This window comes from Simochromis diagramma, unplaced genomic scaffold (assembly GCF_900408965.1).
Source record: "Simochromis diagramma unplaced genomic scaffold, fSimDia1.1 OVJJ01000402.1, whole genome shotgun sequence".
Taxonomy (NCBI): Eukaryota; Metazoa; Chordata; class Actinopteri; order Cichliformes; family Cichlidae; genus Simochromis; species Simochromis diagramma.
The window spans coordinates 5,878,187-5,938,754 of record NW_024386972.1 but is presented as its reverse complement, the minus strand read 5'-3'; the positions used below and the strand labels follow the sequence as shown (position 1 = coordinate 5,938,754).

The window sequence follows — 60,568 nt, the reverse complement described above, 5'->3', positions numbered from 1 at the left end:
AAGGGGAAGCACGCTGAAGTGTCTTTGCCCATTTGCTCTGTGAGTGTGAACGTGGGAAATAGCAGCAGTGAGCTATTATCCACACCTGGACTTTCCTTTCTATTGCAAGACAAAGCGTGAAAAATGTGAAAGCCTCCAGGCAGATGTTTGCATCATTGTAGCTCTGTAGCACCGCTGTAGATTAGATGCAAATTAATAATTTAAAGTTGCTAGAGAACAAAGAAGCCATTAATAGAGCTATTATAATAGAGAAGCATGGCACTTAAAGAATCCTAAACAGAAATGTGTAACGAATGCCAGTTCTAGATATAGCCATGGGTGACAGCTCATCTAAACCTATTCTAACCCCCCAACGTAACGTTTGACTGGGTGGAAAGTCTAAGTCTATGGAATCCAGCTATACTAATCGTCAACAACAGGTGTGTTCGGAGAACCGGAATAGCGAGCTCAAAGTTGGCGCGATGATTTGATCTTGGATGTGTCATTTGATCTTGGCTGTAGTAAGCGAGGTACGAAGAACGGACCCCAGAACAGAGTTTGAATGAAAGCAACAGAATTCTAAAACAAACAATAGAATTTGAAGAAAAAGAGTAGAATTAGAATGAAAACAACGGCATTTGAATGAAAACAACAGAATCTCAATGAAATGAACGGAATTAGAATGAAATGAATAGAATTTGAATGAAAATAACGAAATTGGAATGAACAGACCAGAATTTGAATCAAAACAATGGAATTAGAATGAAAAGAACAGAATTTGAATGAAAACAGAATTTGAATGAAAACAACAGAATTTGAGAACAAACAATGAAATTTGAAAGAAAACAATGGAAATAGAATGAAAACAACATAATTTGATCAAAAACCAAAGAATTTGTATGAAAACAACAGAATTTGAATGAAAACAACAGAATTAGAATGAAAACAACGGATTTTGAATGAAAACAACGGAATTTGAATGAAAACAACAGAATTAGAATGTACAGAACAGAGTTTGAATGAAAGCAACAGAATTCTAAAACAAACAATAGAATTTGAATAAAAAGAGAAGAATTAGAATGAAAACAACAGCATTTGAATGAAAAAAACGGAATTTCAATGAAATGAACGGAATTAGAATGAAATGAATAGAATTTGAATGAAAACAGAATTTGAATGAAAACAACAGAATTTGATCAAAAACAACGGAATTTGAATGAAAACAATGGAATTTGAACGAAAACAACAGAATTTGAATGAAAACAATGGAAGTTTAAAACAAACAACAGAATTAGAATGAAAAACACAGAATTAAAATGAAAATGATGGAATTTGAATGAAAACAACAGAATTTGAGAAAAAAACAATGAAATTTGAACGAAAACAATGGAATTGGAATGAAAACAACAGAATTTGATCAAAAACCAAAGAATTTGTATGAAAACAACAGAATTTGAACGAAAACAACGGAATTAGAATGAAAACACTGGAATTTGAAAATAAACAATGGAATTTGAATGAAAACAACGGAATTAGAATGTACAGAACAGAGTTTGAATGAAAGCAACAGAATTCTAAAACAAACAATAGAATTTGAATAAAAAGAGAAGAATTAGAATGAAAACAACAGAATTTGGATGAACAGAACAGAATTTGATCAAAAACCAAAGAATTTGAACGAAAACAATGGAATTAGAATAAAAACAATGGAATTTGAAAACAAACAACGGAATTTGAATGAAAACAATGGAATTAGAATGTATAGAACAGAATTTGAATGAAAGCAACAGAATTCTAAAACAAACAATAGAATTTGAATAAAAACAATGGAAGTTTAAAACAAACAACAGAATTAGAATGAAAAACACAGAATTAAAATGAAAATGACGAAATTTGAATGAAAACAACAGAATTTGAGAACAAACAAAGGAATTTGAATTAAAACAATGGAATTTGAATGAAAACAACAGAATTTGAATTAAAAGAACAGAATGTGATCAAAACCCAAAGAATTTGCATGAAAACAACGGAATTTGATCAAAAACCAAAGAATTTGCATGAAAACAACAGAATTTGAACAAAAACAACAGAATTAGATTTAACACAATGGAATTTGAAAACAAACAATGGAATTTGAATGAAAAGCGTAGAATTAGAATGAAAACAAAAGCATCTGAATGAAAACAACGGAATTTGAATGAAAAGAACGGAATTAGAATGAAATGAATAGAATTTGAATGACAACAACGGAATTAGAATGAACAGAACAGAATTTGAATGAAAACAACGGAATTAGAATGAACAGAACAGAATTTGAATCGAAACAATGGAATTTAAAAACAAACAACAGAATTAGAATGAAAACAAAGGAATTTGAATGAAAACAACAGAATTAGAATGTACAGAACAGAGTTTGAATGAAAACAACAGAATTCTAAAACAAACAATAGAATTTGAATAAAAAGAGTAGAATTAGAATGAAAACAAAAGCATTTGAATGAAAACAACGGAATTTCACTAAAAAGAATGGAATTAGAATGAAATGAATAGAATTTGAATGAAACAACGGAATTACAATGAACAGAACAAAATTTAAATCAAAACAATGAAATTTGAATGAAAACAACAGAATTTGAATGAAAACAATGGAAATTTAACACTAGGTTTACTAACCTGCGCTGCTTGACTACAACACAGTGCTGTGCATAAAAGCAGACTGACCCAGACAGGAGAATCATTTCTTATTCGCATTTCTGAGAACGCACATCAGGATGGCCTCCGTATCACTGCCACGCAGGAAGAACCTCTCCGCGCAACAGGCTTTGGCCTTGCTTCAGGAAATGGATGAAGCAGATTCTGATGGAGGAGAGGTTTGTTAGAGTCTGCTAAGGTTTGTCACTGCCATAGTAGATATGATATTTATATAAACCCATTTAGAGTGAGATTCATGTAAATTTACCATTCTCTATTTGTTTATCTTCTGACAGCGTAAGATTACAAGTGTGCTCCAAAGCTTCCTTTGCCTGTTAGATGTGGGAATGCTGCAGACCATCAGAGAGTGCACGGTACATCAAGCCCGCAGAACAGAGCCGGACTGGAATTTGTCAGTTCATGAACTGATGGCATTCATTTCAATCCTGTTTGTAAGAGCAATCATGTGTCCTGTTGGTGCTGGTCAGAAGGATTTCTGGTGCCAGTAATCAAAGAGACAATGCCCCGAGATAGATTCATTTCAATTATGCAACACCTTCGATTTGATGACAGGGACACACGGGCAGAACGGGTGAAAACAGACAAATTTGCGGCGATCTCCGACATCTGGACAAGCTTCAACGAGAACTGTGCTAAGAGTTTCACTCCAGGAGAACACATGACCATAGATGAACAGCTGTTCCCTACCAAGGTTCGTTGTCCATTCACACAGTATATTGCAACCAAGCCAGACAAATTTGGGATCAAGTTCTGGATGGCCATGGAGTTGGACACCAAATATGTCTGCAGTGCATCTCCTTACTTGGGAAAGGACCCCAGTCTTCAGAGGGGAGAGAGGCTGGCAGAGAACGTGGTCATGAAACTGATGGAGCCCTTTTTGGATGATGGGAGAAACATCACAACGGACAATTTCTTTACTTCACTGTTACTGTCGCACAGACTGCTGCAGCGCAAAACAACGTTACTGGGCACGGTGAATAAAGTCCGGCGTGAACTTCCTCAACTTGCAAAAGATACTGCAAAGCGAGAGGTATTCTCCACTTAAGTGCTTAGAAGTGGCGGTGTCTCCTTGACAATTTATGCACCTAAAAAAAACAAGACTGTGTGTGTTCTAAGTTCCATGCACCAAGACGTGATGATTGGTGACGGCAGAAAGAGGAAACCCAACACGATAACAGACTATAACCACATGAAGGTATGTGAATGTGTGTACAATTTTACACCAGTGCTACAATGTTTTCTGATGTGTGCTATACAGGCCTATAGAAAAAAATATATACTCATGACTCTCTCTCTCTGCTTTTACAGTGTGGTGTAGACGTGTTGGACCAAATGGCATAAGAGCAGCAACACGCAGGTGGCCAGTAGCGGTTTTCTACAATATGCTGGACCTGGCGGCGGTGAATGCCTACATTTTGTACAAGGCATGTACAGGGTGGACAGGCAAAAGAAGAATGTTTCTGAGTCTTCAAGCTCAGCAACTTCATTGCCGATTCATGCAGCACAAGGAAATATTAGCACAAAGGCAGGCTGCTGAAGCTGCTGCAGCTGCTGTGCCAGGGACTGTAAAGACAACGCAGTGCCAGGTGCAAGAGAGCTGCAACAGGAATCGCAGCAGGTTTACCTGTGCAACATGTCAGAAATTCACCTGTGCCAAATGCAGGGATGATGGACACTGGGTCTGCAAACGCTGTAAAGTTTGAAACACTTTGAAATAAAACAGACTTGTGTACCCATATATTGTGAATGTGTGTCTTTTGTATGTAGGTTGTAACACAGAGGTTTGGCCTGGAAACATAAATATGGACACGTGTATTCAAAAATACTGGTGTGTGGACACACACACACACACACACACACACACACACACACACATATATATATATATATATATATATATATATATATACGGTGAAGCTAGGCGAGTGGCTCCAGCAGATCCCGGGAATAACATCAGAGATCTCTGTCCAGAAGAGCGCAGTCCTGGGAACAGCTAAGATACTGCGCAGGACCCTCAAGCTCCCAGGCCTCTGGTAGAGGACCCGAGCTTGAAGGATAAACCGCCCGCAGGGGCATGCTGGGTGTTTTTTTTTTTATATTTTTATATATATATATAGATGTGTGTGTGTGTGTGTATAACTAGACTTTATGCATATTATGTAAGGTGTGGCTATATAAATATATGTACAACTCTGTGTATATGTGTTTATGGACAGGCATGCAATGTAGTGACAAGGATTGACAAGAACTAACATGGTGCAGTGTACGCTGCAGGTAAGGAAAGAAAGTAGCCTTGCAGGGAAGGAAAGACCTGAATCTCTCATGGTTGGGGGTTGGGGGAGGGTGTCTTTGCACAACAAAAGCAGGAGAACAATAGAGCTGAAGACCTGTGAAAATCTCAGCGGGGTGCCAAGAGGTGTTAGGGTCGGGGGGAATTTACGCAAATTTGCGCAGGCTAGTAAATCTAGTAGTAGGGACTTGCACCAGGGAAAAAAAGGCTCAGTAATTCTAGTGTTAAATATCTTGTACTTTGTTTAGAGATTTTTGTTGACATCCTGAATTTCTGTGTAGCTTTGGTTGAACTGTTGTGGCAGCTTTTCTGCTGATTAGATGATGCCCTCGCTTTTTCTGTCTCACTTTCATTTGTTTGAGTTAACATGTAATGATGTAATGGTCACTGGGTCTGCAAAATTTTCCCTCAATTACATAATTTCTGACTAGCTAAAGGTCACTGAAAGAGTGCCTACTGCTGCTGCTCTGTGCATCTATTAACTTTTCAGTTAGATAAGTGTTATGATGTTGAATTGTTCTTAATAATATTCTTGTATAGTATTATGGTAGGACATCAATCGAGCAACCTGTAGGTTACTTAGACAGCTGCTCTAACCTAAACTGCCCACCTAATTATTAAACTGCACACCCACATACCCACACCCACACATGATCTAGATCTGACCCTGTGCATAATGGTAAAGATGGCGACTGTCCTACCCCTGTCCTCAAACAGCCAATCAGAAGCCAAAGTGGGAAACATATGAGCCATACTTTTTGTTACACTGATGCACATACACAGTAAAAGGTCATAGCAATTTGACTTGTGGATGGTTGACATATATAATAATGAAGTCAACTGTATTTTGTTTATTTCACGTAATGTATCCATGCCTTGAATTAGCACGGCATTTGTTTTGTGTGAGGCTCGAGGGACACTTATCATTGCTGGTGCTCATTACAGTGTAATGTATATGTAGTGTAATTCTTGCATGTGTACCAGGATATTAAAGTTTCTTAAATTTCATTTGTTGGCAGAGTTAGCGTTGATAAATGCAAAGAGATTTTATGTCCTCGTGACCAATGATATTAAACTAAATAATATTTGGATAGGGGCTTTTTAAATAACTGACATGTGAGGCTTTATTTTTTCTATCAGGATTTTGCTCTATAAAAGGTAAATTAACTGGTAGTTATATAGCACTTTTCTACTCAAGTATTCAAAGCATTTTAAACCACATGTCTTGTTTCCAACATTCACACTTAGAAGAATGCACACACCCAGAGAGATTTTCTAAATATCAGTCATTTTAGATCTCTCGTTTCAAATGACACCAAGCTCAGGTGTGACCTTAGACTTGGGCACTTTCAACACACCTGACTGCAGTTTTGTGTCGGTTGCTGTCTTCTGAGTTTGTAAACAAGTGCCGACGTCTCAGAGCTGTAATTTCTTTCCTCTTGAATCGAGAAAAGAAATTATTTCCCATGGAATCAATTTAGCAGGTCCAACAGGGAACAGGGAGGAAGGGTTCTCTTCCATAGCCCTCCAAATATCAAGCACTGGGTTTGAACAACATGTCAAGAAGCAGCCAGAATTTGGCTCGGTTATGTTTGACAGAAGTGGCTCGTTGTCCTCTGTGGTTCTCCCTCCTCAGCACTGCAATAAACATTTTTCATTTCTCCATCTGGAGGCTCCTCTGTTGGACAGAAACAGATGCGAGCATCTAGTAATCAAACTGTCAGGCCAGTGTTGCACAAAAGCACCATCGTACAATATGTTGAACTAAATGGCCCACATGATCATTGGTCATCCTATCGGGTCTCTTGTCACACACTATAAACAAGAGATCTTTAGGACCTTATACACATACTCCTCTGCACTTTTCATTGCTTCTGTTCTATCTTAATACACTGGCAGTTTGTGTATCTCTATTTATCATGTATTCCCCTCTAATCTATAGCTGTTTAAATTTTCAATGCATCTCAATCCTTTTACAGCAAATCTTTATTTTACTTTAACCAGTGTTTAACTGCCCCTTAGAGACAACAAAGACTCAGTTTGGAGGAAGTATCCTTGCCGTTTTTCAAGGAGATAGATCTTTAATGCTTTTCCTTTTATCCATCTGACGTCTGTATACTAACAGACTTCAGACTTACTGTGCACCATCAAAATGAGGACCCAAACCTGGTGTCAGCAGGTGAGGCAGACAAAGGGAACTTTAATGGCACTTAAAACAAAGTGGGAGCAAAAAATGGTTCAGAAAATTGGCAAAAAACCCAACTGAAGACTAACTACAGTTTATCCAACAAAAAGATGAAACACAGAAAAGGGACTTTACTAAAGGAAGTAAAAACAAAGTCAAAAGGAGGTATGGATGGAGATGTGAATAGCAGCTGGTGAACAGACAGACTGTCAAAGCAAGCAGGACTATAAATATGGTCTAAGAACAAATAGGACACAGATAAAAACTAATTAGAGTGTAGCAACCAATTATAAAAAGCAGGAAGGAAACAAAGACGGGAAATAAACCCATCAGAGACCACATATATTCTATGGTGTGTATAGTCCAATTGTTGCTGTGAATTGTATAAATAAAGCTGATTGGCAGTTATTAGCTAACAAGTCTTGCCACACTGAAGTCATCTTGATGAAGCCTCTGGGCAGTTATTTTGAAGCTGCTGTCTCCAGAACCATAATTGTAAGCTACAGCTACAAAACTGAAGGACAAGTCTGATAAAGAAATGGTTTTTGGTGATTTTTCCCCAGAATAAGGTTTAAAAAGCCCTTTTTCCCCCAGCACTTAAAATTCTTCCTTTTAAGATGTACCATTAAGAGAGGACTCAAAAGCAGCATGCAGAGGAAGGCTAAAGTGATAACAAAGAAATAAACTTTCTATAGCTTCAGCAGAAAACGAATACAGTAAGAATAAAATGCAAAATTAAGTAAAAAGCAGTTTTGTCCAGCTCAAAACGAACTATAGACTAAAATCTTTTTTTAACCTTCAGATCTGTAAAGGGTCATGCTAGATTTGACTATTGTAATGCACTGTATACTGTTGTTAGTCAATCGTCTCTTCCTCGTATACAATTAGTTGAAAATGCTGCTGACAAATTATTATAAATATAGCTTTAGGAAAACTGCTGATCTCTGGAACTGTGGTTGGGAAATAGTTTGCTGTTGTTTTATTTTATGTAAATATTGAGAATGTGTGTAGCATCAATCTCTAGTAAATGTAAACTCCAGATGTGACGAGGAAGAGCTGACTTTAAATGACGCAATCATTGGGGAACAATTTGTGATTGTGAATGAGAGCTCTTTACCGGTTTCACACTACGGATAATCCTCCATCATAAAGCATCATACGGCCGAAATTGACTTACTTTTTAATTCAGAATGACCCAGAATGAGTGAGTGACCCCATAAACTCACCAGAAAAGTGTTCAAGAAATTCAAGAGAGGTGTTTTACGCATGGACTGTAGACATGCGACCACTGTGCATGTGATGCTAACTTGTCTGCCATTTTGAAAATGCAACAATCATGGTGATTGTTGCAAGTGGGGTAAAGCGAATAAGATCCCAGTAACACAGGCATAGAAACCGGTCTGCGACCATCTGGCAACCACCAGTCATCATGAAGGAACAAATGAGTACTCTATGACTGATTGCAAGTGGAGATTTATGGCAGTCGCTGGGAAAATGATTGCTAAAGTCACAGTTGTACAAGCTTGCAAACCAGACCGTAAGCCCCTGGCAGCCACCTGGCTCTAGGAAAAATGTGTATTCACTGGTTGGCAAAACCTCCTTGGTCGCTAGCATGTTATTGAAGTTGTAGTTTGAATGAAAGAGGCAGATTGTCTACAAACACTGTCTAGTTCCTCTCAGAGCTGCAGTGAAAAATGTGACACAAACACATGGAGACCGCTTCGTTTGTTAAAAGTTGCGCCCTTTGAAATATTTAGAATTTTCAAAAGGCATTGAATTTACTTTGAAGGCAATCTTTCTCCATTTATGTTATACTCTTCCAATCTGTACTACTGCTCAGCTAGTAGTTAACTAGCATTTGCTGGCAACCAAACTTGGAGGTATTTTGGTGAAGATCTTTTTTGTGTCCAATTTCATCCTGCAAGAACCAACCTCCACAAACTGCCGCCAACCACTTGGGGAACACATAAGGAACCAGCCTTAAGTGGGATTAGAATAACTTTGGTGATTAGAATATTCTTTCTCGTGCTTACGACATAAAGGTATTTTTTTATCTTTAACTATTTTTAATCATTTTTCATACAAGAAAGAGAAAGTGAACCTTGAACCAGGGTAATAAACACCCTTTTTGACTTACTATGAAATGAAATAAGGTGTCAGTGGTGTGTGACATTTTTAAATACGATGAAGGAATACAAGACAGTCATAAGGCGTTTCATAGAGCTACGTGCACGGGTGAGTGATCGGGTGATACTCACACCGAAGCACTGTAGTCAGCTTTATTTATAACATACCAAGAGACAGTTGCACAGCATTTCCTGTTTATCAAGCTTGATTATCAGCATGAGTATATGTGTGTGTGTGTGTGTCCTATATCTTGGAACGAACAGCTGCATGTTTGTTCATTGCTACAAGCTCATTTTTATCCATCTATTTTCCGCCGCTTATCCAGGTTTGGTTGTGGGGGCACCAGTTAATCTAGTTGTTCCCAAGCTAGGCAAGAGACATCATCTCTCCAGTGAGTCCTGGGTCTTCCCTGGGGCTTCCCCCTGAAGGACATCCTTAAACAACTTATCTAGCAGATGTCCAAGAGGAATCCAAATCAGATGCTCAAACCACTTCAACTGACTCACTATGATCTGGAGGAGCAGTGGCTCTGCTCCAAGTCCCTCTTGAATGACCAAGCTCCTCCCCCTATTTCTAATGGACAGCCCAGCCACCTTTCAAAAGAAATTAATTTATACTTGTATCTGTGACCCCATTCTTTCAGTCACTACCTAGAGCTTGTGATTATAGGTGAGGGTAGGAACATAGCTCAGCCATTGAATTGATAGCTTTGTATTTACGCTCAGCTCTCTCTTTACCACAGCAAATCAGTAAAGCGTCACTCCTGATGTTGCACCAATCCATTTGTCAATCTGATGCTCCATTCTCTCCTCACTCATGAACAAGACCACAAGATATTTAAACTCATTCACTTGGTGTAGTAACTCGTCCCAGACTCAGAGTGGACATTTCAGCCTTTTCCACACGAGAGCCTTGGTCAAGGTGAAAGTGCAGATTCTCATTGCTTGAGCCACTCCTGTGCAAGCTGGAAGCTACCACCTGATCAAGGTCGAGCTAAGGATGAACCTCTTTGCCACTGAGCACTTTTTTTAACTAATCAGTCATGCCCCATGTCCTTAGACTCTGCTTCCATTACAGAATGGATGACAGTGGAACTAAGGAGATCCTGGAAGTGTTACTTCCACTGCCTGACTATATCCTCAGTTGAGGGCAGCAGAATCCCACTACCACTGTATAGAGTATGAGTAGAGTGTCACTTCACCCTCTTGATTTTTCTAATGTTTTATGAGAATCTTTTTGAGGCTAGCCAAAAGTCTTATTCCATGGTCTCACCAAACTCCTCCCACACCTGTGTTTTTGCATCAGCCACTGCCAGACTCGCGCTCCACTGGGAGCACCTGTCAGCAGCCATTGGAGTCTCACAGGCTAACCAACCCCAACAAGTGTCATTCTTTACCTCCAGTGTTCACTATCTGGTTCTAAGATTACCGCCACAAAAGGCACCACCAACCTTGAAGCCACAACTCTTGCAGCCATCTCAGCAATGGAGGTGTGGAACATGGCACACTCAGACTCAGTGTCCCCAGTCTCCATGGGGGTATCTGCCAGATGTTCCCAGTGCACCATCACTATATGTGTGGGTACGCCAATGCTGTCCAGCAAATTGCTTTGATTTAGCATCACTCTTTGTCTTGCCCCCCACTCAGGACCAGTTTGCCTTGAAAGACCCTATAAAGGCCAAATAACAGCAGAGCTCCTTGGATTACTGGAATCCACAAACCCCTCTATCGCGATAAGGTTGTAATTCATCGAGGGAGCTTATGTTTATACTTTAGCTTGTTGTTGCACTAGCAGTTAAATTATTTGTGTTTGCTTATTTGCAATGTACTGAGTTAGGTTTACTTTCACTGGATGCTGCCTGATAGGATTTTTTGGTTGTCAAAACTGATATATTGTTTATTTACATGTAAAACAACAAGCAAATATGTAATATATGCAATATCCTGGATACAATGGGTTGCCTGATCTAAAACCAGGTCATTTTAATGTAACCTAATTATTTTTGCATGTGAGGAGCCTAATGGATGACGTGGAGACAGAATAACCTGTATAACCTGAGCAGGACTGAGCAAGAGAGGGAGGAAGGGCAAGGATCATGCCACACAGAGCGGTACTGTTTAGGCCTGTGTATTAAATGTGTTATTTGTATAATGCTACTGTTGTGTGAGTCCAGACCCACATTCTGATCCTCTTAATATCAGCCAGTACTCTGAATCATGGGACCAATGATTCTGTGGGTGTTACAGCAGCCAGAGGGCCTCAAATACACTCTCATAAATACACACGGTACACATAAAATCAAAATAAACAGCAAGTATGCAGGAAGGATGAGTTTATTTGTTAGAAAGTTCAGTGCAAAGTCTAGAACACAGAAGTAAAATGTTTAAACATCTTGAAACCCTAAACTTGTATGTTGTATGAATGTGTGTGGACACTTGGTTGCAAAGAAAAATACAGAAATGTATAAAGCATGATGCCCTCAAGCCACAGAGGTCCGACCCGAGAGAGGTGGTAGATACTCTTCACATACAAGATTGTGGTATAACAGAGGGGAGTTAACGTAAGTAGGGTTAAGACAGTTAAAGGGGCACTTATGGTGTATTATAGAGCATTAAAGGGCTTTAGTAAGTATTTTCAACATGTTATTGTTGAGAAGTAAAGACCGCAGCAAAGACAGTTATATAAATGTTAAAATGGGTTACAGGGGCAGGATTTAGTCTGCCTTAATGTGCTAAAAAAAAAAATTAAAAACAAGTCCAAAGGCAAAAAGGGCAGTTGAGGTAAAGAGAACAAAGGGAGGAAGGATTTCACATGAAGAATCTCTTGACAAATTCGAAGAAACACTCGAGAGTTTCTACGAATTTGTCAACATTTTTCTTTTGCTGTATCAATGAGTGCCTCTTCCCTTTCCCTGTCCTGAGACTGTTTTCCCCTAAATGTCATCTTGGATCAGCAGAGATGCAATGAATGCTTTATTGTTCACCCTGGAGCTGGTGCAGACGAGACCAAACATGCTCCTGCATGGTAAATGTATCTGTCTTTACCGCTGTAGTATCACTGCTAACCAACATTACCTTCCCAGGAGTCATAAGACAGACAAATCAGTGCACCCCTGACCTTTCTCAGAGCTTCATCTGTCTTCCCATTAGTACCACAACTGTTACATTTTGTTGTTGAGCAATCTAAATTTTGGCTTCCAGATTTATCAGCTATTATGAATATCTAAAAAGTGATCTTACAGATACGTTGGTTTACACAGTTTTTGTTCACTCTGTCCAGTGTGATAGCGCTCTGCCTTCACTGAGCCTGATCTATGCTTCCCCCTGTTTGTTCTTAAATGCTGTCTTGCAGGTTCCTGATACGAAGAGTTAATTAGTGCAGCTAGTAATACTTCACAACACATGCTGAACATTCAAACACTCATTTAGCACACTGCAACCCCAATAAACACACTGCATGAAGTCATTGTGGCTTCTGCTTTTTTGCTGTTTTGGGTAATAAATTGGTAAATTTTGGTGATAGCTACATCTTTCCTACTATTTGTCATGACTCATAAGGCAGACACTGACACCACCAACAAACGGAAGACAAACCAAACACTGCAACAGTGGGAGAACACCAGATATCATAAAAACAGTTAGCATCACTTGTTGATTTCTAGATGCCGCATTTTAAAGCCTCAAAAGTGGCATTTGTCCACCACCATGTTGGTTCATACTGTGCATCTGAGGTGTGACTAGCATTACTGACCATGGTGGGAGTTGCACCAATCAGACATGGCTGGAGTCATCCCCACTCCATCATCAAAGCTTTCTTTCTTAATCTGGTAAAGGCTTTATTAAAGCCTTTTTCATACTCTAATTCCTCTGCATGACACGTGTTAGTAATAAGAAACGTATTTGTTAAGGTGATAAATTACAAAGCGCCTGTTTACTTGCAGAGTGAATATTCATCTTTGGTCACAATTAATAATTTAATAGATGCCACAAACAGGCAATGAGAGAAGCATGTGGGAAAGAATGCTGTTTGACATGGAAGGACAGAGGTTGCTTTCACTTTGTTTTTAACTTCTTTTGATCTACTACTAGATGTCACTGGACAAGCACTGCTTGCTTTGCATGCCAAGTCAATAAATACCACTGGCTAAACTATATGGGTGCAGTGCACACACCAAAAATCACATATTGTCTCTATAATGTATAATAATTCCAGTAAAATGATCCCAAAAGCACAAGTAACTGCAGCTGAGTGGCACAGTTCATTGACTTGAATTAGCAGAAGCCAATAGTAGACAGCTAGGTGTTGCCACAGTGGCAGCCATGCACATGGCCACAATCCAAAGCTTAACAGTTACACTCAGGGAGAAACTATTTACAGAGATCAAGACTGGTTTAAATGGTAGTTGGGCATTTTAATGTTATACTTTGTGTGAATGCACATACTTTTAGAGCTACCCTCAAATGGCCAACTGCAGCTTTTGGGGTTTCCGCACTGGCTTTATCTTTCAGCTCAAGACTTGAACAACAACTCTTTTAGTGACATTAGTAAAATAAAATAAAAAAATATAGCTTTATAGCAAAATAAAGCTAAAAGGCTTCAATGAAGAGACTTTGAAGCAACTGCAGAGCAAGCCTCCAATCGCTTTCTTTATAAAATTGCAATTTACAAATATTTCTTGAAACAATGATCTGTAAGTCATAGCTAAGTAGGCTAATGACAGCAATACACCTCCTTAGTTCACCATTTCCCAAGTGCACAGGAATGTGCTTACAGGAAACCAACCAGCCAGTAAATCCAAACAGTTCCAAGTGTGATTCACAGTAGGATTGGACACAAAAATGAGAAGATTAAGAGGCAGTCCCAAAATCTCTCTAAGTCATCATATTTCTTTAATACTTCATTTTTGTGTGTTTTTTTAACTTCACTTCCTTTACAAGTACAACATTAGAATGAAAATCTAACAAGATCAACTCAAATACATTTTTCTTTTCCTCATCGATTAATGTATCCCTTCATTCTTTAGTGTTTGCAATTGGGTCATTCACAATGAATCATTTCTCAGCAACGCAATAAATACAGATTTTTACTTAATGTTACCTAAATGCATGTATTTTGCGAGCTGTAGCTAGCCAACATAAAACTTGGTTCTCCCCAACATGAAAAGCAATAAATGACCATTCAACGCCATATGTGGAGGAGGCAGCTAACAATCTAGTGAATAATTCTTCTTTTTGTTTTTTCTTACTTTAACTCTTACCAGTAGGAACGACATATAATAATTCCAACCCAGGAGGGAGTAGGAAGAGAAGCTGTGCAAACAGGCAAATCTGGAGAAACACTACTCCACTCATTCCTCGAAGTTAAATAAACAAACAAAAACTAAAGCCCGCTTGTGTTCCTGTACATATGCAGACCCACTGACACACTCCGAGGCAATCCCGGGAAGGGATTGGGCGAGACACACGCACAGATAGAGAGAGAGCAGGTCTTTCCCACCCTATCAACAGCTGCTGTACTAACAGCACATTTCTGTTAGAGTGGGATATGAAAGCAGGGTAGGAATAATGACTGGCCACTTAGACTCTTAGACCACCTCATATATAGAATCAGCAGTTGACAATTCCACTTTATCACACACACACATCTTTAATTTTTCCATTAACCACCTTGGATCTTTAATGGATTCTAAGCTCCTAATTGGACCGGTGTTCCCGACACCGGACCCGACTTCCCGTACACCCTGGAATATCACCTCCATCAGCCCTCGCCGGCCCATGGAGCTTTCATCGATGGCTACAACTGTAAGTATCGCGCTACAACTCTTGATTTCTCCTTTCTTGTTTAAATGACTATCCCTCGACTGTACTGGAGAGCCCCTGCGCGTTGCATCGATGCGTAAAGGAGGCGAAAATGTGAACCAATCCACCCAAATGGGGAAAAAACGGGCAAAGGAACTCGCTATTTTTTTCATTCAGAAAACGTGAGATGTTTGAGAGTGAGAGTGCGCGAGGTGTCACCTCTCTGTGAATGAATGAATCGCGGCATCCTCCCCATGCATGCGTATCTGCGCTCTGTTCATTCAGCGCGGGACCTGAATGAAAGCAGGAGCGCAGCGCAAATCCCGTCATCACCGGTGGTTCTCTGGCTTGCTCCGCTGAGGCTGTAAAGAGATGCTGTGGGTGTAGTTATGTTTAACTTCTGTGGTGAGAGCGCGAATCAATTTTAACCTGCTCCTCGTGTAGTTTTCTTATAATAGTCCTCATATGCCAGTTTGCAGGGACATCATCCACTTAATAACTAATAACAGTTCTTTAATATTTCAGGTGACTTAACGTAACTTTACTGTTTTTTGTTTTTTTTTGTAAATTCTGTCCGCACAGAGGCACATGGAAACAAACCAATAAGTGATTTTAATTGTTTTCTTGTAATTGCTTTAGAAATTTGTTTTAAAGTCGTCCACACCTCGCTGTCATCCTCTGTTACCTTATTTACAGTTATTTTCAAGCTGGAAAGTATTACCCAGCCTCAAGTATATATCAGATTCTATTTCTCTTTGTCTCCCTCTTTGATTCAGAGTAGGATTAGTTTACCCACCGCATCCAAGAAATCCCTTTAAACAGATCTGTAGCATCGTGATCGTCTAGACGATCTGTGTGTACTGAATATAGAACACAAGATACTGTTTAACTTTGCCCCACATGAGCCCATTTTGACCTTGACTAAGAATGATTTATAAAAGGAGATTTAAAGATGTACTGAGAAACACATGGGTGAAGTGATACACTGGATGTAGTTCAACAAGTGGGAATGGTATAGTTTGGATTCTGAATTTGAAGCTCAGACTTGCAGGCTTTAACCACTGTATTTATGTGGTCTGGTGTTCATGGGAGTGCTGGGAAAAGCTGATAACAGAGCCGTGCCTAGGGGTAGCTTCTGGAGAAACAGATGGGATCTTCTGCTCCGGATAAAAATGTGGTTTTCATTTTGATCTTCCTCTCTAGGATTCTCTTTTCTTCTTTCCACTGTTTGTGGCATTTTGTTAATTATCTATCTAATCCGCAATCTCTACAAGGACATAAGCCAGTTTAAAATGTCCATGCGTGTTAGTGCGCATGGATGCACATACATTTGAGCACAGCTCGTGTGAGTGCTGATATGATACGTGCATGTGGCTTTGTGTCTTAAAAAGGAGACTATGATAGAGCATGAGTGAGTGGGTGGCCTTTTGTAATCATGTTTTGATACCTGGTAAACACAAGAGTTTGCCTCTGAAGACGCAGACAACCTTTTCTCTGCCAACATACTGATAGGCTGATTAACAACTTGCTCTTGAGGTGTGGCAGATTCAGTGAGCAGATAATCAGCTGAGCAGTTACTGCAGCATTTATCAATCCCGTTAAGCCTCAGAACAACTGAAGGAAAAAAGGCTGTTACCACTTAAAAGAGATAGAATAGGCTGCTGGATTGCAGTTACTGATTATTTGTTTATGTTTGCATTCAGTAGATATGGGAGTAACAGGACATGATTAAAGTTAAGTCAACTAAGCCCTAGAATAAATCCAGAATATGAGGTTTTAATTGTGCAAATATACAACCTTAACATATTTTTTAAAAACTGTATGGACGTTCCTTGCAGCAGCCTGTTGGTCAGTTGTGAATGTCCAACACACATCAGTGCAGTAACATCAACACAAAACAAAATCCAATAACTAATTTTCTTAGATGATCTTTTATTAATTCCTGACAACCAGATTTCACCCAGATATTTTACTCACAGAAAAAATCTTTTAAGGGATTATGCCAATATTGTTTTTCTGAACTGCTAAACAAAAGCATCAAAGGCGCTTGATTAAAGATGAACTTATAGTATAGAACTGACTATAAGATCCTCTTTAAATATAAGAGATGGTTCCTATTTCCTAATATGTGCAGAAGTCTATAGCTCACTGATATCTGAGTGGCTACAGAATTGTTTTTAATAAAAACATAGAATCTCCTGCAGTTATGTTTATCATATATGGCTGCATCAGAGGGATGTTGATTTAATGATTTTTGCACATAGATTCATCAGTGCCTGTGCATGTGTGTGGGGAAGATACTGAGCTTGAAAACTCTTTATGTTTACAGAAATTTAAGAGGGACCTACAGTGCTTTTTCTTATTTTTGTCAGTACAGACTGTTACAACTTCACATTTTCAAATTAAACAAATCTTCAAAATTGAGGTTAGCATTTGTAAGTAATCGGTGTGAGCCAAAAGCTCATGCTTCAGAGCTCAGTTTTTTCTACTCTTCACTCATTGTCAAAGAGAGGGGATATCCCTAATATGGTCATCTGGAGCACACAGCTCTGTCTGTGAGCACAGCAGCCCCACCCACCTGCTGTTCAAACATTTTGTTTGTATGGAGCGCCCAATCAGAATAAAACAAATACTGATATAAATATGAGCATCTATGTTCTTCTTATTTTTATTATTATTAAAAACAAAAGAAATGACTTAATTTCATTCAGATTCAACTCCTATAATTTTTCTTCTTCGTGTTCCTCTTCTTCGATGTCTCTCACAATCTCATATATCCCTTATCTTAATTTTATGCTTCACTTCATTTATTTTTCTTTGCCTGTCTTATCTCACTGTTCATTAAACAGTCACTAGACCACTACATTTGTATTAGCTGTTTTTCAGCGATGAGGAAAAACTCAGTGATGCTGGTGCGCCTGGCTTTAGTATGCGTTCACAGACATATTAACTATCAAGAGTATAAAGATAACATTTTAGTCTGTAAGTCTCATAGGAAAATGCATAGAGGACGAGGAGCCTTCCGTGCTATGCAGCTCGCTGTTTCCTTCCTTCCTCCTCGTCATGTGATCGGCATTAATCTGGTCCTAAGCTGCTCAAACTGGGAGAATGGTGACATCAGAGGACATCAGAGGGAAAGAAAGGAGTGATTGAGAGATTTGTAGGAAAAGTCAGGAAGGTGAGAAATTATGCAAATTGGGAATCATCAGTGGCCATGGAGGAGAAGCAGATCCAGCAGAGAAAAACTGAACTGTGTTATCCAACGCATCCCTCATGACAGCATCATGCATGCATGCAAACTTCATTTTCCACCACATTTTCACTCATTAGCCTCCATAACTGTGCCTCAATTTTCTCACTCTACTGTTCCTCCATTTAAAAACAAGAGCTTGTGACTCTGCAAAAAACCAAACAAAAAACAGCTGAAACAGATGTCAAATAAGCAGAAAAAAACAGATGCACACTTAAATGTGGCATCCAGGATTAATGAAAAAGATATGCGTGTTCCAGTTGACCGGTAGGGCAGCTGAGGAAGATTTAGTTCAGCAGAGCTAGTTCTGTGGACCGTGTGCATGTGTGTGTGGGTGGGTGTGCATCTGTCTAAAAGAAACACAGGGAGAGTCAAAAGGGAAGTGTTCATGCAGGCGGGTGTGTAAGGATTTCTGATATGAATTCTGAAGTGGAGCTGTGTGCTCTCAGGTGAAACAGCATCTCAGAAAAAATAAGGTGCTGTCAAATGAAAACCTTTCATTAACACGGAACTTCTTCTTCTGAGGTAAAAAAAAAAACCAACAACAAAAACCCCCCAAAACCCAACCTTGGTTTATTTCAGTTCATTTAAAATGGCAAGTGGTTGAATATAACTAAGTGCATCTTTTAGGGATAAATTTGTGGCACTTTCTTTAAATTGATTCTTTGTATTTGACTTTAAACCTTAGGACTCAATGTAATGTATTTTAATATTGATAAAAGGGCTTCTTGTACAAAACTGCACAAATTCTGCAGCCCTGCTGAATGTTAGCAACTGTAACAAGATTGCATCTCGTTAAAAGTGCATCCAGTTTTGAAGATGCACTGACAAATTTTCCTGCTAATAAGTGCAAATGCAATGTTATCAGTTAAGGTACATAGTACTGACCAAATCATAGCCAACCGTGGTATGAACTGAATCATGGATTTGACCAAAACTCCATAATTCTGCATGCAGAGCACTGTGCAAAAGTCTTTAGTCTCTTTCATTTCTTTATATTTAGCTTCCAAAGAGCCCAAATTTTGGGTCATTTTATTTTTAAAGTGGTCTTGAGAAATAGTGTCAAGGCTTTCTGATGCTACGCTAAAGTTTTTCTTTAGACACTGGCTGCTTTTCCACCCATTTTTAGTCTAGTCCACGTAGCTGACCATTTTCAGAGGAATACATTTTATTTTTTTAAAGTCATTTAGCACTGACCTATGGATTATTTAAGAAAGAAAGAAAGGCACTTAACTCACGCTTTACACACACACACACACACACACACACACACACACACACACACACACACACACACACACACACACACACACACACACACACACACACACTATCAGGTTGAATCTGTCATAAATAGCAAAGATATAGTAATTTGTGTCATGGCCTGTGATTCAGCCATTTTAGGTTCTTAGTTTCAGTTCTTGATTATATTAAAGTTCAATAAGGAGCGATCAATAGAAGAAACTGAACATGATTTATTGATATACAGAATTCAATTAAGGTATTTGTTGATTAAACTCTGATGGCCCATCATAGCAAAACAGAATCCCAACAGTCATATCAATTAGGGCAGGACCCCCCGTGTCAAGTTTACCTTTGTGTCCAAGTTTCTTGATTTAATTGTTGTTACTCACTTCCTGTTTCACTTTGCTGTCTAGTTTTCTTGTGTATTGTATTCAGTCTCACATCTTCCCCTGAGACTGTGCTGATTGTGTGCCCCTGTGTCTTCCCCTCAGCTGTGGTTCATTCCCTTGATTGGCTCTTTGTGTGTGACTATAAATAGATAATAAACAACTACATCATCCTTTAGTCCTTTATTTAGTCCTTTGTTAAGTCATCTGTTTAGTCTCCCAGTATGCTACTTTGGGTCACTTTTCTTGCTGGATTTATAGGAGTTTATGTGTTTATGGACTTCATTATTGAACTTTTATCCACCAATGAAGGTGTGCTTTTTGTTTATTCCACCTGTCTCCTATGTCTGCATTTGGTTCCTTAACCTGCAAACGGTAACAGTTCAACGGGCATAAAATTGTATTTTTGCACAAGAAAAGTAATTCCCTTTTGGTGCATATGTCAGCACGGTGTGCAGTGTGTCCTTTAAAGAATGAAGGCAGCTAGAGAAGTGGAGTACAAAAGAACAAGAAGAAGAAGAAAAAACTATCTACAGCAGGTGAACAGCATCTAAAAGTCACGTTCTTACGAAATAGGAAAAACATCTAGCAAGGACTTAACAGCGGATATCTGGCCCCTCAGCTGATCCATCTACTGTTCACTGAAGCCTCACCAGAAATGGTTTCAGTAAAAGGGACACTGTCAAGCAGTCCGTCTTTAAAAGAGATAAAGGGAGAAAAGATGGAGATATGCCAAACTACATAAGAACTGGACTGAAAAATAGTGGCAACACTGACTTTTTATCAATAAAAATCAACAATTTGAACAGATGTTTAGTCCAAATTGTTGCCAATATGTACACTGAGTGTCTGCAGCCATATGTAAAACACGCTGGAAGCTCTGTCATGGTGTGTGGCTGCATTTCAATCAGTGGTGTTGGGGATCTTTGTCAAAATCTATGTAATTGTGAACAAAAAAAGGGTACAGCAACATTTTGATCAACCATGCAATACGATTTGGAAAGAAGTGTTATGGCTTCATTTTTTTAACATGACAATGACTTTCTACCAATGCAGTAAAAGTATACCTGGATAAAGAAAAAGAAACACACATACACACACACAATAGAACACTATCAGTCAAGCGTGGCCACCTCAGAGCCCGGACCTAAACATTTTTGAAGCATTGTGGGATCGTCTTGACAGAGAATGGAACAAAAGGCAGCCAACATCCAAAGAAGAGCTTTGTCCTTCAAGTAACCTTGGCAACTGTTCGTGAAGACTTCTTAAAGAAATGAAAAGAAAACTTTAAAGATTTCAGCCTGTGTTTAAAAATGTAGGTGGTCGTACCAAAAATGTATTTCGCACATTTTGTGCCCATTTCCCCCTTTCTAGCAATATTTTTTTTTTAAATGAGGGGTGGCTCAAGACCTACTGTATACATAGTTGTCTATATTAATTACAGCTGAATAACAGCTTAAGCCCATTTTTTACATGAGTATTTGTTTTGTTTTCCTTTCCACTGCAAGCTTCTGTTCCTCTCCATTTAAGATTTAATGAGATTTAAATCATCCCAATTACTACAATAATTATTATTTTCCTTTTCTTTTTCAGTTTTTCTTTAGATTTTGAATTCTTCACTGTCCTTTCATGAATTAAAAGCAATTGCTTCCTGTTGTCCTGTTGCAGGGTTCCATGGTCAGAGACTACCCATTTCCAACCGTAGATGTTCCAGACCACGCTCACTACACTATTGGTGTTGTCATCCTTGCTGTAGGCATCACAGGCTTGCTGGGAAACTTCCTGGTCATATATGCTTTTTGCAGGTATTTCTTTTCTGCTTATGTGACTGATTTAAATGAATGTCCCACAGTTACTTTTGCGTAGCTCTCTGATAATAGAATATGTTGTGACTTATTTATTCCCAGTTCATTAAGCATGACAGTTTTATGTTTGTATGCAGGAGCCGAAGCCTGAGGACACCATCCAACATTTTCATTATTAATCTGGCAGTCACAGACTTCCTCATGTGTCTCACGCAGACGCCCATCTTCTTCATCAACAGCATGCACAAACACTGGATCTTTGGGAAGAAAGGTGCAACACTGTGCACATACAAAGCTTAACATTTTTAACTCAATTACGTAACATGTTGCACTTACAGACTTTACAGACTCTAAACAGTCTTTTATATGTGCAGGCACGCACACTTTGAATTCCACCTGTAACCTTAACCTTTTCATTGTGACATACAGTTCAGTGAATGTTCTCACACAGATACACACACAGAAACACAGCGGTCACCCCGTATGATCGCTTTTCTGTCACAGTTTAAGATAAAAAACACTGTGCAGTAGGGTTACTCATAATCAGATGTGCAGGATGATAGCGTGTTTTACATGAATGCATTCGGAGGGAGGTATCATTCATTAGCAGATGTCGTATTGAGAGGTTTTTAAAGAGGCAACACACTCCACTGATCAAACACTGGTAGTCGAGGCGCCTTCAGGAGGTGTCCTGACCTTGATGAAGACAGCCAATGGCTGTCAGAGCTGGAGCTCAAGTCTCAGCGGTGGTTACTGCAGGGGGGCGTTTGCTTCCTTTTTTTTAAATTCTAGCCATGGCCATCCTCCTACCCAGTTATCCTTTGTAAAAGACAGAACAAGATTCAGATTATGAAGTGAAAAAATAAAGCAAGTAAACAGAGTCTTGCAATTTATGTGTGTTTTTTTTAAGGTGCAGTAAGTCATTTTTTAAGGTAATTTCACGTGAATAGAATATCCATGTGAAATTAAACCTAATGTGTTCTAAAATAAAATAAAATGAATCCATTAAAAATACATATGAGTGAGCACCTGTTTGTTGAAGCCAAATCGTTGCCCCATCATCTTAAATATAGTGAGGTGGACATTTTTTGGTAATAATGTTTTATGTATGTGGCTAGAGAATCGACCACATACATTGAACACTTAATACGTTTATTTTATTTTAAAGATTACAGATAGCTCTGTTAAACTGCATATGAGTTTTTGACATTTTTACATGTATAGTTTCATCATCGCTTTCTCATCACGGTTATTTCCTCCTCCACCATTGCACTCTCTTCTTCCTCATCCTCTTTCTCGTCATCTTAAGCCTCATCTCTTGAATTTAAATCAGGGTTCTAAGACATGACAATGTGCATGAACATGCTTATTTGTTCTCAATATTTTTGCAATTACGTATTGTCAGCAGAATGCTAACAACAAGCCAGCTAAACAACAACAGCTGGTTATAAGCTAAAGAAAATATAAAAGCTAATGTTAGGCTTGAGTGTCCTAAAGATTACATTTTCCATCTGATAAACACATAAATAATTTTATTACATTCTCACATCATTGAGAGTTTATTTGCTGCAAGCCAGAGTCCATCAATGTTAGATCCACTTCAAAGAAAGCTGGCTAACAGTGTCAAATATACTCAACAACTCATCTCAGGATTGGTGTCACTGGTCAGAAGTGAGCTTCACTGATACATCAGCTCATATCAGATTGCTTTCAAAAGGTTTTATAGTCTCCTCTGAAGTAAATATACCGGAACACATATTGATAGCTGAAGTAAACAGTGGCCCAAAAACCTACACTCACTGCAGATGAACAATGGTAGAGGTGTTTGTCCCACAGCAGACACAGTAGCTAAGATTATGCATTTGACCTGGGAGAGGTAAGAAAGCTGTTTTTATTTTGGGGTACAATCTGTAATGTACTGACATCTAGTGGCAAGATGTTACACACTGTACCTTTAAACAAAATCTCAATACATTAATTAATAATGGGATTTTTCTGTGCCTTAGGGCAGATGCATGACAGATGTAATTGGGAGAGGTTAAATTAATACATGGAGTACATTTATTAATAGCGTTAGGGTTAGCCCGAATTGTAATCTGTTGTTTGCAAGCTGCATGTGGCTCTTTAGCTGTTAAAGAGCCATGGGTTGCCAACCTCTGCTCTAGGGATTCTGTGAGTGGCAGATTTAGGAGGTAAAGGTGGATGATCTGTCAGTCTATTCCAGGGACATTGATTTTCCCCAAAGAATAAACTTTAGTGACCATCTGGTTTCTTCAGTTCAGGCAACAATTATATACAATGAAATGATGTCATCTATTAATTCATTTTCTTAACCGCTTCTCAGGGTAGCAATGTGGTACCCTGCCCATCCTGGGCTGAGAGGCAGGGTACTCCCTCGACAGCTCACTAGTCTATCACTAAGATAGATCTAAGATAGAGAGACAGACACTGAGTAACCAATGTGCCTAACAAGCAGGAGGAACCCACACAGGCCCATGGATAATGTGACCCCAGCCAGCTGCTGGATTTAAATCCAGGACCTGCTTGCTGTGAGGCAAACACTGCCCCACTGATGAAATGATGTCACATAGATTTGACTTGATTTACTAGAAGACCACAGCAGGTTGAAGTTACCCATATTATTCCAGTATGTTTATATTTGACACACATTCATTGCCAAGCTTTCAAATGCAACATTCAAAATGTTAGAAACAATAGCACATTTAATTTCTTGCACATGATAACATGCTGAGTGTTTGCCACTAAGCAAACCACAAGTCTTCAACGTTGTTTGGACAGATGATACCAAAGTAATGATGTTTGGTCATAACAGTTAACAGTCAGCACCAGTAACCAGACTGAAGTGTTGTGGCAGAACCTTAAGAGAGCAGTGAATAGACAAATGCAAACCCCATGAAAACAAACAGGCTAAAATTCCTTACCAGCGATGTGAGAGATTAATAAAGTTATACAGAAAACAATCACTTCAAGTTATTGCTGTTAAAGGTGTTTCAGCTAATTCATGGGGTGTTCTTGGTTTTTCACAAGATTGTAGGAGACCACCTACTTGTGTCAGTCAATAGATCGATAACATTCAAACTGGGTGGTATTTTTAACACATTTACCCACAAGTGTGGGTGTAGAGTCGCTATAGTTTAGGGCTATGTAGCTATCACCTGAAGTTTAAAACTGCTTCACAAAGACTGATCCTATACAGCTATCAAGGCTTTTCAGTTTCTTGTTATCGATTTAATAGCTTTTACTGGTGTTTGTGACATGTTTTTATACATGAATGAATGAATGAATCCAGGGGCTTAAATATGAGAAATATGAAAAATGTGACTGATGGTATATTTTGATTTGAGTATCCTGTGATATAAATAAGCTGCTAGGGGAAAAAAATCAAATGAAAACAAGAAGAGCAAATGAAGTGAAACTCAAAGCAAGCAGGTTTTACATTTGATGGACTGTTGGCTGGTTGTTAGAGTGAATTGTTGTCTGTCTCTCTGTGTGGAAACCTTATGATTGACTGATGGGTGTTCCTTGGCTATCGCCCAGTATCAGCAGGGATTGGCTACTGCACACCTGCAACATTATTTGGTGAAGCGACAAAGAAAATGGATAAAGATAAAGTGTCACAAGATGCCATAATTAAATGAGCTCCAGCCAAATTCCAAACACTGCAAAACATTTTAGATATCATAGATTATTCAGCATTTAAAATTGTTGAATGTATTTATTTGTCCACCTTGGTTCTAATGAATCTGATGCTTTCACATGCCATACTTTTTCTTCTTCTGGATATTCACTGGACGTTGTAGTTTAACTTATCTACCATATGCAAATGACAATTTTTATTATTTTGTTTTTAGATTTAAATGTCTGTTTTTATTGCATATTTTCACATTTTGCATAAAAACAATCTCATAAATTTTTTCCCCTCTTATAAAGCATTTGGACTTCACTATGCTCTCAGCATTGTTGTTACAGCAAATGCCTCAAGACTTAAAAATATTGTTCTTCTTCAGAAAACATCTGCTGTTTATTGTGAACCAGTCTGGAATTTATTAGCTTCAGTAACTTTGGCTTTTGAACACACGCACACACACAGATGTGTTGATGTACACTATATTAAACTGCCTTAATCGCCTGCATTTGTTTGAGTTTCATCACAAAGCTAACACAGAGTTTGTCATATGCTTGGACTTGATGTTGTGATTTTATGACGTGTGACAGGTCAATGGTAATTACAAAACTACAGCCTGCAGGAAAAACAGCTGATGAAATGATGAGTGAATGCTTGTCGTTTGTCATGCGTGTCATCTGCATGAATATATTTCCACAAGTGTATCTATTAGATTTCCTCATGGATACAATAAGTGTAAATATGCCAACAATGTGTCTCTCTAAAAAAAGGCAGCATGTTAAAATATTCTGACACATTTTTCATTATATAAACATTAGGTTTCACACTCCCTGCTTTCTATTTCCCTCACATTTTCTCTCATTTCTAATTCGCCACATACACTTGTCTGCAAATGATGTTAACTGTAATCGCTAACCTAGAGCTCTTTTCCAGCATTTCATATCTCATTTATCTCATTATACTTCGAAATGTAGCATGAAATTAAGTGCCAATCAGATTATTTAAATAAACTGTTTTGGGTCTTTTTTTACCGTGATAATTGAAAAAAAAAGGATCGAAAAACTATGAATTTCATGCTAACGCTGCATGTGACAACAAACTGTACATAATAGATGGAAATAGCCATCATGATGTCAACCACCTGTTTGTGAGGTTCCCTTACTACCTACTGCTGCTTGTGTTGGTATCCACTTGTTAGTCATAGCGACCCTTAAGACATTCCTTATCTTTCACCTGCTCCATCGCCAATCAATCACCTGCCTCCATCTCACCCTATTCCTTCATACGCTATTCCTTCACAACATCCAAAAACCTTCCCTGTGCTCTTCCTTTTTTCCTCCAGCCTGCCTTCAAACACGCTATCTCCTCTTTCTCTTTACTCAGCAGTATCCTAGTTACAACAAGCACCTTGCCGGTCAACAGCACTCGTGTCTGTCATTGCTAACACAACAATGCCTGCATGATAATGGCTATTTTTGATTTGGCAATTATTTTATACCAAATGTTCTTCCTGATGCAACTCTCTCCATTTATTCTGCCTCGAGACCGTCACGAGGAGTACATCTGTTTGCAGTCCTCATGGCTAGGTTGTGATGTGGAAGTTCTTCCTTCCCACTGTTGCAAAGTTCTTCTTCATAGGGTTCACTATAGGGCCTATATAAGATAAAGCACTGTAAAGGAACTTTTGTTGCAAATTGGTGCTATACATTTATAAAAAGGGAACTGAACACTTTGCATGTTATGAAGCTGCAGAGCTTTTAGCTCTTTTCCTACTTGTACCATGCTTTTTGGATTATTAATAGCTGGAAATTTCAACAGGGAGCAAGCCTCACGTGGTAATTGAAGAATGCAGTTTTTGTCACTTGACTCTAAGAAATTCTTACAGTCCAATTGTATAGACTATGAAGCATAGATCTCAAATGGTCAACCAGCAAAAAAGTTCCCCTTAGGAATAGAAAGCTAAACCTAACTAAACATTGCAGTTAGAGAGTTAACCACTTTGTCTGCTATCACTGTAGTTTTTACTACAATTATTTGTGATCATACAATCAGATGTGGTCAGTATTAACATGAGCACATGTTGACATTTCCTACCCAGGTTGTGAGCTGTACGCCTTCTGTGGAGCTCTCTTCGGTATCTGCAGTATGATTACACTGATGGTGATTGCAGTGGACCGGTACGTGGTGATCACCAGGCCTCTGGCTTCCCTCGGGGTGATGTCTCGTAAGAAAGCATTCACCACTGTGGCTGTTGCCTGGCTCTATTCAGTGGGCTGGAGTCTGCCGCCCTTCTTTGGCTGGAGTGAGTACAATTTTATTCAGTGACCTGGATGTTTAATAATGATTATTAGTGTGATATAGCGATGTAGTTTTTGAATCTCTGTCTAGCTACTTATTTCCAACTGATCTAACTAATGGCAGCATTTGTATTTCCTGATGAAAAGTGTGGCATTATTTCAAAGAGATCTTGGTTTGCCTTTTCAGCATGGAAAAAAATGAACATTTCACGTGAATCATTAAAACACTTGATGGATATGATAGTGGAACAGTTTTACTGAGGCTCTGCAGCCTCACACGTTTTATGGTACCACATTTGCATCTGTTTGTGAAGGTACTAGCATTTGCAGAGTACATACAAAGGGGGATGCTACCAATGCAAATATGCTTGTGTGCAGTCCTCCAAGGACCTGACACCTTAACATTGATTAAGCTATGCAAAGGTTAAACGCTGACTGGTTGAAAAGTGGACCATAACAAGAAAAAGGAGCGACAGCGGAGTTCAATACAAACAAGAGAAGAATGGGGAAAACAATTTAAGACAAAAAGTTCAACATGAGAGGCACAGATGGTGGACACTTTCCACTGTTTTTAGCTGTTTCACTATTTTTAGCTCTTTGCATGTAACTTCTCTGGCTAGGCCCAACAACATCCCAAGCAGAAGTATGGTTGCTTGTGACATTGCCACCTGGTGAGAGTAAACAGCTACAACATGTAGACAATGGTCTGCAAAGCTGTGCGTACCACCGTTGATCTGATATCCTCATTTTGGTGTTGTTCCCAGATCATCATACTAAATGTGTGTCACAGGATCAACATTGCAAAGTGACGCAATCAGAATGTTTGACGTCATACTTTTCGACTTTGGGGAAAAACCGGCGTAAACCAAAAAACTGTACCTAAGCTGCGTGAAACCGCCTCTGTCCTTTAATAAACCTTTAATAAACAGTAAGCAGAATTGATATTGTCCTGCAACATTGGAATTTCATAAATCAACGAAATGGCTGGCGCGCAAAAGAAATAGACGTCACAACAATGTGATTGGTCACTTGCAATGTTGAACCTGGAACAACATTTTCATGATGGTCTGGGAACAACACCAACACGAGGATAATCAGATCAATCCGCGTACCACCACAGAGCTGTGTTTGAGGCCCACTCGCTCTCATAATTAGCTTTGGGCTTTTCTGTACTGTGTTTATTAGGGGAGGGTTTTTCTGTCCACATCTTGTTCAAGTATCACAAAGTACAACTCCAGCTGTGAAAGCAACTGCTGCAACCCATGAAGAACAAGTCTACATTATTAAAATCATAGACACTTAAGCTTAGGCCTGTCCAGAAAGTGTGGGAGGACTGATTAAGACAACAAAATACAGCTAGCAATTATGATTGATAGAGGTGTAGGGCAAGAAAAAAAACAACAACAAATAAATGCATACAATAGTAAGATTTAGACACTTACATAGCCTGTCACAGCATGATGTCGCCTCCACAAAGGACTCCATGGTGGTAGTACATAATGGGTTACATGGCAGCACCATTGAAAGCCTTCTCCCTTTTCTTAATCTCAATAAATCCAAGCTTTTTCTGAAAAGGTTGAAGGTTTTAAATTAAAATCTACAACATGGCTTCTTATTAAGCCTAACCATAACATAACCATGGCTGGAAATAAAAGTAAACTCGAATGTGTCACTAATACTGATTGATTAAAATAAAGGTGCTTTTGGACAATGTGCCAGAAACAGTGGAACCACAGGGGAGATGTGTTTTGACTTGAATGTGCATTGACTCATTCTTTATCCAGTTCCACCACCACCAGGGAGTGTGTATACCATGGCAAGGCTCTTAATTGATTTTCCATTGGTATGTTATGCATTCTTAAGAAGCTGTGGTCATTTTACAAATTCAAGTCTAGTCTCAGGGAGTGACAATCAATGGAAAGCCCCACAAACAATGGCAAAAAAAACCTCTTCAGGGTTTCAAAGAAATATCTCAGTGACTCCAATAAAATACAGTGAGAGAGGATAAATTACATAAACAGTACAAACCAGTAATACAGCTTAATTCTGTATTCCCTATTTATGCTTTGTTACCTGTATTTCCAAAGGCTATTGGCTCTTTCATTCATTGTCTTCAAGGTTGTTTAGGTGTTTAGCAGTTATAGGATGGATTTCCTTCCATACATCGTATATAAAACAGTGTTTTCTTCCATTTTTCTGTCCACTGAATAGACAAAATAAATCAATGTGGTAAAAGGTTGGCCATATAGTAAACTCCATTCATACAAGACTCACATACTCTACCGGCAAGCCCTTTATTGAAGTAGTAGGCACAAACATGTTCAAAATGCAGAAGTATGAAGTCAAAGACTTTTCAGGAGCAAAGAGGCAGGAGAGAAATGTCAGATTAATGATGTGGAAAATGACCAAAAGAGTTTATGTCCTCCCAAAGGTGCCTACGTCCCGGAGGGTCTGATGACGTCTTGTTCCTATGCGTGTCATCTGCATGAATATATTTCCACAAGTGTATCTATTAGATTTCCTCAGGGATACATAAGTGTAAATATGCCAACAATGTGTCCCTCTAAAAAAAGGCAGCATGTTAAAATATCTGACACATTTTTCATTATATAAACATTAGGTCACACTCCCTGCTCTATTCCCCACATTTTCTCTCATTTCTAATCGCCACATACACTTGTCTGCAAATGATGTTAACTGTAACGCTAACCAGAGCCTTTTCCAGCATTTCATATCTCATTTATCTCATATACTTCGAAATGTAGCATGAAATTAAGTGCCAATCAGATTATTAAATAAACTGTTTTGGTCTTTTTTTTTACCGTGATAATTGAAAAAAAAAAGGATCGAAAAACTATGAATTTCATGCTAACGCTGCATGTGACAACAAACTGTACAAATAGATGGAAATAGCCATCATGATGTCAACCACCTGTTTGTGAGGTTCCCTACTACCTACTGCTGCTTGTGTTGGTATCCACTGTTAGTCATAGCGACCCTTAAGACATTCCTTACTTTCACTGCTCCATCGCCAACAACACCTGCCTCCATCTCACCCCTATCCTTCATACGCTATTCCTCACAACATCCAAAAACCTTCCCTGTGCTCTTCTTTTCCTCCAGCTGCCTTCAAACACGCTATCTCCTCTTTCTCTTTACTCAGCAGTATCCTAGTTACAACAAGCACTTGCCGGTCAACAGCACTCGTGTCTGTCATTGCTAACACAACAAGCCGCATGATAATGGCTATTTTTGATTTGGCAATTATTTTATACACAATGTTCTTCCTGATGCAACTCTCTCCATTTATTGCCTCGAGACCGTCACGAGGAGTACATCTGTTGCAGTCCTCATGGCTAGGTTGTGATGTGGAAGTTCTTCCTTCCCACTGTTGCAAAGTTCTTCTTCATAGGGTTCACTATAGGGCCTATATAAGATAAAGCACTGTAAAGGAACTTTTGTTGCAAATTGGGTGCTATACATTTAAAAAAGGGAACTGAACACTTGCATGTTATGAAGCTGCAGAGCTTTTAGCTCTTTTCCTACTTGTACCATGCTTTTTGGATTATTAATAGCTGGAAATTTCAACAGGGAGCAAGCCTCACGTGGTAATTGAAGAATGCAGTTTTTGTCACTTGACCTAAGAAACTTACAGTCCAATTGTATAGACATGAAGCATAGATCCAAATGGTCAACCAGCAAAAAAGTTCCCCTAGGAATAGAAAGCTAAACCTAACTAAACATTGCAGTTAGAGAGTTAACCACTTTGTCTGCTATCACTGTAGTTTTTACTACAATTATTTGTGATCATACAATCAGATGTGGTCAGTATAACATGAGCACATGTTGACATTCCTACCCAGGTTGTGACTGTACGCTTCGTGTGAGCTCCTTCGGTATCTGCAGTATGATTACACGGATGGGTGATTGCAGTGGACCGGTACGTGGTGATCACCAGGCCTCTGGCTTCCCTCGGGGTGATGTCTCGTAAGAAAGCATCACCACTGTGGCTGTTGCCTGGACAGCAGACACAGTAGCTAAGATTATGCATTTGACCTGGGAGAGGTAAGAAAGCTGTTTTTATTTTGGGTGCAATCTGTAATGTACTGACATCTAGTGGCAAGATGTTACACACTGTACCTTTAAACAAAATCTCAATACATTAATTAATAATGGGATTTTTCTGTGCCTTAGGGCAGATGCATGACAGATGTAATTGGGAGAGGTTAAATTAATACATGGAGTACATTTATTAATAGCGTTAGGGTTAGCCCGAATTGTAATCTGTTGTTTGCAAGCTGCATGTGGCTCTTTAGCTGTTAAAGAGCCATGGGTTGCCAACCTCTGCTCTAGGGATTCTGTGAGTGGCAGATTTAGGAGGTAAAGGTGGATGATCTGTCAGTCTATTGCAGGGACATTGATTTTCCCCAAAGAATAAACTTTAGTGACCACCTGGTTTCTTCAGTTCAGGCAACAATTATATACAATGAAATGATGTCATCTATTAATTCATTTTCTTAATCGCTTGTCAGGGTAGCAATGTGGTACCCTGCCCGTCCTGGGCTGAGAGGCAGGGTACTCCCTCGACAGCTCACTAGTCTATCACTAAGATAGATCTAAGATAGAGAGACAGACACTGAGTAACCAATGTGCCTAACAAGCAGGAGGAACCCACACAGGCCCATGGATAATGTGACCCCAGCCAGCTGCTGGATTTAAATCCAGGACCTGCTTGCTGTGAGGCAAACACTGCCCCACTGATGAAATGATGTCACATAGATTTGACTTGATTTACTAGAAGACCACAGCAGGTTGAAGTTACCCATATTATTCCAGTATGTTTATATTTGACACACATTCATTGACAAGCTTTCAAATGCAACATTCAAAATGTTAGAAACAATAGCACATTTAATTTCTTGCACATAATTCATGATAACATGCTGAGTGTTTGCCACTAAGCAAACCACAAGTCTTCAACGTTGTTTGGACAGATGATACCAAAGTAATGATGTTTGGTCATAGCAGTTAACAGTCAGCACCAGTAACCAGACTGAAGTGTTGTGGCAGAACCTTAAGAGAGCAGTGAATAGACAAATGCAAACCCCATGAAAACAAACAGGCTAAAATTCCTTACCAGCGATGTGAGAGATTAATAAAGTTATACAGAAAACAATCACTTCAAGTTATTGCTGTTAAAGGTGTTTCAGCTAATTCATGGGGTGTTCTTGGTTTTTCACAAGATTGTAGGAGACCACCTACTTGTGTCAGTCAATAGATCGATAACATTCAAACTGGGTGGTATTTTTAACACATTTACCCACAAGTGTGGGTGTAGAGTCGCTATAGTTTAGGGCTATGTAGCTATCACCTGAAGTTTAAAACTGCTTCACAAAGACTGATCCTATACAGCTATCAAGGCTTTTCAGTTTCTTGTTATCGATTTAATAGCTTTTACTGGTGTTTGTGACATGTTTTTATACATGAATGAATGAATGAATCCAGGGGCTTAATATGAGAATATGAAAATGTGACTGATGGTATATTTTGATTTGAGTATCCTGTGATATAAATAAGCTGCTAGGGAAAAAAAATCAAATGAAAACAAGAAGAGCAAATGAAGTGAAACTCAAAGCAAGCAGGTTTTACATTTGATGGACTGTTGGCTGGTTGTTAGAGTGAATTGTTGTCTGTCTCTCTGTGTGGAAACCTTATGATTGACTGATGGGTGTTCCTTGGCTATCGCCCAGTATCAGCAGGGATTGGCTACTGCACACCTGCAACATTATTTGGTGAAGCGACAAAGAAAATGGATAAAGATAAAGTGTCACAAGATGCCATAATTAAATGAGCTCCATCCAAATTCCAAACACTGCAAAACATTTTAGATATCATAGATTATTCAGCATTTAAAATTGTTGAATGTATTTATTTGTCCACCTTGGTTCTAATGAATCTGATGCTTTCACATGCCATACTTTTTCTTCTTCTGGATATTCACTGGACGTTGTAGTTTAACTTATCTACCATATGCAAATGACAATTTTTATTATTTTGTTTTTAGATTTAAATGTCTGTTTTTATTGCATATTTTCACATTTTGCATAAAAACAATCTCATAAATTTTTTCCCCTCTTATAAAGCATTTGGACTTCACTATGCTCTCAGCATTGTTGTTACAGCAAATGCCTCAAGACTTAAAAATATTGTTCTTCTTCAGAAAACATCTGCTGTTTATTGTGAACCAGTCTGGAATTTATTAGCTTCAGTAACTTTGGCTTTTGAACACACGCACACACACAGATGTGTTGATGTACACTATATTAAACTGCCTTAATCGCCTGCATTTGTTTGAGTTTCATCACAAAGCCAACACAGAGTTTGTCATATGCTTGGACTTGATGTTGTGATTATATGACGTGTGACAGGTCAATGGTAATTACAAAACTACAGCCTGCAGGAAAAACAGCTGATGAAATGATGAGTGAATGCTTGTCGTTTGTCATGCGTGTCATCTGCATGAATATATTTCCACAAGTGTATCTATTAGACTTCCTCATGGATACATTAAGTGTAAATATGCCAACAATGTGTCTCTCTAAAAAAAGACAGCATGTTAAAATATTCTGACACATTTTTCATTATATAAACATTAGGTTTCACACTCCCTGCTTTCTATTTCCCTCACATTTTCTCTCATTTCTAATTCGCCACATACACTTGTCTGCAAATGATGTTAACTGTAATCGCTAACCTAGAGCTCTTTTCCAGCATTTCATATCTCATTTATCTCATTATACTTCGAAATGTAGCATGAAATTAAGTGCCAATCAGATTATTTAAATAAACTGTTTTTGGTCTTTTTTTTACCGTGATAATTGAAAAAAAAAAAGGATCGAAAAACTATGTCAATGAAGTTCATGCTAACGCTGCATGTGACAACAAACTGTACATAATAGATGGAAATAGCCATCATGATGTCAACCACCTGTTTGTGAGGTTCCCTTACTACCTACTGCTGCTTGTGTTGGTATCCACTTGTTAGTCATAGCGACCCTTAAGACATTCCTTATCTTTCACCTGCTCCATCACCAATCAATCACCTGCCTCCATCTCACCCTATTCCTTCATACGCTCTGTACGTCCTTCTTCACAACATCCAAAAACCTTCCCTGTGCTCTTCATTTTTTCCTCCAGCCTGCCTTCAAACACGCTATCTCCTCTTTCTCTTTACTCAGCAGTATCCTAGTTACAACAAGCACCTTGCCGGTCAACAGCACTCGTGTCTGTCATTGCTAACACAACAATGCCTGCATGATAATGGCTATTTTTGATTTGGCAATTATTTTATACCAAATGTTCTTCCTGATGCAACTCTCTCCATTTATTCTGCCTCGAGACCGTCACGAGGAGTACATCTGTTTGCAGTCCTCATGGCTAGGTTGTGATGTGGAAGTTCTTCCTTCCCACTGTTGCAAAGTTCTTCTTCATAGGGTTCACTATAGGGCCTATATAAGATAAAGCACTGTAAAGGAACTTTTGTTGCAAATTGGTGCTATACATTTATAAAAAGGGAACTGAACACTTTACATGTTATGAAGCTGCAGAGCTTTTAGCTCTTTTCCTACTTGTACCATGCTTTTTGGATTATTAATAGCTGGAAATTTCAACAGGGAGCAAGCCTCACGTGGTAATTGAAGAATGCAGTTTTTGTCACTTGACTCTAAGAAATTCTTACAGTCCAATTGTATAGACTATGAAGCATAGATCTCAAATGGTCAACCAGCAAAAAAGTTCCCCTTAGGAATAGAAAGCTAAACCTAACTAAACATTGCAGTTAGAGAGTTAACCACTTTGTCTGCTATCACTGTAGTTTTTACTACAATTATTTGTGATCATACAATCAGATGTGGTCAGTATTAACATGAGCACATGTTGACATTTCCTACCCAGGTTGTGAGCTGTACGCCTTCTGTGGAGCTCTCTTCGGTATCTGCAGTATGATTACACTGATGGTGATTGCAGTGGACCGGTACGTGGTGATCACCAGGCCTCTGGCTTCCCTCGGGGTGATGTCTCGTAAGAAAGCATTCACCACTGTGGCTGTTGCCTGGCTCTATTCAGTGGGCTGGAGTCTGCCGCCCTTCTTTGGCTGGAGTGAGTACAATTTTATTCAGTGACCTGGATGTTTAATAATGATTATCAGTGAGATATAGCGATGTAGTTTTTGAATCTCTGTCTAGCTACTTATTTCCAACTGATCTAACTAATGGCAGCATTTGTATTTCCTGATGAAAAGTGTGGCATTATTTCAAAGAGATCTTGGTTTGCCTTTTCAGCATGGAAAAAAATGAACATTTCACGTGAATCATTAAAACACTTGATGGATATGATAGTGGAACAGTTTTACTGAGGCTCTGCAGCCTCACACGTTTTATGGTACCACATTTGCATCTGTTTGTGAAGGTACTAGCATTTGCAGAGTACACACAAAGGGGGATGCTACCAATGCAAATATGCTTGTGTGCAGTCCTCCAAGGACCTGACACCTTAACAATGATTAAGCTATGCAAAGGTTAAACGCTGACTGGTTGAAAAGTGGACCATAACAAGAAAAAGGAGCGACAGCGGAGTTCAATACAAACAAGAGAAGAATGGGGAAAACAATTTAAGACAAAAAGTTCAACATGAGAGGCACAGATGGTGGACACTTTCCACTGTTTTTAGCTGTTTCACTATTTTTAGCTCTTTGCATGTAACTTCTCTGGCTAGGCCCAACAACATCCCAAGCAGAAGTATGGTTGCTTGTGACATTGCCACCTGGTGAGAGTAAACAGCTACAACATGTAGACAATGGTCTGCAAAGCTGTGCGTACCACCGGTTGATCTGATATCCTCATGTTGGTGTTGTTCCCAGATCATCATACTAAATGTTGTTCCAGGATCAACATTGCAAGTGACCAATCAGAATGTTGTGACGTCATACTTTTGCGACTTTGGGAAAAACCGGCGTAAAACAAAAAACTGTACCTAAGCTGCGTGAAACCGCCTCTGTCCTTTAATAAACCCTTTAATAAACAGTAAGCAGAATTGATATTGTCCTTGCAACATTGGAATTTCATAAATGCACGAATGGCTTGGCGCGCAAAAGAATAACGTCACAACAATGTGATTGGTCACTTGCAATGTTGAACCTGGAACAACATTTTCATGATGGTCTGGGAACAACACCAACACGAGGATATCAGATCATCCGCGTACCACCACAGAGCTGTGTTTGAGCCATCGCTCTCATATTAGCTTTTGGCTTTTCCTGTACTGTGTTTGATTTAGGGGAGGGGTATTTCTGTCCACATCTTGTTCAAGTATCACAAAGTACAACTCCAGCTGTGAAAGCAACTGCTGCAACCCATGAAGAACAAGTCTACATTATTAAAATCATAGACACTTAAGCTTAGGCCTGTCCAGAAAGTGTGGGAGGACTGATTAAGACAACAAAATACAGCTAGCAATTATGATTGATAGAGGTGTAGGGCAAGAAAAAAAAACAACAACAAATAAATGCATACAATAGTAAGATTTAGACACTTACATAGCCTGTCACAGCATGATGTCGCCTCCACAAAGGACTCCATGGTGGTAGTACATAATGGGTTACATGGCAGCACCATTGAAAGCCTTCTCCCTTTTCTTAATCTCAATAAATCCAAGCTTTTTGTGAAAAGGTTGAAGGTTTTAAATTAAAATCTACAACATGGCTTCTTATTAAGCCTAACCATAACATAACCATGGCTGGAAATAAAAGTAAACTCGAATGTGTCACTAATACTGATTGATTAAAAATAAAGGTGCTTTTGGACAATGTGCCAGAAACAGTGGAACCACAGGGGAGATGTGTTTGACTTGAATGTGCATTGACTCATTCTTTATCCAGTTCCACCACCACCAGGGAGTGTGTATACCATGGCAAGGCTCTTAATTGATTTTCCATTGGTATGTTATGCATTCTTAAGAAGCTGTGGTCATTTTACAAATTCAAGTCTAGTCTCAGGGAGTGACAATCAATGGAAAGCCCCACAAACAATGGCAAAAAAAACCTCTTCAGGGTTTCAAAGAAATATCTCAGTGACTCCAATAAAATACAGTGAGAGAGGATAAATTACATAAACAGTACAAACCAGTAATACAGCTTAATTCTGTATTCCCTATTTATGCTTTGTTACCTGTATTTCCAAAGGCTATTGGCTCTTTCATTCATTGTCTTCAAGGTTGTTTAGGTGTTTAGCAGTTATAGGATGGATTTCCTTCCATACATCTTATATAAAACAGTGTTTTCTTCCATTTTTCTGTCCACTGAATAGACAAAATAAATCAATGTGGTAAAAGGTTGGCCATATAGTAAACTCCATTCATACAAGACTCACATACTCTACCGGCAGCCCTTTATTGAAGTAGTAGGCACAAACATGTTCAAAATGCAGAAGTATGAAGTCAAAGACTTTTCAGGAGCAAAGAGGCAGGAGAGAAATGTCAGATTTAATGATGTGGAAAATGACCAAAAGAGTTTATGTCCTCCCAAAGGTGCCTACGTCCCGGAGGGTCTGATGACGTCTTGTTCCTGGGACTACATGACGTTCACCCCTTCCGTCCGCTCCTACACCATGCTGCTCTTCACCTTTGTCTTCTTCATCCCTCTCTTTGTCATCATTTTCTGCTATTGCTGTATCTTCAGAGCCATTCGACACACAACGCGGTTGGTACTGTTCATGCACACACGAACATCAACACCATTTATGACTATTATTCTCGAAGGTCTCCTCCTGTGACACACTCCCACAGCTGTGTGAATATCAACAAGTTAGCCATAAAAATGAATTACAAACGAGGGTCTGTTATTACAGTAAAATTACAAGTTATATTATATTATAGACGACGGCTTTCGATAACTATTTTTACTGGTGGTGGGCGTGTCTGTGCATCACAGGGCGATAACAAAGATCAACTGCGAGGGGACCAGAGATTCTGCAAAGAGGTTCCATAAAATGAGGAGCGAATGGAGGATGGCTAAAATTGCACTCATCGTCATCCTGCTGTTTGTCATCTCCTGGGCCCCTTATTCCTGCACAGCCCTCACTGCATTTGCTGGGTACGTGCACAAGTGTGTGTGTCAGTGTCTGCTAAAGAGACATCTTTTTTCACAGTCCAGTGACGTCTAAAATTCTCCATTAGGACGAAAAACCCCAAAGTTTAATACTTTTTGGGTGTTTGACTCACAATAAAGTACTTAGTTTATGACTGAAGATGCCATTAAAGGTGTTTCAGCCAAAAGCTATTTATCCATGGCTGCGTGGTTTTAGTCGTAACAAGACTGTCAATATTCCTGTAGGAAGTGAACTCCCGTGATGGATTACCCAGAACAGAGTATTCATCAATACACATGCATGACAGAACGAAACCTTTGTTTTTTAAGTCGATTTGTTCCAAACCACCATATTTCTCTCAATACTTGGTAGACCAATAAGAAACTAGGAAAGGCTGCATACTGGATTGATCAGGTGGACAGTGACACAACTACCTGCTGCCTGTTCTTTTGCGATGGACTGTGCTGCCTGTCCAAGAAGTACCCCATCATTGTCCCAGTGTCACCTGAAGTATAGCCTCCAGCCCACCCTGACCCTGGCTGAACAAGCAGTTAAGAAAATGTTGGGGTGAAGTGAGGGATGAATTGAGCACTAAATGCAAGCCCAACTGTGTGTCCCAGTCCTGTGTCTCTGCACTAATTCTGCACAAGACAACACACGCCCACCCATGCCCTTGTCACACAAATGTGTCTCATTTCCTTGTCTCATTTTTCTTCCTGCCACCATCTGTCTCATCTCTCTCTCTCTCCCTCTCTCTCTCTCAGGTATGCAGACTTGTTAACTCCTTATATGAACTCTGTTCCTGCTGTGATTGCCAAAGCATCAGCTATCCACAACCCCATCATATACGCCATAACACATCCTAAATACAGGTAGGATGTAGCTGCAGTAACAGTTAAAAAATAATGGTGTTCTTTCTCAATCTCCTCGCACACAACAGCGGTGAAGAAGCAGACGTTACACAAGGTGTCAGAGTAATAATTAAGGACATAAAAGTAAAAAGCTTTTTGCAGCTTCAGTATGTACACAATGGCACACCACAGTAAGAATGTAAGAAAAGAAAGAAAACATCAAGCTACAAAAAGGAATAATAAAGCAGTGTGACAGAGAAGTATAATTGTTATACAGAGAAAGTAAAGAAAAGATACAAAATAATCATTTTGAAGTATTTTAGTAAAGGTTCATGTTGTCTCAGAATAAGGTTTCATTGTTCTTTAATTATTTTAAAAGGGTATAATTTTAGCTTGGGGTGTGAGAGGTCAGCCCCCAAAAATCTACAAATCTCTCAGGAGCCCAGCATATACGATGTCACAAAGTTTCTACAGTTCAAAGAATTTTGAAGAATACAAAAAACAAACATTAAAAAAGACAAATAAAGGAGATTGGAGCTGAAACAAACAAACAAAAGAAGGTTGAAGGCCACCCACCCAGTGTGTGATTCGATTAAATCGCCTTATCTAAACTTGTGTTAATAAACCAAACTAATTAAATTAAAACTGAAAGCAAGACAACCCACAACATTCAACTCAGTAGAATATAGAAAGTTTACTAAGCAGCTGAAGTCAAAGGAGGCCAATGTCAGACCAGAGAGAGAGGCACTCCAACCATCCTGACTTCATATGCAAGCAGATGAGTCTTCATAGCTAATCACTACTCTGCATGAAACAGAGAGTGCTAGAAAGCAGGTTAATAAAGATGATCAAATACAATAACCAGAGGGTAAATGTGCCATCGCACAGAGGCGCATGACACTCCCAGTGACTCCTTTGCACTCCTTTAATCACATTCTAATATAAAAAAATTGCGAACAAGCTACAAATCTTCTTTAATTTACAAATCTCTGTAGCATCCAAAGCTTGAAACCAAAACATTGAGAAAAGGTACCATAATACTACTGAATAAAGATGATTACACAATACTCTGTGTTACGACCGGTTAGACGGTCAAGGAAGGGAGTCACACTACCACCTGAATATGGATAGCAAAGATGTTTTAAAATAGGTGGAAAACCTGTTTATGTCTGTATCAGTGGTGTGAAATGCTGCTTGGATGGGCTGCTAAGTGTATTGTATAGGATGTATATGCAAAAACAATACAATACATGCAAAGACAGCACAGTCACTGTCACAGGAGTGAAGAAGAGGAGCAGCAGGAGCCCAAAGCTACAGAAGCAGGCTTTAAATATCCCTGCAGAACACTGGCCATGTGTTCGGCACCTCCTGCAACCTCCTGCAACCTCCTGCAACACATGACACTCACGCACACACACATACACACCGATCCCACAAGAAAGTCCGATGCAATAACAAATTGGAGGGATTTGGACATATGTTACTCTGTAGAACATTTCAGTTCCAATCCTATTTTTCAGACTTTTGACCATATTTTCTGATTTGTGGGGTGGTAAAAGCAGAAATTCAAAATCTGTACAAGAAATGAACAATGAAAAAGAATGCAAATGACTTCACTTTTGTAAAAATTTATTTAAATAATCAACTGGGGAAAAATTCTGCTAATATTCATTAGCAGGCTATACTTTCATGTACACGATGCGCTTACTTTTGTTTTTGGCAGTAGTACGAGGACATTTGGCAGCAAATATCCTTGTATTTTGGAACTTTTGGAATTACTAACTTTCCAATTAGTAGATGACCTGCACTACCTCCTGATTTACAGCTGCCCCTAAAATTGTTGCCATGCTTACCATGAACAAGCCTACGCACTAGTGAGTGTAAGTTCAAGCAAACTTGATCTGAGCAGACACTATGATCCCGTCTCCCCTTAAAGTACTCATCATGTCCATTTTATCATAACTTTGCTCCTTATCAAATTATTAGTTTAAAGCTAATCCTTACATGGGGATTCATTCTGCACCTTAGCGACGGAGCCAATTTTAAAGACACTACAAAGTGCTGGGTGAACATCAGCCTCAACCTACTTTATAATTTATTATCATTATTTTATTACTGCTGTTTATTATTTGATCCTGCTTTTGTGTGGTAGTTGGCACATTCGCTTAACAATCAAAAGGTTCCAGCAGGAGACAAAAATCCCTTTCAGGTTTTATCAGGAAGAGAATCCCAGGTGAAACCACATCAAACATGCCAAGCTACCTGCTAACAACCCTACCCCACCCCTCACCCCCAAGTGAATAAGGCTGAAAATAGCTTATTTGGTTTTGTTTTGTGTTGTTACATGAATCACCGAAGCAACTAGAAACTGAATAGTAGTAAATGCATTAGTAAGGCAATAATTAAATAGTAGTAAAAGAGCAGTACACTGAAATAAAGGAAAAAATAACATGCTGACTACAGTGACAACATGGGCAGTCTTGGTAGTTGTACCACAACCCCTTAAATGCACAGCATTAATCAAACTTGTATAGTGTAGAAAAGCGCTATACTGTATATATATCTAGTTCATTTACCATTTACCAAACTTTAAGGAGCCAAGCCTCGTGACTACTTTATTTTTTGTGGTATTCTCATCTTGATAACTTTTTAACATCCTAATTAAAAGCCAACATTTGTCTAATTCAGCTCAGCTTGTAAGGATGTCATGCAGCCCCACACTTCACTATCATGTAATTTTAAAAAAAGCAATTATGGATTGGAAAATTTCTCTGTCTCGTTCAGGTCAGCAATCAGCAGGTACGTTCCTTACCTCGGGGTATTGCTGTGTATGAAGAGCAGAGACCGTTTCAGCAGCAGCAGCTTCCAGTCCATCCGCCGATCAACCCTCACCAGCCAGTCAGAGTTCAAAGGCCCCAGCAGGACTCACAACTCTTCCCAGTCTGAGAGTGAATCAGTGAGTGTGGCTCATATTTAATATGTTTTGTATTTTATGTCCTTGTACAAAGGTTTAAAATATGAGTTGCTGATTTCAGTCCTTTTCCATCTCAGGCCCAGTTCTCAGACACGGAGGAAGACTACTCTTCTCGAACTCCTGTTAGTCGTCACTTGTCCGGTGATGCCAAACAGGTGCGTCACGCTAGCCAGAGGTCAAAGGTGAGAGGGTATAACACGGAGTACGAGAGAACCTCTGCTCACAACGCCACTGATCCAGCAATATGTCACCTGTCACCAATCACTGTGAGTATAAAAGCCTCACTTGTGTAAAGGTATTGCTGCTAACACGACAAAAGGTTCCATGATTCCAGTCTACTTGATTTTAATTAGCTTTGTCTCCCCTTCATTCTCATCTCCTTGTTCACTTTGAAAAAACCTTTCAGTGCTCAATAAGTGGAAGTCTCTTTCTGATCACCTGCACAGTGTCCTTCAGTGTATTAAAAGCCTTCAGCCTGTGTTTATTTTGGGGAAGAGAGTTGCACAAGGTAAAATCTGTAGAGTAAGGTAGGGAGTCATCGCAAATTATGTTTGGCTCCTGAAAGAAGTAGAAAGAAGTTTTGATGCATTTTGAATGGGTGTACAATGGCCGGCTGACACAACACCACTGTTGAGGTACTTTGTATTGAATATTCCCTCTAAGTAAAACTGCACTGAAAGTCTTTCCCTTGCAGATGAATTCATAGCACACAACCCGTCGAATGACAGTTTAACTGCTTCTGTGCTTGCTTGTGACCAGATGTCCCTGTTACTGGTTCAGACGTAACAAACTCGTTCACTGACACAACTGTTTGGACACAGCTCTAATCACCAGAACTCTGATGTAAAAGTTGTTTCTCGAGGACAGAGTTTACTTTCTGTGCAAATTTGAGGTCTGCTGTGAAACTGCGGTTAAGCTTGTGCTGGTAGTCTCGAATCGGAGGTGATAACTTTTTCAAATTTAAAACAGAAAAAGTGTTTTTCTTTCTATTGGCAGAGTCACTGGATTTTTTGACAGCACACATAGAATATATTTACTATATAGTAAACCCAAAGATTTATTTTTACACCATATGGTATTTCTAAGTATATTTCTGAAGTATAGAGTTTAAAAGGGGTGAAATAGGACTCAGGCGATCATTTCTTATAATATTTTCATGATACTTTTGATGGAAGGTTTTGCTTCTTGTTTGTCCATCAAAGCTGATCTAAATCCTCTTAAATTGTTGTTTGGGAGCTCGAGACATCATCGATGTCATCATTGTTTAATTGCATGTAACTTAAAGAGGACATATTGATGGGAGTCCACTTAAAATCCAGGCTAACTCAATGTTGTGAACAGGGACTGTGTAATTGTGTTTCTGTGGTGCCAGAAAATAACGCTGATCTTGCTGGTTTGACTTTGCATTTCAGTATCACTCATATTGTCTGGTTACCAATGGGAACAGCTTATTTGACTTTTTAAAACAAATTCAAACCACAGAAAGAATTTCATAAAGAACAAGTACCTGACGGACTGCTATTGCTTTTAAATGACTCTCTGAAGCTGACATTTGCGAACTGTCTCAGCCTGAAATCTTCATGTCTGGAACTTTATTGTGATCACAGCTACTTTAAAATCAACCTGCATATAAACTCTGCCATCAGAAATACAGTAAAATGAAGAAAAGAGTGTCATGTTGGAATCAGCATGTATTGATGTCTACAACTCTGCATTATTACTCTATCACTAGTGACAAAAATGTAACTCACAGTTTCTCCACTGAGGGACATATGGTGTAAACAGCCAAGTGAAAGTGAATGTAAACCCACATAAAGTTTGTTTTTTAGACAGTGAGGGAGAAGCCAGCGACATTGAGGATAGAGAACAGGGGAAGATAAACAGTGGGTGTCATTGGAGCGGATTCAAACCTGGGCATATGGGTCGCTTGTTCAAGCCAGTGAGCTAAATTAGCACCCCACAAAGTGCCACTTTTAATTGCAAAACTCAGTAAATGAACAGCTGTAAGAGTTCACAGTGCAGGCAAATTTCTAACGAATAGGCTGTTAAATGGACTATAAACTCTCACAGTTTACAGCACATAAAGAACTCAAAGGAAAGTTTTATCCAAAAGTTTAACCTCCATCAATGTATTTATTGATTCAAAGGCTGGAAGTCACCTGTGGGTCAATCCATGTGGTTGTCATAGTTACATACTGTAAGTCGATCTGTTTGTGAGTAATAAACTGTCAAGGAGCATAAACAACCACCAAAAAAAGCACACATGCGAGTACCCAGGTCACGACTCAGTTATACCACCATGGTCTAAAGAAGTGGAACGTGCCTAGCATCCTCTTCTTCTTCTTCTCCTTTTTATTTATTGGCTGCTTCCTTTAGGGGTCACCACAGCGGACCGTCTGCTTCCATCCTGTCATATCCCTGTTAACCCTACCTTCACTGCATCCATGAATCTTCTCTGTGGTCTTTCTCTCCCTCTGCTGCTGGAGAGCTCCATCTTCAACATTCTTTGCGCAATATATCCACGATCCCTCCTCTGCACATGTCCAAACCATCTCTAACTCTAACTTCCTCTGACATACCCATTTCGAATCCTTTCCCTTCTGGTCATATCACCTTTATTTTGGAAGATTGTCACCAGTACATTATTAATCATCTGCATCTTTCCTCCATCCTCGAAGCACCCCTACTATCTTCTCAACACACCCTTCATTTGTTAGCATATGTCCATCTCTCTTGTACATGGGGGAATACTTGTATTGTCATCATATTGGTTTTATACTCTAATTCAATCTAGGGAACAACATAGCTGTGGGAAGGCATGAAAGGAGTCAAATGTTGATGCCTTTGTCACGTGAACGATTGCAGAACTGGGAATGGACCATTTTCAAAAACTATTGCATCTCCTCCTCTCTATAAAACCCTGCTTTTCTCTGTGCCTTTGAACATGTCAGCCTAGAACGTCTATAAACACTTTGGATTTCTGATGTGGACAGACAGCATAAAGCGGCCCTCACAATGCCATTCACACATCCTTTGACAGACAGCTCAAAATCCACAGTTTATGAGTAATTTGTGCTAACCCACATGTGACCTCAAATACTAAATGCCTGAGCCTCCCCACCAGACAATCACAGTTGTGTAAGCCTTTCTCCCCCCCCTCTCTCTCTGTCTTTTATTAGTGAAGATCAGCATGCAATGGCAGTTTGTCATTTTTAGCTGGCTGTGACCTAACTAAAAATGACAGAAGTTGCTGGCAGCAAGTGAAATTGGCTGTCGAGTATCTTAAAAATAAACACAGCATTAGTTTTCATTCATATCACATCTATAATTTAAGCTTTATCGACTTAGTCACTTTATCAGCCCCTTCAAGCGTCACACATGTGTTTAATTTGCATTTATGTTGTTCAGGATGTTAGAGTAATGTCATAAAATTTGTCCAATAAAATTTGAACACGAGCAGATAATTTTGCATGGTAGTGTTCACAAACTAAGAAACCCAGCGTACACAGAAGTTACCAGGTGTGTAATAGTTTCTGGTACTGGAGGCCATCCACACCAGCTGTCAGTGATTGCTCTAGCTTTTGGCAACTAAGTGGCAGAAGCCAACTGATCTTTTTATGATTGATCACTCTTAATGCACTCACATGCACAAGACCACCTTAAACTGAGAGCTTCCATTGTCCTGTGTTACCCAGTGTTGCGACTGAAACCACCATGTAATTGAATCATCATGAAAATCTATATTTTAACTCATAAACCATTTTAAACCATTTTTAATTAAAATAAATTAATGTTTAGTGTTTAGAAATTAATGGCTCATTGGCTGGTGTAGGAAAAAAATTATAAACCTCTCAATTCTGACATGTTCAGAAGCTAATTAACAACAATTTATTATTTAACAGCTCTTTCTGAATAATTCCTCAGTATCGTCTCACATTCTTGTGTCAAGTGTCGCCCAGACATTTTATTTGTTTCATAAAAACCAGAAAAAAAGCCTCATGCTGTTGACAGGCCAGTGATAGCAACAGGTCTTTTTATGTGGGACATGCAGTATATGGAGCATTTCTGTCTCCCTCTAATCATCTTAGTTCACAGGAATAAAAATAATACAAGCAATCCACATGTATGCATGATGCAAACACACACATGCAGGCAAACCACCACGCAGGTCAGGTTCACTGAGGACTCTGATACAGAGGGTGCAAACACTAATCCAGTAATCTGGGACTTTCAGACTTAATCCACAGTTTGCATGATGTGGCCCCGTGTTTAAAAGTACTGCACTTGTTGGCAGTGGAAGAAAGCCCCTGACTGCTACCTCCATCTTTAGTCAGTAGTTTGTATACATGTTTACATGACATATACACTCACACACTGTTACCTATACACAGTCATCATGACTGTCAATTTCAATTCATGAGAGTGTTTAAGAGGGCTGGCATTTTAACTGTACGATTATTTTTGTTGATATAGTTTGTTGTGCTATTAAACTGCACTGAATTAAACAAGGTCCTGTTATTTAGCCTAGCATCAGTCAACATAATAAAATTTAAGTAAAAGACTACTTTGAACAGATAAGTATAAAGACTGAATTGTTTCTTCCATTTTCCTATTGAGCTAGCCAACCTGCTGTTTTACTGAGACATCATGAGCATCCAGCTCAAATTAAAGATGTGGATTAATTTTGATGGTGAGAAAGAGCATTGAAAATTACAGGGTTTTTAATAGTTTTTGAGACATTCTGATGACACACTGATTCAGATTTCAAAGGGCAATAAAAAATAAAAAATAAATATATAGATATATATATATATATATATATATATATATATAGATATATATATATATACACAATGTATTAGCTTCATATATCATCTATGATATATGAAGCTAATACATTATATATCTCTATATCTATATATAGATATAGATATAGACATATATTTATAGATATATAAAATGTATTAGCTTCATATATCATCTATGATATATGAAGCTAAAATTTCATAGCAATCATTATATATGTCCAAACTTAAAAAAAAATTATGAGTTTCTTTTTTGTATTGTTGTGAAATATAACGTTTTCACATGTTATAAAGACGAATATTCAGAAATTCTAAATAAGAATAATAGTTTAGTGTGTGTGCACAAATATGTTAAATTGTAGGAGTGATGGCCTTTTTGTTCATATTTTAATGAGCTAATACTTGTAGATTATTTTATGTATCTGTCTCAAATTACAGATCCTGATTCAATATTCATGAAAATTTTAGGAATTTATCTGTGATCGTTTTTGTGTTATTCATTTTCTGAGTGCAAAAAAATGGTCTGAAAGTGGGTTGTCTGACCATTTTTAAAATATATTTTTACCAGTGGTTTGAATATTTGCAATTCTGGTTTTATATACCAATATGTAGACCGACTTTAAAACTTTTTTATGCAATTGGAGCTGCTTAATTAGAAGACGTTCTAATAATTTGCTGATTTGAGAGGGACCGATCCTCATGTTTTCCTCCTTTTTTGGGACGGGTCTGCATTCAGTAAAACTTACCTGAAGGCCGAAATAGCACAAAAGCTGTTGTGAGTATAACTGATAATAAATGGCTGTGTTTATGTGCACACTCTTCAGGCTCTGACAGAACCTGAAGGCATCTCCATGTCGGACATCAGTCTGCAGCCAACCAGCAATCTGCCAGCTTCTGTAAGAATCCACCGATCACCCTTTTTCTTTTTGCCACACAAGTAGTAAATAGTTTTTTTCTACTAATAAATAGTATCTGTGTACATTAAACATACATATACGACCTCCATGATCCAAAAACTTCTAGAAATGTTCTTTATCCATCCTCTCAGAATAACTGTAAGAACATCATATAGTACAAATCATTAGTTCACCTTTATTTTTTAATGTTGTTTTTTCTAGCATGTGTACTTCCGTCCATTATGGTTTGTTCCAGCTATTAATTTGGTTTATCACAAACTTCAAACTCAAGTACTACAGTATGAAGCACATTCTCAGGGCAGTGGATTCCTGCCAACATAACAAAAAAAGCAATCTTCATGTTTTTTATTAAACATGTTCCACATTATATTGAAAAATCTTGATACATACTCTGCTAAATTATTTCACTTTACCAAGATTCCTTTCCTCTTACATCACATTAGCTTTTCATGTTGCTGCAACAAGGACAAGACACAGTCAGGATGTTTTTGTGTATCATGGCTTTGGGCTGCTTTCATACTCTTTTGTGCTCCTGGAAATCATTATTGTGTTTGTATTTGATGTCAGATTAGATCAGTGGCTATCAATGGGAAAAGGATCCAGTCAACACATCAGTTGCTTTCATGAGATTAAGTCTGTATGTTGTTACAAGCACAAGCACTTATGAGCTGAAAATGCATAACAGTGCTGCATGTTTCCCTGTGCCTGGATCGTTTTTTCCCATGTTAGGTTAATTGAGGTTCTAGGCTGTAGGTATGGATTTGAATGTGAATTAACAGTCTCTGTGTTGTTCCTGTGATGGTCTGGTGATCTGTCAGACTGGCATTCAGCAGTTCAGTACAGTGATTAGTAAATGTACAGTTTTCTTTTGTCTGCTTGTAAACTTTTCACTACATGATTCAGTAGCCGGTGCAATCACCATTAGCAGCAATAACTTGAAGTAATCATTATTTTGTATTAGTAATTCGGTTTTTCACATTGTTGTGGAGGAATTTTGGCCCCCTCTTCTTTCCAGCATTGCTTTAGTTCATTGAGGTTTGTGGGCATTCATCCACAGCTCTCTTAATGTCCTGCCACAACATTTCAATCGTTTTAAGTTCTGGACTTTGATTGGGCCAAGCTTTAGCTGTCAGAGAGATGGACTTACATTTGATATGCTTTGGTATGCAGAGGAGTCCGTGGTGGACTTAACGACTGCAAGGTGCTCAAGTCAACAAGACCACTCCTTCAGTACCGTGCATAACCGTTGGTATGAGGTGTTATTGCTGATATGCTGTTTTGGGGTTTTGCGAAATGTGGCGCTGTGTATTTTGGTTAAACGCGCCCACTTTGGTCTCATCTGTGCAAAGGACATTGTTCAAAAAAATCTCAGCTGACCTAAGCTGTGCTGCCTTCTTTCTAGAGAAAAGATATTACTTTTGGCAGTTCTTCCAAACAAGACATACTTTTTCAGTCTTTCTAATTGTACTGTTATGAACTTGAACATTTTACATGCTAACTGAGTCTGAGTCTGAGTCTCAGATGATCTTTCTCTGAGCATTGAATTGCGTATCCACTGGTCTGAATGTTCCAGACATGCAAACTGCTAAAACTTCAGCTGCTATAGAGGTGTTCACACTGATGATCAATTAGTTGTGTACAACTGATTAACAGCGCCTGACTGACTCTTACTTTCCTAATTCCTACAGAAGAAGTAATGGTTTTAAATTTTCTTTTTCATCGTGGGGCTGAATAGATTTGTTGCAGCAGATGTATTTTTCTGTTCATATTAAGTTACTTCAGCATAACAGTATTTCACTTAACATTGTTTGAATGTATGAATATACACAGATTAAACCATAAAATGACATTCCTGCCAGTGCCAGTGTTTATGCACAACTTAACCTTGTTCAAGGAGTTTTCAGTATTCGTTGCTGTTGAATGAGAAGCCACTTCTTGCTCAATAACTTTGATTTAATTTTTTTTTAAGGTTTTAAGAAAATCAAGAACGCTTTGTGTTTTAGCCTGACCTCTCAACAAGTAACCTTCACCATTTAGGCCAACTCTGCAGTAATGAGGGGGAGGACAAGAGACACATTATGCACAACATCAGTGTGCATGCTTAAGTATGCTTGGGCAAGATTCTGAACTCTGAACAAGATCAGCAACTGTGTGTGAAAGTGGCCGATAGAAACAATTATGAGGCATTTTGTCTAAAGTGCTTTGAGTTTTTTCAAGCAGAGTAGCAAAGCACTTTATAAGAACCAGTTCATTTACTGTTTACAACAAAGGTTATTAAGGTTCCTTAAAGTGAAAAGCTCACTGGCTAATTAGGAGGTATCGCTCTGCCTCTAATTTCAGCTTCTCTCTTGGGCTGTGTCTTTGCATCAAAAAGGTTCTAGTAATTTCCTGGCTGGCTGGGGCTTTTTCGTGGTTTGGTCAGTTGGGTTAATTGGTGATTCTAAATTGGCTATGGATGTAAAGTAGATCAAGTGGGTAGACCAACGTCCTGTCTGTGTGGGTAAATGTGCATTGCACTCCAAAGACCTCTGACAGGTCAGTAAGACTAAATGTCAGTCTATTATAATAATAACCTCTGCTCATTTTGTAATGAGAATGAATGCTCTATTCACAGAAATCCAGGAATCGGAATACTTTGAATCAGGCTTTGAAAAAGTAAATCTTGGCCAGTGTTTCAGTTAACAATGCAGAGGGGCAGTTGTGTCCTAATTTCACTGTAGTTACAGTGTAGACTAGCTGAAAGCAAATGGCATATATTGGTACAAAGATTGTGGATGACTGTGTTATGTTAAGCTCATGGTCATGTGATCACCAAAATAACTCTAATGGTCCATCCATCGATCCCTTATCCAGCTTGTGTCAAACTGAGGCTGGAACTGAGGCTGAAGCTGAGGCTGGTAAAGAGGAGGAAAACAGTACGTCACTCTATCAGAGAGACATCAACAAGTTACCTAACATCCACGTCTTTGGTTTGTGGGGGAAAACCCACTCAGGCACTGGTGGATGCGCAACCTCCTGCTTGGCAGAGAACACAGGAAATCTTTAACCCAGCTGGAGGTTCAAATCCCACTGGGATGAAAAGGAAACATTGCTAACTTCTGCATAACTGTGCATCAATGTAATAATAAGTTTTTGGTTACTTAAAAGGAATTATATTTGGTGTACATAAAACAGAGCTACTTTTCTTTCCAATAAATGCAAATCATTGTATTTGCTGTGTTTATGGATTTTTTAAGATATTTACATATTTTAATATTTATGATCTATGCATTGGAAAAATGCTGGTTTACACAGGTATGATATAGACTAGGGTATTTTTTCACAGCACGTTTGTAAATTATATGGAAAAGGAGGAAAACTGTAAGGATAATCAATGCCGTTAATGATAGCTGTATTCCATTTAGATGAGCTAAATAAGGGGATGGTAATGGTACATAGTGGTTCACTGATGAGAGTCTGACTTATGTGTTATCAAAAACATAGCACCACTTGTGTTTTTCCTGCTATAATGAGTCAAAATATGTGCAGAGAAGAAGGTTTGTTGGCAATAGTTTGATTTTTTGTCACCACTTTAACATTTAAATAATATTTTCTATCAGTCTTTCCCAATTGTCTGCACTATTTTTTTTTAGGTTTAGTTTAAAAGGCTGACTGTGTAGCTGAATAGGCCAATAACTTAAAATAAGAGGACAGTAATTTAAAGTGATTGGCAAATATCTTTAGAAATGTTTTCTTTTGCCGAGTCTAGGAGATCTAATTAGCCGTGCTTTCTGTCCATTCATGGTTAATTCATTTCCTGCTGCTATGACGCTGCTTTATTAATCAAACCTTGTAGAATATCAAAGGCATGAAGGGTGCTTCTTGTCAACCTTTCTCTTACTATCCACACCCAAACCTATAATTAGAATATAACATAAAAATAAGTCATATTTTCATATTATTAGCACTTGTAGTTCATAAAGATGAAGATGAAAAAATATTGCCAAGAACAACCTGAGTTTGAACAAGAGTTTGAACAAGTTACTGAATTACATTCACAGAGAAATTTTTAATGGCAACTTTACAACATAAAGTATATAAAATGTCTAAAATGATTTACTTGTTACATGTAGTGTAATTTGAGTGTATTTAGCCCTTTCTCATGTTGTAGGTGTCCAATACAGCTATTTGGTCAAAAGTAAGGTACCCTTTGGCATTTATACTGCATTTGGACAATGTAACAACTTTTTTTCTCCTGAATCATATCTATCCTATCAAAGTGAAAGTAAAAATAGAACGACTTGTTCCTCCAAAATCCTGCTAATTTTGTATCCGTTTAACCATTACCAAATTTTATGGATACAATAGAGAAAGTGAAAAAAGAAAAAAATACTACTACTATGAGGAATATAAATGCTCGATTCAATTCATTTACTTTTAGGGGTGAGGAGAGGAAGACAGAACAAAAGATATGCTGTGAAAATGCGCAGAGGGGTATGAACACATAGAAAACAAAAAAATTGGATGAAGAAGAAACACTCTGTGCATCGTGGAAAGCTCCCAGCAGCCAAAGCCTAATGCAGCATAACTGAGTGAAGATTAAGGGTTACCTGATCCAGTTCTAACTATAAGCTATATCAAAAATCAAAGTTTTAAAACTAATCTTAAAAGTAGAGAGGCTTTTTGTCTCCTAAATCCAAAGAGTGAACTGAAAGCTGAAGGCTATGCCTCCTATTCTACTTTTAAATGCCCTAGGAATCACAAAAAAGCCAGTAGTCTGGGAGCAAAGTGCTCTATTGGGGTGATGTGATACAATGAGGTCTTTAAGATAAGATGGAGCCTGATTATTCAAGACCTTTTATACGAGGAGAAGGACTTTAAAATACATTCTGGATGTAATAGGGAGTCAGTGAAGACAAGACAATGTGGGTGAAATTACCTCTCTCTTTCCTGTCCCTGTCAGTACTCTTGCTGCAGCAGTTTTGATCAACTGAAGGCTTTTCAGGGAGTTTTTCAGCACAGCCGGATAATAACGGATTACAGTAGTCCAGCCTAGCAGAAACAAATGCATGAACTAGTTTTTCCTTGCAATGTTACTGGAGCCCAAGGTAATGCCACCCAGAACAAGTATCTGGTTAGACATGATATCTCTAAGTTTTTTAGGGCCAAGTGCAATAACCTTAGTTTCATCTGAATTTAGAAGCAGGAAATTTGAGGCCATTAGAGGTCTCTCTCTGAGACAGTTTAATTAATTAGTGTGTGTTTTCTGAGTTCATGGATAGATAAAGCTGGGTTACATCTGCATTGTCATTCCTTTGAATGACACTGCAGATAATCATTTAGAATGCAAACAGAACTGATCCTCACACAGAACCCTGTGGGTCTCCATAATTACCTTTTGTGTGTGAATATACCCCTGTGGGTAAACTGCCCTATTTTCTGAAAACACTTTCCCGATGAGTTTATGAGCCCCGTCGTGCTCTTCAGATAATACTGAATAAAAAAACAAGTCCATACAGGTCTACTCAATTGTCAATTCTGCAGTATCTACAGTACACACACAGGATTGAAACATTGTTTCCCCCACTTATGGTGTGCAACTACAAATTAAAAGATCTAATCAAATCAAGAGCTATAACTGCTCTGAACCTCTATTGTGCTCCTGGACGGGCTATTGCTTGGAACAGGAACAAGACAACTGCTATCTTTAGTATTACAAAATTCTCCCATTGATTTCTTTTTAGTAATAGTGTGCACTTCCTATACAAAAGCACAATTATACTTAAATATACTCAGCTACACTACTTTGTACCTCTAGAGAAGAACTATTGATTTCGTGAGGTTGACCAAGTTAAACTATCAAACTTCATTAAGGGCTCTGTCAGAAAGCCATTCATCAATCTATCCAATCAATACCTTTGATCAGCTGTGTTGCTCTAGCAGATTAAGTGGAAAAGAGCTGTGTTAATGTAAACTGGACAAACATCTGATAACATTTTATTCAGTGCTTTCTTAACTAGCAACTCTCTGTCTCATTCCTTTATTCAAATTTCCAACCACTGACTGACAATGGGAATGATAATACGTGAACACCTGAACACCTCTTCTTGTCTCTTGCTCTCTGTCTGCACAGCTGGACAATGTCATGAGGGAGTCAGGGCCAAGGACTGTGTGCAAGACCACATCGTCTGTCATCGTCACCTCCATATCCAGCCCGTCAATATTGCACAGTCCCCCAGGTTACCATGGCAACTTCAAATTGACCAAAAGTCACAGCCCAGTTGCCAAGGAGACCCTTGACATAGCTATGCTGGAGACAACAGCTTTACCATGAACAGCAAGAGAGGAGTGAAAGCGTGTGAAAGTGTGCGTATGTATGCTTCAGTATTTCTCCCCAATTGGGAACTTTTCTTACTAGCATGCTGTTTGCGGGTTATGATAACTGTGGACCATAGCATTGTTTTTATGCATGCTCTGTACAAGTATGTGTGTGTGTGTGTGCCCAGTAAATTTATGCATGTGTTTGCACTCATTTGGATTTTGTCATTTCTGACATATCATGGTGGCTGGAGATTGTTTACCTCAACTGTAAGCAAACTAGCCTTAAACACAAAATGTGAAAGGTGGAGTCGCACTTGGATCACACCTGACCTTTCTAGACATGCTTTCCGGTCATACTTTGTGAGATTTGCCATAAACGGAGATGTTCTTTCTGAATTATTTCAATTTCAAAGTGAAATGTGAATATTCTTTATCTTTACATACAGAAGTCGAATGGCTGCTGATGTCATCAGTTTATTCTGGGGTGTTACAACTGAAAGTTTTAAAAAATGTTGAGATTTTATTTTGTGCATAGTGTTTATGTTAATGCGTAGCTACCGAAAAGTGTCAGAATCCTACTTTTGAATTAAGAACCTATTCATGCAAATGAAAAGCATGTTTTCAAACCAATCTGCTTCTACAATAAAATAGAATCAGAGTTCTTGTTTTTCTTTTACAGTGTTTGCCGATTAAAGAATGTACTCTAAATGATGTATCTAGTATAAATAATGGACCAGACATTTTGTATATTAAAACTGAATAAAATGACTGCTGATTATGTGGAAAAACTGGGCGCACTACTGATCTCACACCTTACCTATTTAAGTCACGTTAAAATTGTAGTGTTCAGCTCCTGCTCCATCTGTACCCACACAGTGTTTGCTGAAAAGCTCTACGTGTTGAAACCTGCTGAAATTTCAGAATGACAGAAACAAAGTACAAAATTTTAATGAAAAGTGTAAAAAAAGATATACAAAGGTCCTCCACAGTTAGGAATCCACCTATGAAGATTAAAGCATTTTTTGTGACTAATCAAAATCGAAAACCTCGCCCACACCCACCAATATTCCACTTCAAGGTTATCCCCCTTGAGCACCAATGGATGGCTTTGAGCACTTCTGCTATTTTTAGATTGCTCTATGCAATTTTTGTATGCCCACACTAACTAGTTAACCACTTCTATTGTTCAAATTAAATTTCACTTTGAACAACACAAGTTCACAAAAAGCCAAATCTGCTGAGTTAGGCCTCACGCCGAGAAACTGGCTAACAACTGTTTGGCAACCAATGGAATAGCAAAATAACTAACCTGGCAAATACTTGCCAGGTTAGAGAATATCTACCTACTTTTCAACCAGTTAAGTGAAACTGGTTGAACAGAGATATATGGTACTGCAAGAAAACCTCCTAGGAACTGCTAGCAGTTTTAAGTCAAAGATGTAACTTTTGAAACATGTTGATTTCAACAGTAAGGCACAGCTTTAACTTTGAAGATGAACATTCTTTGTTTCTCGTTTGCATTATAAGGTTCACTGCCACATGGTTGTTAGTTAGCAAGTGTTTGCAGGCAAATCAGTGCAAAGCAGCAACAAGGAGGGTTTTTTTCAAGCAAAACCCTCTTAACAATTTATTTCACCTAACAATTGCTAGCATCCACAAAGTCATTGGAGGTAGTACAACCAAGTCTGAAAAGTTGAATGTGGCTTGTAGTGTAAAGTGCTTTGAGTGGTTAGTGAAACTTAAAAAGCACTATATAAATGCCAACCTTCTCCACATGATAGCTAGTTTAGTTTTGCACAGAATTTGAGGTCTGCTGTCTCGAGGCCGTCAAAATTTGATTTCTTGGGACAGAATGTAGCAGGAGTGCTGGAACCCATCTGATTGCACACAAGGACCTGGCCTTAGAAGGATTAAATTAGAAACCGATTAATTAAAAAACAAATTAAAATGCACCTGCTGGATTTGTACCACTGATTCCATCTTTATCTGACTTAACATTAAAAAACAAGTAACAAAACTTTTATTTGACATGTTTCTAGACTTGGCAATCAGACACACATATACACACATGTAACAGGACAGAAGAGAAGAGTAACTTTGTCATTGATTTTTCCATTCATGGTGACATCAAGCAATACAGATCATACTCAGCAGGTGACAAATGGGTTAGAACAGAACAGCAGGTCACCCAACAACACAGTATGAGTGTGTTTGCATGTGTACTGGATGTCCTAGTGTATTTTGCATCACCCCAGATGCCATAATTTAACATATAGATGTATAGGTGACAGTTTGTGAAATGATTTTTTTCCCCTAAACATGTTTAGTTCACTTTAGTTTAGTTCTGTTATCTCATAATCAGCTTGAACAAATACAACACTGTTTGTCCACCTCCGTACGTGTCCAGTTCCTTTTGAGAGTCCTCAGGTTGCTGCATCATTGACTATGATTGTAAAAACCTTTTTCTTCATGCCTCAGCATAAAATCTAACTCTTGATGTCATTTCTGTCAAATAATGTATTGCGGATTCAAATCTTATCTAAAAATGCAAAACTTTTTAAAATCTGTTTTCATTATTGCTCATTTGTCTTGCAGTATCTGTTAATGAATGTATAAAAAAAATGCATATTTGAAATATTATGACATGAAAAATGTAAATATTATAAATATGTTGACTTTAAAATCTGCTTTGATGAAGTGAAGGTAAATTTGTTTTCTTTGTATAAAATGTTTTGTGTTGTTTTTATTTATTTTTCTAAATAAAAGATATCGCTAAATTCTGGAAGGTTGGTTTTGTGATCTTTAAACTTAGCATGTCTTAACTCTTATAGTAAACCATGTGCTCTTAAAAATTGCCATTACCAAGTGCTGAAGTGATTTTGTTCAGTTTGTTAAATCTCCAAGCGTCAGATGGTTTTATTCAGTTTTAAAAACTATTATCAGCTTCAGTCGTAAATGCTCTTTCTTGGTCTCAAAAGGCAAAACGTTTGTAAGATATTAAAGGTATTTCACATGCATTAATATGCCCATGTGCAGCACTATAATGATTTAGTTATGCAGATCTTCACTATAATCATTATGCACAGTCTGGTCTGTATTAATGCATCTGTCAATCAGTGTCTGGCTGACCAGTATTTTAGTCTGCTATTAGGCAAACCTCAATAATGGAAGGCATCCAGCTGGTGAAGCAGCCAGAAAATTGTGTTGTCAGATAACCGGATTGGATCAGCATACATCACGTTAGTCCAACATGTCAGAGAAAGACTACATGCAGCCTGTCCCTGCAGAACTGTGGCAGGGACACAGCATTTCTTTTTGTAAGCAGAGGTGGTAAGTTATCTTCATGTCCAAAATCATGTTAGTCTTTTTTCAGTTTAATTTCAGTTGTCTTTAAACACATTACTTAAGTCAACATAAGATGACAATGATGATGATGGATACTTTATATATCATTTATTTGTGAAATTCTTATGTTAAGTGAAATTAATGATTAAATGTGGGTTAAAAGAGTTCCGGAGATCTCCCTGTGGACAGTTACCAGAACAGGAAGTGGTGTAATAAAGGTGCTCTGTTGCCTGTCCACTAGGTGGTGCAGTGGGTGGTCAAGATTATGCATGATGGACAACAGTTTGTTCCGTGACCTCTTCTGCACCGCAGCTTCAAAAGTGTCCACTGTCCAGCCAATCACTGCTAATCCTGATCAGTTTATTAAGTCTGTTGGCATCATCAGCTCCAATGCTGTTCTCCCAGCAGATTGCAGCAAAGTAAACTGCACTCACCACAACAGACTGATAGAAATTCTCCATCATTTTCTGGACATATTGAAGGATCTCTGATTAGTAAACAGAGCCTGCTCATCCCGTCTGGTATACAGCCTCTGTGTTGTTCATTTTAACTCCACTTAAAGACTTAATTTTGTCCAGTTTGCCCAGAATTTCTTGTGTGTCGGATCTTTCAGGTGTCTCTTAATGGTGCCCTTCAATGTGTGTCTGTAAGCTGTTGTGCATAAGTGGTAGGAGAAATAAACAGAACAAATGAGCTTCAATGACATCTTTGCTATGTGATCATGCTTGTTATTCATGCATGACACGATTGCAGGAAAGTAATTTCCGAAAAGTGTTCACACTCATGTGAGTGTGTGTTTCACACTCCTCTGAGACATTCTTAGTTTTTTTTAATTGCTGACACATGCATAGGATTCATCACACTGTAGATAAGCCCTAATTATTCAGTAACAAGTGTATTTACAGCTCATGCACATCAAGAAAATAATAGAATACATAAATGCGCACACATTTGCATGACAAACTAGCCAATCCCATTCACCCATTCCAAATACAAGAACGTTCTCCAGCGGCATTGAAGACACACTGCACAGCCAACAACACTTCACAACAGTACAAAAACACTTTTGGTGTTAAGTACTCTAAAAACACAATGAATAAAAATACATTTATAACAACAGCGGGCAGTGAGAACCCCTCCAGAAAAAAAGTGTGTGTTCAGGTCACTTTAATTTATTTATATAAATGCTGCAAAAGCCAGTATATTGAGCTTTATTCTGAGATAAGTATACTTAAACTCTAGTGTCTCTTCCATGCCCATTGAGGACATCCATCCATCCATGCATGCATACTCTTCTGCTTGTCCTTATCAGGGTTGTGGGCGGTCTGGTGCCTATACCAGGTATAGGCACCAGACCGCCCGCCAGAGTTAGGCCCTCTGACCACCGTATACTGGTGGTGGTCAGAGGGCCCGGTGGCGCCAGTGTCTGGCAGCCTCGCCTCTGTCAGTGCGCCCCAGGGCAGCTGTGGCTACAACGTAGCTTGCCATTGCCAGTGTGTGAATGTGTGTGTGAATGGGTGAATGACTGAATGTAGTGTAAAGCGCTTTGGGGTCCTTAGAGACTGAGTAAAGCGCTTTACAAATGCAGGCCATATACCAGGTACCATAGGGCGAGAGGCAAGGTAAAGCTTGGGCAGGTCGCCAGTCTGTCAGGGGGGCTGACACAGAGAGACCGACAACCATTGACACTCACATTCACACTTATGAGCAATTTGGAAACACAAATTAACCATAACCCCACTAACTGCATGTCTGGCAGAATTTGGACCATTGAAAGTACCAGAGCTTAAATTAAATGTTGAAGTGCAAAAAGACGGCTTTCTCTTGCAAGCTATGATTTTATAATCCCATCGTCCTTACATCTACTGTTATTAACACGTGATGAACCTTCACTCAGCCCAGCACATTTTAAGGCATTCATCAGCCAGTTAATCTCCTTCCTTCAGGCATCACTGCAACATTTTCAAAGCAATCTTGACTTAACAGTTTGAAGTTTAAGGAAATTATCCACATTAGAAGACATCTCTGTTGGGCTAAGGCCATGAAGCTGAGGACTGAGGATACATGCAAGCATAAACCATTAACTGATGAGTTAGTGAAGGCGTTAAAAGATACTGGTAAAATGTGGACTTTAAATCCTTCCCAGTCCGAGTATTTATGTTAAGCTTTTCATCTCTGGAGCCTGATGTGAGAGTGATGCAGTTTAAGCAGGAAATCGAAATCTCAAGAAGCAAATACCGTATGTAGACTTAGACAGCATTAACAGCATATGTGTTTTATATGTAAAACCTATTTAATGTTTGCAGATTTTTATTGATTTCCACCTGTGCATTCCTGAATTATTATTTATTTTTTACAGTGCATACAACAACAGCACTGACTGACTCAAAAGCATCATTTTTGACCTTCATGTGAAAATGCATTTGACTAGTTGTTCTTTATATGCTTTAAATATAGTGACAGTATAGGAATAAAAGATCGCTGACTGAAAACTCTTCCCTGGAACTGAATGTGA

The 60,568-nt window shown here is 38.6% G+C and overlaps 2 protein-coding genes across 2 annotated transcripts; both read left to right on the top strand.

Moving 5' to 3' along the window:
- Window positions 1-2,871: 2,871 nt before the first annotated feature.
- Window positions 2,872-4,425, top strand: LOC120737916 (piggyBac transposable element-derived protein 3-like). The gene has a single exon (XM_040038828.1). It carries the CDS (start codon window positions 3,191-3,193, stop codon window positions 3,734-3,736), a length of 546 nt encoding a protein of 181 aa, XP_039894762.1. The 5' UTR covers window positions 2,872-3,190; the 3' UTR covers window positions 3,737-4,425.
- A 10,228-nt stretch (window positions 4,426-14,653) lies between these two features.
- LOC120738173 (melanopsin-A-like) lies at window positions 14,654-57,302 on the top strand. Its single transcript, XM_040039315.1, has 11 exons — window positions 14,654-15,094; window positions 21,641-21,777; window positions 21,915-22,048; window positions 27,522-27,725; window positions 38,302-38,473; window positions 38,705-38,866; window positions 39,626-39,733; window positions 42,497-42,668; window positions 42,764-42,952; window positions 48,316-48,387; window positions 54,521-57,302. Exons 1-11 carry the CDS (start codon window positions 14,972-14,974, stop codon window positions 54,719-54,721), a joined length of 1,674 nt encoding a protein of 557 aa, XP_039895249.1. The 5' UTR covers window positions 14,654-14,971; the 3' UTR covers window positions 54,722-57,302.
- The last annotated feature ends 3,266 nt before the right edge of the window (window positions 57,303-60,568 follow it).

Excerpts from the sequence above, each read along its gene's own strand:
- LOC120737916 (XM_040038828.1), top strand. The coding sequence starts at position 3,191 with ATGCCCCGAGATAGATTCATTTCAATTATGCAACACCTTCGATTTGAT.
- LOC120738173 (XM_040039315.1), top strand. The coding sequence starts at position 14,972 with ATGGATTCTAAGCTCCTAATTGGACCGGTGTTCCCGACACCGGACCCG. Across the intron at positions 22,049-27,521 it reads CTGGATCTTTGGGAAGAAAG|GTTGTGAGCTGTACGCCTTC; the intron begins GTGCAACACTGT and ends TTTCCTACCCAG. Across the intron at positions 38,474-38,704 it reads GCCATTCGACACACAACGCG|GGCGATAACAAAGATCAACT; the intron begins GTTGGTACTGTT and ends TGTGCATCACAG.